We start from the raw sequence: 72089 nt of genomic DNA, 5'->3' as shown, positions 1-72089 counted from the left end.
CCCTTTTGTGGGATCCTCCTTGGCTGTTTCCGGCTGGAGATCCGAGCCGAAGGTGGTTTCTTAAAAGGCTTATTAGTGTTGATGTTTGGAGCGATCTTCAATCCCTGGTGTAGAAAGCTTGACTTTCGTACACGATTTTTGATCGGTTGCCCAAGAAAGAGTTCCAAGTATGCTCAGCATGTTTTGGATCCGGCTCTTGCTTCCACCTTTAGTAGCTTCTAACCCGTCTCCAAACGCTGAGTCCTGTATGTTAGTCTTTTAAAAAATTTAATTTTAGTATAGTCATACCTGTGCGGCATTTCGCCATTTTGTTGTCATTGTCGTCACTCCGTACCACTACACTCGTCTTTGTCGACGTTTATTCATCTTCTTCCTTTCTCCTGTAAGTGTGTGCTTTTGTGTACATTTTCGAAAGCAATCTACTCTGGACAATAATCACGATATTTCGACCAACCTTTTTTCGTCGATGTTAGATGTTTCCATCGTTTAAATGATAACTTCTGTTGGGATATACCGCATTTCTGTGAACCTGCACACACCAGTCCGGTTGTCATTTTCGTAACTCGATATGTCAATTATGAAACCCATGTTTTCTCATGTGGGGCCATTTTTGTTTCTTACGACATCCACTACCCTCGAAAATTTGGCGTCACATCATGATTGCATATCGCGATGACTGTCCAAATCTGGTGTCGCCCATCCCATTATCCGCATACGGTGACCGCGGTATACCAGTTCTTCTAACATCACCTATAGTCAAAAATACCTAAATGTAGACTGCTTATTAGAGTGCGGAATCATATTCCTTTCATGATGACTGCTAACCCCCGTGTCCAGAATTACAACATTTAGTCCGAATTTTCAAGTTAACTACGGCATATTCAAAGGCGGAGCCTTTTCTCATGACTACCACTGTCCTTGAATCATGATTTCGTTAACTTGAAATAGACTGTAATAGCGACCGCAAATCTTGACGTAGGAATCACATTCGTATTTCAATGATTGCGGACATCAAGCTCGGAATTACGCTACCTATTTTTGGCTATATGTATGGACAATGACTCAGCCCCTTCGGCACGTAGTCTCCTAATCCATATCGTCATTTTGAGGAATGAAGCTTACCTCGGTGGCAAGACTTACACCTTCCTTTTTTGACTTCGGGGAAGAATACCCGCCCGTCGATAGGATTTACATCTTCCAAAAGGACTAGACTCGATTGTGAGTAACGGCATTCAATCCCGCTATCAACGCGTCATTTTGATTTTGATTTTGATTTTTTTTTTTAATTTTGGACGTCCACTCATCCAATGTATCAAGGCAAGCCATGCGACGTCTAGGCCGGGGTCTCAATACCTTGATACAGAAACTATTTTTTAGTGGAAACCCGACTTCTGATACCGTGATTATATGTCCTAGTAGTCTTTTAAAAGCTTTTATTTTGTAAAATTATTGTGCTCTACAAAAATGGACAAACTTGTAAGTGTAATGAAAACTTCACTTGGGACGGATTTTGTTACCGTTTTGCGTGCTCTTTGGGCCGCTATCCTTGTGGCTTTTCTTCGCTTTGCTTGTCACTGTTACCTTGTTTCAAACATTCTAGCAAACATGTTAGTGTAAAACATCCATGCTTGTTTGTTCCTGCATCCACAGAAAGATTTGTCAGTTTCCTATATGGTCGATCGCCTTCCATGCGTATGGACCTCTTCCGCTTGTACCTCGAAAGAAAGGATGCTCATTTTCTTTAAAATCGTTTGTTCTTCCTTTAGGAAAGTTTTATGCGATGGTTTGCTTTTGAAGATATATGCATATATGTTACAAAATAATATTTTATATATGCCCTTTTTAATGTCATGACATTAGTCACTCAAGCAAGGTCTCCCGTCTCTTCTTCTTCTTCTTGATTTCGACTTGCGAAAATTTTTGAATCCTTTTCAAAAAATTTTGCCCCAGTTTGTATATGTCTTTATATCAACCCGAGTTTCGCTATGTCGAAGGAATTTTTGAGACCCTTTCAAAAATTTTGCCCCAGTATAAGTGTGTACTTGTCATTTCTTGATTTCACCGCGCTTGAGGAATTTTTGAGATCTTTCTCAAAAATTCTGCCCCAGTTTTCTTGTGGGGTTACCTTTATCTTTCTCTTGCTGAATCATCTCTAAAGTTTCCTAAGGTTTGTTGGAAATTTTGTTTGGAATGACCGAGCTCGGGAGAGCGCCTACGTATCCCGTTTCGGGAATCAGGTCGAAACGTAGTTCAGGATAAGCATATTGGAAAAAAAAAATATGTGAGGGACCGAACTCAAACGAGCGCCTACGTATCCCAAGCCAAAATCAGGTCATAACGTAGTTTAACATACATAATTTGGATTTTTAGGTTAAAGCGATCGAGCTTGGAAAAGCGCCTACGTATCCCCTTATATGTATAGGGAATCAGGTCCTTGCGTAGTTCGTACATAATTTTTTGGATTTCATTTTCTAAAATAAATGCAAAATTACACATAGAGGGAATGCAACTAAAGAACACCTAAACTATGGAAACTCTGAATCCTCACCGTCATCTTCTTCTTCACACGTAGTATCTTTTGATGGCATCTGAATTTATCGCTTTTGGCCACTCTTGACCATCCATTTCAGCAAGGACCACGGCTCCTCCTGACAGCACTTTTCGTACCATATAAGGCCCTTGCCAGTTTGGTGCGAACTTCCCTTTGTATTCTTCTTGATTAGGGAATATTCGTTTGAGTACTAATTGCCCAATCTGAAACACCCGAGTTCTCACACGCTTGTTGAAAGCACGCGCCATTCTCTGCTGGTACAATTGACCATGGCAAACAACGATCATCCTCTTTTCATCTATTAGAGCCAGCTGCTCATACCTTTTACGGATCCACTCCGCATCGTCCAACTCAGCTTCTTGTATTATCCGAAGCGAAGGGATTTCTACCTCGGCTGGTATCACTGCTTCGGTGCCATACACCAACAGGTACGGAGTGGCTCCAGTCGAGGTCCTGGCCGTAGTACGGTATCCCAGCAATGCATAAGGCAATTGTTCATGCCAATCTTTGTAGTTATCAATCATCTTTCGGAGGATTTTCTTGATGTTTTTGTTGGCGGCTTCTACAACCCATTCATTTGCGGACGATATGCGGTTGAATTCCGGTGGGTAATCTGGAACTGTGCACACATGTCTCTCATCAAATGGCTATTCAGGTTAGCCCCATTGTCTGTTATGATTATTTCTGGGATGCCAAATCGGCATATAATGTTGTTACGCACAAAGTCCGTGACCACTTTCTTTGTCACTGATGAGTAAGATGCTGCTTCCACCCACTTGGTGAAGTAGTCTATGGCAACCAAGATGAAACGATGTTTGTTTAACGCGGCTGGCTCAATTGGTCCTATGACATCCATGCCCCAAGCGGCGAATGGCCAAGGTGATGTCATAGCATTTAGTTCTGTTGGAGGGACTTTTATCAAGTCACCATGAATCTGACACTTGTGGCACTTTTGGACAAATTTGCTGCAGTCATTTTCCATGGTCATCCAGTAATAACCTGTTCTCAAAATTTTCTTCGCTAGCACGAACCCATTCATGTGAGGCCCGCAGGTTCCAGCATGCACTTCTTCAATCAATTTTGTGGCTTCAGAAGAGTCCACACACCTGAGCAATCCCAAATCTGGAGTTCTTTTGTAAAGGACATTCTTGTTAAGAAAAAAGCCATTTGCCAATTTCTTGATAGTCCTTTTATGATTCAAGGTGATTCCTTCGGGATATTCTCCTTTCTCCAAAAATATTTTGATGTCAACATACCAAGGCTTTCCATCAGTCTCAGCTTCTACAAAAGCACAGTGGGCTGGCTGATCTTTAATCTCGATTTTGACAGATCAATGTATCTACTATCGGGATGCTGGATCATGGATGCTATCGTTGCCAATGCATCGGTGAACTCATTTTGAGTTCTTGGTATATGTTTGAACTTGACTTCTCGAAAATGATCTGTCAATCTCTGCACAAGTCCGACATATGGTATGATCTTTTCATTTTTGGTGGCCCACTCTCCTCGAACTTGGTGGATTAGCAAATCCGAGTCGCCAATTACCTGAAGATCTTTCACATTCATGTCGAGAGCTAAGCGTAGACCTAAGATGCAGGCTTCATATTCAGCCATGTTGTTAGTGCAATTGAAATTTAACTTGGCCGCCACTGGATAATATTGGCCTGAGTCTGAAACCAAGACGGCTCCGATCCCTGATCCTTTAAAATTGACTGCTCCATCAAAGTATACTTTCCATCCTGACTCGTCTTCGCTTTCCTCACCTTCAATTGTCATTATTTCTTCATCTGGAAAGTAAGTCCATAAAGGTACTGGATTGTCGTCTACTGGGCTTCCTGCCAATAGGTCTGCCAATGCCTGCCCTTTGACTGCCTTTTGCGCGATGTACTGTATGTCGAACTCGCTCAAAAGCATTTGCCATTTGGCCAGCTTCCCTATAGGCATGGCCTGGCGAAAGATCTACCTTAATGGGTCCATTCTAGAAATCAGATGAGTCGTGTAAGCGGCCATATAATGTCTCAACTTCTGAGATACCTAGGTTAGGGCGCAACATGTCTTTTCCACCAAGGAGTACCTAGATTCGCAAGGTGTGAAATTTTTACTGATGTAATAGATGGCCTTCTCTTTCTTACCTGTCTCGTCATTTTGTGCTAACATGCATCCAAAAGCATTTTTTGATACTGACATGTATAGCAGCAAAGGGCTTCCAGGTCTTGGTGGAACTAAGACAGGCGAGTTTGACAGGTATTTTTTTGATTGTGTCAAAGGCTTTGTGATAGTCTTCTGTCCATTTGGTTGGAGCGTCTTTCTTGAGAAGCTTGAGGATTGGTTCTATGATCACTGTGGACTGGGCGATGAAGCGTCCAATGTAATTCAACCTTCCTAAGAAGCTCATGACCTCTTTCTTTGTTCTAGGAGGTGGTAGCTCTTGGATTGCTTTGATCTTGGTGGGGTCCAACTCGATACCTCGTCGACTGACTATGAATCCCAATAACTTTCCGGCAGGCACTCCAAATGCACATTTTGCAGGATTCAACTTCAAGTCGTACTTGCGGAGTCTATCAAAGAATTTCCGCAAATGTTCGAGGTGGTCCTCACCTATTCGGGATTTGACAACGACGTCATCCACATACACCTCAATTTCTTTGTGCATTATATCATGAAAGACGGCGGTCATTGCCCTCATGTAAGTGGCGCAAGCATTCTTGAGTCTGAAAGGCATTACCCGATAATGATATACCCCCCACGGTGTGATGAATGCCATTTTTTGAGCATCTTCTTCATCCATCAATATCTGATGATAGCCGGTATAATCCACAAAAGATTGTACCTCATGCTTGGCGCAATTATCAATGAGTATGTGAATATTTAGGAGTGGAAAATTATCCTTCGGGCTATCGCGGTTGTGATCACGGTAATCCACGCAAATCCTTATTTTTCCATCTTTCTTTGGCACTGGAACTATGTTCGCTAACCATGTCGGGTATGGTGTCACTTCAACGACCCCTGACTGAATCTGTTTTTCTACCTCTTTTTTAATTCGAATGCTAACATCAGGCTTAGGTTGCCGGATTTTCTGTTTTACCGGGGCAAACCCTTCGAGGATTGGTAACCTGTGGGCAATAATAATCGTACTCAAACCCGGCATATCGGTGTATGACTAAGCAAAAACGTCTTCATACTCTTTTAGTAGACTCCGATGCCCTTCCTTCTCGGCTTCTGCCAAGTGCACACTTATTCGGGTCTCCCTTACCAACTCCTTACTTCCTAGATTAACTGCTTTTATTTCCTCTAGGTTTGGCGTGGGTCTGTTCTCATATTCTTCTTCGACATCTATTAACCCCTCTGGTTCAGTTGTCTCTCCTCCTTGATCGTCATTTTCACTTGCTTTGTAACATGTCATGACATTATTTGTGGCCTCTATATTATTACTGTAAAACAAAGTAGCATGGTTGTTATTCATGTAAACGCAATCTTAATTATGCATTAATATATAGTTGTATTATATACATACTTATATAGGCGAAGTAAAACATTTTTTTATTGCAAAATTTGAGGCGTTTTCATTGAAATTTAAAAGGCAATACAAATGACGGTCCTGACTCGGAATGGAACATCGAGCCATTTCTTGTTATTTAAACAACACGTGAAATAAGGAAACATAAAAAGGCCATAAGCCGAGCCTCAAAGCCGACTTTTGCCATTTTATGAAAATGAGTAGGGGTGGGCATAAATACCGAAAATCGAAAAACCGAACCGAACCGAATGAATTCGGTTTTTCGGTGTTTCGGTTCGGTTCCGGTGTTTTTAAATAGCAAATTCGGTGTTCGGTTCGGTGTTCGGTTTCGGATTTTCGATTTTTTGGTTTAACCGAAATTTTAATATAATATTTTTTTTATACCAATATATAATATATATCAATATCATTACTTCCATCAGTCCATGAATCACAACAGATATCTTCTCAGTCCACTTCTATGAGGCCCAAATTAATTATCCAAGCCCAAATTCATTTCACTAGTAATTAATTATCCAAGCCCTAGTCCACTGCTTCAGTGCTTCACGCCTTCACTGCTTCAGCTTTAACGTCACTGCTGCTCTTCTTCCACAACTGCTTCAGCTCTTCTTAGTTCTTCCACAATCAACCAGCGAACCAGTGAACCAGCATTTGCGTTTCTTCCACAGTCCACTGGTTGTGTTTCTGCTCCCACAAACTTAAGGTAATTTTATTTCCTTCTTATAATTTCTCATTTTTAGGCTCCCACAAACCAGTGTCTTTACATTCTTAATTTCTTATTCAGACGAAATTTCAATTCCCCCAAGTTTTAACTTGTACAAGATGGTAGTGACAATTTCCCCAAGTTTGTAAAATCAAAAAATTCCCTCAATATATCGTAGAGAAATGGGTATGTCAATATCTAAGTTTGTAAAAATGCTATGGTATTTTTTCGATTTGTTGTGGTATTTTTTGTGGTATTTTTTCGTATTTGTTAAATTTTCTTAAATTATCAGTGGGCTAGGACTTAGGATAATTTCTTGCATATTTGTTGCTTTTTGCTTGGTTCTGTCGAGTGTTTGTTGAGCTGCTCTACTGTTATAGAGCTTTATCTTATAGTTTCTCTTTTTAATTTTTTATAGATGGAGGATGAAACTAGATTAAGTTTGGCCGGTTTAACTGATAGCGTACCTAATACAGATGATAGCAATAACAACTCACTTGACACCGAGCTCCAGGTAACAAAGAAAAGAAAGAATATGAAATCTAGATCAGATGTTTGGGAGCATTATGATAAGGTCGTTGTAAATGGTATTGTTAAAGCAAAGTGTAGAAATTGTAAAAATCTTTATGCAGCTAATACATCTGTAAATGGAACAACGGGATTGAGACAACATATAGCTTTGAGGTGCCTACCATATAAAGCCAAGATTGAAACTAGCACTCAGAAAAAGATAAATTTTGCATCTACGGATGAGCATGAGCCGCGTTGGGAATTTGATCAACAATTAATTAGGAGGGCTTTAGTTGAGATGATAATTATAGATGAACTACCATTTAGCTTTGTAGAAAAGGAAGGCTTCAAGAAGTTTATGCAAGTAGCCCAACCTTTATTTCAAGTTCCTTCCCGTAGAATAGTAACAAGGGATTGTTGTGGACGTTACGATGAATTGAGACTAGATTTGAAGAAGCCTTTTAGAGAAGCAAAAGAAAAAATTTGCCTTACCACTGACACATGGACTTCGTTGCAAAGAATTAATTATATGTGTTTGACTGCTCACTATATTGATAGAGATTGGATTTTGCATAAAAAAATATTGAATTTTTGCCCTATCACTAGTCATAAGGGTGAGCATATGGCAGAGGCTATTGGCAATTGTTTGCTTTATTGGAACTTGGATCAGATTTTTACTGTTACTGTTGATAATGCTTCTTCCAACGATGTTACAGTTAGAGAATTGTCTAAACAGTTAAATAATTGGGAAACTAATATAATGGATGGTAAGCATCTTCATGTGAGATGTATGGCTCACATACTTAATCTAATTGTGCAAGAAGGTTTGAAGGAAATTGATGCTTCTGTCAAACGTGTTAGGCAAATGGTAAGGTATGTTAGATCATCTTCGGCAAGAGGAGCTCACTTTAAGAAATGTTGTGAAGTTCAAAAGGTGGAATGTTCTAAATCATTAGAGCTAGATGTGCCTACTAGGTGGAATTCCACCTACTTGATGTTGGATACAAAGACAACACTTTGAGAAGGCCTTTGATAGGTTTGATCATTTTGATGAGAATTTTAATAATTATCTTTCTACTCATGCTCTTGAAGATGGAAGTGTTGCAGGTCCTGTCGCATGTGATGATTGGGCGAATGTAAGGAATGTGGTAAAGTTTCTTGAAAGATTTCATGAGCTCACCGTAAAGGTTTCAGGTTCACATTACGTTACTTCTAATGTTCATTTTGAGGATATATGTGAGCTTGATGTACATTTGAAAGTGTGTTTAGAAAGTGAAGATGTTAGTTTGAGTATAATAGCTGAGCGAATGAGACAAAAGTTCAAAAAGTATTGGGGGGATCCCGAAAAGATGAACAAAATGATTTTTATTGCTTCCGTGTTGGATCCTCGTAATAAGTTTGTGTATGTTAACTTTGGGCTTGAAAAGCTATTTGGTGAGGAAGTAGGAAAGAAGGTAAGCGAAGGAGTGTATGATTATATGAAATCTTTGTTTGGAGAGTATCTAAAAAATTATTCAAGAGAATTTTATCATAAATCATCTCCATCTACATCTTCTTCATCTCAATGCTCATCGATGTATCTTCTAATTCGACACCTCTTTGAAAAAAAGCTTTGAGAGCTAAGCCTCACACGAAGAAACAAAAGAAGATTAGGGTGTGCGGGTGCTAAATCAGAGTTGGATAGATACATTAGTGAAGATCAAGAGCTTGAAGATGAACGTGTTGAGTTTTCGATCTTAGATTGGTGGAAAGTAAATGCTCCTAGATTTCCCGTTCTTTCAGAGTTGGCTCGTGATGTATTGGCTATTCCGATTTCTAGTGTGGCATCGGAATGTGCATTTAGTATCGGTGGGCGTATCTTGATCGATTTAGAAGTTCATTAACTCCTAAATAGGTGCAATCTCTTATTTGTTCTCAAGATTGGCTTAGAGAAGAGACTAAACCCGTTAGTGTGGAAGAAAGTTTGGAGTATCTTGAGAAACTTGAACTTGGTAAGGTTTTATATATTTTTGTGTGTTTTAGTGCAAAAATCATATTCTTATTTATGTTGTATGACATATTTGATTAAATTATCTTTAGAGATGGCAAATAGTGGAAGAGATCCTTGCATTGTTGATGTTTGATTGCAATTTGCTATTTTTTGCTACTAGTGGTAAGTTCAATATTTTATTTTGTAGTTTTGTTCTTTTATCTTGAAAGTTATATTCTAACTTTTGGTTTTATCTTACTTCTTATCATGTTCAACGAGCTCAAGTTCAACCATGCCTCCTAAAGCTCGTTCACATGTTTGGGAATACTTTGCGATAGTTCAAGACAACGAAGAAGGGCGTAAAGTAAGGTGCTTGACATGCGGTATGATACTTAAATATAATCCAAGAGTGACTGGCACAAGTTCCTTGTTGAAGCATATTGAGAAATGTCTTGAGCGTCAACAAGAGAGGCAAATTCGCCTTCAAATTTAAGCTTATGTTTTGAATTTGGTGAATTTCGGACCAAATTGTGATTGCTAGTATTGTGTTAAGACGATGTATTTAAGACTTAGTTCGTGACAGCTAATGTTATAGCCCGTATTTTGTACTTTTGGAGATTTTGAAGTCGTCGGGGAAAGTTAAGGGCGAGACCATTTTCAAAATTATTTTAGTGCATAAGTTGGTTATGAATACTATTTATGAATATTATTGGACGGAAATATTGAGAAAGGCTAGGGGCAAGAAGAGAAATTCGCAAAATGGGCCGTGAAAATAATGCGGAAGGTCAGGGACAAAATGGTAATATTGAGAAAAGTCGAGGGGTAAAACGGGAATTTCACATGAGTTTCATGAAAGTTCATGAAAGGGGCCATATTTGTATTTTAAGAAAATTCTAGGAAAGAAGAAAAGAATTAGTCATCTTTTGGTAAGTTTGAAGAAAATTCAAGAAAAGAAAAGAAAAGTCAAGAAAAAAGAAGAAAAATCTAGAAAAGGAAGAAGAAAGTTATGTGACCAAACTTGAGGGGCCTAAGTATAAATATGGATAAGTAGTGGAAGACATATGTATATATATGTGATCATCTTTTAATTTAAGAGAGTGGAAGAAAAAGAGAGCAAAGAAAGAACCAAAGAAAGGAAAAGAAGGAGAACGGCCATGGAGAGAGAGAGGGCTGGCCGAAACCAGCCCCTCAAAGTTGATCACGAAAAATTCTTTCCTTCAAGTTTTCCTACTAAGTGAAGGGCCCTCGTCGACGTGGAGTAGTTGTTGAAACAAGAAAACTAATCATTCTTGCAAAGTGTTGTTCTAGCCGTGTAGAAAGATGGAGGAAAGAAGGTATGGTTCAATCTTCCTTACATGATTTATGGGTGTTATGCATGTTGAGATATGTGGAAATGGATGAAATTCATGATGTTGTGCATGTATGGATGTTGGCCGAAAATATAGGTTGTTTGGGTAGCAAAGATGAATTAATGTAATTTAGCGTTCTAGTGATGTTGTTGAGAATATTATGACGTAAAATGGATGTTTGATGACTCGTGTCGAATTTGTTGTATTGCGGGCTGTTTTGGAGGATTGAATTCATTTCATGTAGCGTATTGATTGTTGTGGTGATGCATAGAAAACATGGAAAATTTATGGAAAGAAATGAGTAAATTTTATGAAATCTTGTGTTGTTGTAATGTATGAAAAGATGAGAATTCAAGAAAATACGCATGTAGTATATGTAGCATGTTGGTTGTGGTTGTAATGTAAGGGGATGGATGAAAATGCATGAAAACATGTAAGAAGTGATTATGGTCGAAATAGGTAATTTGGTAAGTTAATGTAAATTGGTGTAATTTGACATTTTAGTTGTTGTTGTTATGGGTCATGTGATGTAAAACGAAGGTCGTGGTTAAAAATCTTGCGTACATGAATGATAATGAGATGTATGATTGTTGTGGAATTGGAAGGTTTCGGATAAGGTAGAATGTTGATTGAGTTGTTGAAAGATTACGTGAATTGAATTGAATATAAATGGAATGTTATTGGTAAGATTGTTGGTATTGTTGTTGGTTTGCCCGAGTTGAATTCTCGGATTCTGTTGATTGATGAATTGAGCGAGTTAGATTCTCGGGGTGGTATATTTACAAGGGAGATCTTGCCAAATTTAGGACCATAAGTGAATGTACTTGAAAGGTTAAGACAAGTATATGTTGATGAATCTAACGATAGTGTCGATCTTCTTGAATGTAGACTAACAAGTTGGACGAACAATAGCTAGTAAGGCGCGGCGCGAGTATGTTAAGGCTCGTCCCTTTTTCTTCCCATGGCATGAATCATACATGAAATGTGTTAAATGTTTATATAACGTCCCTATTTTCAAAAGATAGGCACAACAGTTCCAAAGAATGATTTTCCTTTCTTAAGGTTTACAAATGTTTTCAAAAAAATATTCATTTTTCTCCAAAATCTAAGTTTTACGTTTTTGGATAGTTTTTACGACTAAAACGACGACTATGGTTTTATAGTGACGATGAAGATGCCCGATATGGAGAAACGTCTATGATGAATATGTTCTTGCCATGAATACGACGATATGAAATGTTAAGCTATTTTTGGATAATGACTATTTTAAAGGTTTCAAAGTATATGAAATGATATGTTATGACCACTGTTTTTGTTTTCTAGTGATGCTAGCCTTGATTGATAGTCTCTCCTTATAATTGTCCCTTCAAGGTGAGACAAAGCGCCCATGATTATTCCATAAAGTAATCGGAGGTTACCGACCTTACGTCACTCCGACGGATACATGACCTTTCTTTGGGCTCTCCCGCATGCTTACATGATATATGCACATCATACATGTATAAGTACACGTATATGTATATGTATATGGGGAAGATGGGGAAAAGGGCGGGCGGCGCAGGGCGCACGGCCACCGATCGGTTGGAGAATGATATGATATCGTCCCGGACGCGGATGCCCGGACGCGGGATAAGTGGTTAAATGGATCGGAGCCGACGCCTCGGCAATATAGTATGCTCTATTTTCTTTATATATGAAAATGAGATGTTTTCAAGAAGGAATACGTACATGTATATACAAATGGATCGGGGTACCGCACGTTCCGCGGCAAAGTATATGGATCGGGCCGCACGTTCCGCGAGATAGTATATGGATCGGGCTGCACGTTCCGCGGCGTACATGCATGATTCCGCCTTAAGAGGCACTCATACCTACGGGTTACGGTGCGTACATGACATGCTCCATATGTACGGTATACTCTCATACATGACATGCTCCATATGTACAAGATACTCTCTTACATGACATGCTCTACTTTTCATACCATGTTACGTTCATGCCTTACATACTCGGTACAATGCTCGTCGACCCTCTTCCTGGGGTCGTTGTCTCGTGTCGCGCGGTACACGAGAGATGATCGGAAGCCATTATAGAGGATGTTCCCAATGAAGTTGGCAAACTCCATTTGTTCTGGAGTGTCGCCGAGTCAGTGTGCTATGCCACGATGTCATGTTTGAAGTTAGAGACTTTGCAGACATAGTCGTGGGTTCGGGAGTCAATCTGTGCTATGATACAAGGTTTGTACAGTTACATATTTTATTTGATTTAAAAGCAGCAAAGGAATTTTTCAGCAATCCTATTATGTATACTTGACTTAGAGATTCAAAAAAAAATTTAGCACGCAGAAAGAGTCAGTGGGTTCGCTCGGCTCCGGTTACGGGGTCGGGTGCCCATCACACCCTAGTAAGATCGGGGTGTGACAGCTAATGTTTTGTATTTGGAGCTAGATTTTAAGAAATTTGTGTTGTTTGGATGCTACTTGTTTTAAACTTATGTTATTTGTGTTGCTCGTTTTTACCGTGTGCCCTGTTTTGCTGCATGTTGTTACTGGTTTCCTCTGTTAAGGTACTGATTTTATTTCTGGACTGGCTGGTGATGGTGCTGCATGTTGTTACTGGTTTCCTCTGTTAAGGTTTCTTCTTTATTCTTTATTTGGCGGCCGGCCGCTTATAGTGGGTGATGGTGCTTTACCGCGTGCTTTAGGCTTGGCAATTTCCGATTCTTGCCGCCTTCTTCCGCCGCCGCGGCTATCTTGCCAAGGTCGCTACGATTCTGGTTGCCGCTTCTTGCTGTGGTGGCTACTTCTTGCGTCGTTGTTGATCATGAATCATTTAGTAACGGGTGACTATTGCTTAACCAATGCCAAAAAACCGAATTAGAAAATCGAAACCAAACCGAACCGAACTTCAAAACACCGTACCGAACCGAACTAATTCGGTGCGGTGTTCGGTTTCCACTTTAAAAAAAACGAAACCAAAATACCGAACCGAACTTTGAAAAAACCGAACCGAACAACCGAACGCCCACCCCTAAAAATGAGTATTCTTTCTACCGCAGAGTGAACAACAGTGTAGAAGTCTATCCATTTGTTGTCTCTCCTGGTTCATCAGGTCGAATTTCTGATACTTCAAAGCATTCTTCAATGATGGTTGCGCATTCTCCTTCTCCGAATAGCGTCCTCAAACCCTCTTCTGGAACCATTGTGGCTCAATGGGCGTGTAATGAAGGATTGGTAGAGATGGGGGAACGGTTTTCTCATTTCAACGGGACCTCTTGGACCATACCCTGCTTCCTCTTCTTCTACCTGACATGGCTTGTATCCAACCCCAAACCGGTACCTCCCATATTTAATACTCACTGGTTCCGTGATTCCTTGTAAGTTTTTTCCCAAACCTTTCCCAGGTTCAAACCCATTCCTCATCATAGTTGTAGAAATCATCTTGTAAACCGGTGGCATGGGGATATTTTCATCATCTCCCCTACAACCTATCACGGCTAGCTCAACAGTGTGAAAGTCAGCGTCGGTTAGTGATTTCTCTATGATTGGCACAGAGTCATCTGGATAATTGTGGACACTTCCTTTGCCGTGAATTACGACTTCCTGATCATCCCATATGAACTTAAGAGATTGGTGTAACGAAGATGCTATAACTCCAGCGGCGTGCAGCCAAGGTCGTCCCAACAACAGGTTATAGCTTGTTTTGACGTCCATAATGACAAACTCCACCACGAACTCCGCGGAGCCCATTTGTATATGTAAATCTATTTCCCTAATCGGGTCACTGGTTGCACCATCATAAGCCTTTACGTTGGTCCGACTCTGGCGAATTTTACCAAGATCGTATCCAAGCTGTTTTAGAGTCATCACAGGGCATACATTCAGCCCAGCTCCCCCATCAATCAGTACCTGTGGAATAATCTTGTCACGGCATTTGACTGTTATGTGCAGGGCTTTATTGTGGGACTTCCCCTCCCTTGGTAATTCATCGTCGGAGAATGACAGCCTATGAGCCCGCACAACATACCCCACAATTTCGGCCAATGTTTCGCTCGTGGTGCCAGCAGGTACTTGGGCTTCATCAAGGCTAAACGGTGTTGGGATGGACCGAGTAATAGCGACATTATTGATATCCTTGCAGGAGTTTTATGCAGGTGCTCAATAATCGAACAATCCTTGACCTGCATTTGCCTCCAGAAGTTCTCAGCCTCTCCCTCAGTTATGGGTTTCTTCTGAGGGTTTTTGCGACGAGGTACTTCGCGCATAGGTTCTTCTAGGGCATAACACCTTCCTGACCTGGTCATACCCTGAACTACAACAACTATTTCTTTATCTTTACTGATCATCATTTGATGTAGTGGTTTGATCACAAAGGGATCATTCTCAATTAATCTTAATGTTCTGAGTATAAAGGGCTCGTTGTGAATTCGAGCCACAGTTGAGGAGTACCTAAGCACAAAAGGCTCTCTTTCAATTAGGGCAGATTTCTTGAAAACCTTTATTGAAAAGTCTATCACTTCTTTTCGCTCTTGCAACAATAAGGCAACAGTGCTCTCTAATCCTTCCATATCTGAATGAATTTTAGCTGGGCTCTCTTCCCACTCATCCCCTCTCTCTATCATGTGAATTTAGTTCTCCCCATGTTTTGGGAGCGGATTTGTGTCTACATTTGGTGGTGTTGGTTCTAAGATGAGCTCTCGATTGTCAATCATGTCCTGCAACCTGTGTCTCAGGTTTATGCAATATTCAGTGGCATGGCCAGCTTGGTTAGAGTGATAGGCGCAATTGAGATCTGGCCTGTACCATCGATCAGCGGGGTTAGCAGGTTTTGGTGGGATGGCACTTATTCGCCCGGCATCTCTTAGTTTGGCAAATAGGCTTGTCCTTGATTCTGGCAGAGAAGTGAATGCACTCGTAGGTATTCTTTGAGGCATTTCATAGTTTGCTAGTGGAGGCTGGTTCTGGAAAGTTTGGTTTTGTGGAGCTTGGTTATTAGGTGCTGGCATTCGATAATTTGGTCGTGGGGTTTGGTTGCTCGGTGCTGGTATTTGATAGCTTGGTTGTGGAGTTGAGTAGCCAGATTGTGCGTAGCACACAGTCATTGGGCTATATTGGGGTGAGGTGATTGTGTAGTTGGTTGGTGGAGGTGATTGGTAGCTATCTGGATTTTTGTGGACTATCTCTTTTCCTTGACTTTTTGGACTAGCAGTTCTAGAAACACAAGCTATGTCTTCTTTTTTCTTTTTGCCACTCATGGTGCCCGGCGCGCCTGGCCTGTTTAGTACACTAACAATCCTGCCAGTTTTAAGGCCATCTTCGATATCTTCCCCCACAGCAACTATATCTGCGAAGGAGTTCCCTTCATGGTTATCATCTTATCAAAGCAATCGACTTCTTGGTATCGTATGAATGCGGCTACCAGCTCAGCTTCAGTCATGGGAGGTTGTACCCATGCCGCTTCATCTCTCCAGCGGCTAGCATACTCTCGGTAGGTTTCAGTTGATTTCTGATGAATTTTCTCCAATGAGAAGCGATCAGGCACATTTTCCACATTGAAGCGGAATCTTTCCATGAATGAGCTCGCCATTTCTTCCCATGTTTTCCATCAGCTAATGTCTTGAGAGATAAACCATTCCATAGCCGTTCCTGACAAACTTCGACTAAACAACCTCATGAGCAAGGCTTCATTTCCGCCATTTCCGACCAACTGGTCGCAATAAGCCCTCAAATGGGCTCTGGGGTTGCTCGACCCATTGAAGTGATCAAATTTGGGAATTTTGAAGCCTTCAGGCAGACCCAAGTCTGGGTGGATGCACAAGTCAGAGTACCTCAACCCTTCTTTCTTCTTGGAGCCATGCTCCAGCTCGGCAATCTTCTTGCCCATCTCTTTCTCTATTTTGTCTATTCTGGCTTCGAAGAACATTTCCATATTTTCCAATTCTGGCGAAGAGTCAATATGGGTGACATGCTCTTGAAAGGTGACATTTGGTTGTGTGGGATGAGTCGCTGGAACTCCTGCTGCCCGAGGGGCTTGATAAGCATTTGCGTTTGTTACGCGAGCCGGTGTTTGAAAAGCCGGGGTATGGTGGGAGGAACTCCCCACATGGGTGGTATTTCGGCGTAGTGGAGTCTGGAAGGTGGCCCCAGTTTGGGTTTGAGGAAAGTGATCGGGAATTGGTAAATCCAGATTTGGGAAAGTGGGTGGAGGTCTCCTAGCCTCAGTATTAGTGGTATTTTCTTTCTCGGCCCTTAGGCGGTCCGCCTCTTCTCTGGCCTCAGCCAATTGTCTCATCAGTAGACTGACAGCTTCTTCCAGAGGCATTCCGGCTATGTCCGTGGTTGGGGTACCTTCTACTAAAGCATTTATGTTTGGTGGTGGAGTTTCAGGCATGTTTTCTTCTTGAGGGTTTAAGGACGCTGCGGCAGCTTTTGATCGAGTGACTGGTGCCAGCGAATCGACCCCTGTCTATAAGAGAAAACAACTCAAAAGCTTTCAAGTTAGCGTTAGGCTTAAGCACGAAACACAAAATATCACGTTGTTTGCAGTTTATAGCACATAGAATCATATACTTTGTTTCAACTCCTTGATTGATTCACATTCCAGGGTATTTTGGTCTGGTCTGTGGTAAAAAGTTTGTATGGTTGATTTGCTTCTACCATCCTATACTAAGGGGGATTTTAATTTTTATTATAAAAGGACCGAGTCTTAAATAGACTGCCTACGTATCCCACCAAAGGGAAATCAGGTCCATCCGTAGTTCAGGCATACACAGAAAAGTTTTTCCTATACTACCCGAAACTTAATTTTTATACACTGACCAGGCCTTATATAGGCTTCCCACGTATCCCCAATGGGACATCAGGTCGGCGTGGTTCCATTTACATAAAAAGGGAAAGGGATGCTTTATCTTATTGAAAGCAGTAAAGGGATACTTATGTTTTTCTATCCAACCCTATTAAACAGATCTTCATTGTCTTCTTCCGCCTTCATCTTCTATCCTTGCCTTCCTGCGACAATCCAAATATGGCCTTCATTCACGAGATGTTCTAGTTCGAGCTTGAAGTCCACACATTCTTCAATGTCGTGGCCGGGGCGGCCATGGTGATATGTGCAAATTCTTTCTTCCGAGGATCCTGGGTGACCCTGGTAGGTTTGGGGCACTGCCCTTATCTTTTTCACGCTGCATAGTAAAGAGTGAATCCTGGCATATGACTCCTCAAATTTGGAAAAATCACTTCTCCAGAACCTGACCTTTGATATCCTTTCTGGGTGATTTCTTCTTTGGTCATGAGTCAAGAAAGAGTGGGGCCCCCACAGTTGACTAATCCTCCCCTGATCGATCCATTGGATAAGCTTTCTTTCTAATGCTACGCACTCATTGGCGGTATGCCCTGATTGACCTCGGTGGTAGAGGCATTTTCTGTAACCCATAGAAGGAGCGCATGGTGGCAGCAAGTTTGGGCTTTGTGCGTACACCCCAATGTTTCCCAAAGTTTCCAAAAGTTCTTGTTTTGACAGTTCTACTGGCGCACCCCAATTGTGCGATCTTGTGCCTTTAAGAACAATTGTGCAGGAGACAGGAGGCTCCTCGAATTGGGAGTCGCGTGGATTTCCATAAGTCTTCAGGTTGGGGATAAGTAGTTCGTCTTCTCCATATAGTATGGGGTCAAGCCCTTCTTGTTGGCTAAGTGGGACATAGCTCCCAAGTGGTGCCCCAGGCGCCTTCCCCCATTTCACCCGATTGGCGGGGTGTTGTTTTGTCAGTTCCTCAACATAAGCTAGGAGGGTTTCTGCTTCTTTCATTTTCTCATTGGCCGCCTTAGTAGTTTGCACTGCTTCTTTCATCCTAGCAGTGGCTAAGGCCATTCTTTCATCCCATTGTCGGTTTTTCTCACTTGCTGCTTCTGTGCCCTCGTCATCACTGACTAGGTTGACATAGGGCGAAGTTGCACTCATGCTGTCTGGAGTCTCCATTTCCTATTTAGCAAATCAACCTTTTAAACGTGGATCTAATTTTGTTTTGATGGTTATTTCCTTGGTTTTTCTTTGGGGTAGTGGCCGGAATGTGAACCAATCAAGAATTTTGACAATGTATATGATTTTCCACGGAGAACAGTTATGTCAAATAAGCATTTAGGCAGTATATAACTCGCTTTCCTATACCTCGTTACTCCGAGGCTACTAGCGTATGAAGCAAAATTGTGCCATATGTAAAACAAATGTATCATTCCCCAAAATAAAATCCCAGTGCTTTTCATTAATGATATTCTCCCAAGTGGGATTACAAGGCTTTTAAAGTAAATGCGGTAATCAAGAAAAGTCCATTTCACGGACAGAAATCTGCTCTCTATTATCTCGCGCCCTCTTGGCCCTCCGAAGGGCAATCTGAATGGCTACATGTGCTAGCATCAATGCTGTCCCGATCCATTGACCCCTCTGATTATCCGGTAATGACGACCCCATATCTATGGCTTTCTTAACGAAGGTGTCAAGCCATTCCAAGCTTTTCAATGAAGTATCGGCCTCGTCTGTCAAACTCTCAATTATCTTCTGATCATATTCTATCTGTGCTTGATGATCCATTTCTCTTCCTTCTATTCGTCGTTTCATTCTCCTAACTTGGATTGCATTCGCAGCTTCCCTATCCTTGGGAAATTTGTACAGATATGGTCCTGGAGTGGCAGTGTCAGCTAACTCAGCCCTAAGCCACTCGTAGTAATTTTCATCATGACTTGGGTTGTTTGGATCCTTGTCCAATTCATCTTCTCTTATCACATTCTTCCAATCTTTCTGAGCATCTTTTATACCTTGGATACGTCCTTCCTCATAATCTCGTACAAATTCTCCCATATTACCCACACTTGGAACAACCTGCCTCATGCCAAACTGTCTGAGCACTCTCAATAATGCGTAAGGTCTCATTCCCCTAATGCCCATAAGTGGTAGATATGGACGCCTACGGCTTTTAATACAAACAGTCTTGGAATGAAAATCAGGCACCCTCCATCTGATGTGTTCCTCTCTCAATCTGGAGAAGATGTGGGCCCATCCTTTTTTATCTTGAACCCCGCAAGGCATAGCAGTGACTCTCAAATCATCCTCTCTTAGGGCCGGATCTCGGCGAGTAGGTAAGCCATTCCTATCCAAATGTTTAAGTATCCACCATTGGACTAGGAGGTTGCACCCTTGGAAGTAGTAGTAATGGTCATGACATTTTCCCAAAGCTCGATATATGTCTGATAGAATAATAGGGGTGATGTCAAAATATTTGGTAACCCCATTCGTTGTGACTCCCCTAAGAATAGCATGGGCAACAAAGACAACACGGGTGTCAATAGCTAGGGAGGCGTTTTGCGGGAATACCATGGTCCCTAACAGGCAAGTGATAAATGCTAGTGTTCGGTTGGCTTCCCAGGATTGGGGTGATGAAAACTCAAGGATATAGTCCTTGTACCCCTATTTGGATGCATACCTCCCATATAACTCTCTGAAGGCTATAGTGGGTCCCTGCGCCCAATCGGCTTTGTTGACAGCAAACATGTCTTTGATTTCTTTTGGGGTAGGCTTGTGAGGGATAAGGATATTTTGTGCTGGTTTCTTTTTAGATCTGTTAGCACTTCCTACACTTTCCAGAACATCTCTAATTTCTTCTAAAGTGGGAGTCATCTCTATTTCTCCGAATCTGAATACCATTCTGTCATTGTCCCAATATCCAGTAATGATCTCTAGCAAACCCGGATCCCCAATCATATTCATCAATGAAGGCAAATGCCCTACACAACTCTTAATTTCTTTCTTCTGATTGTTAGGCAAACCCTTCCACCATATCACTAAACATGGTGGTGGACCCACAACCATGTCGAACTGCACATCATGAGACATCTGCAAGACAAAACGTTGTTAGTTCCCCGCCCCCGGGAACAACAATCTGTTTCACACTTGGCACAATAATGCTTCCAAATAGCAAATAGTGGGATGCAGTGTCTTTCGATTTTTACCCCGTCTGAACACAGTAAGGTGTCTTTCCTGTCCGATTTAGGTAGGTCTGAGATACCCAAACCGGTCTATGGTCGGTATGTGCTATATCAGTAAGGATTTGGCTTTGCTCTACGCTAATTATTCTAGAGTGGTTTTCAAACGAATGACATAGGTTACCCAAGCGGACTAGCTGGGGATGGGTTCTCTAAGGCTGTGGGATGACCGCATACCCACTCGACCTTAGAGACCTCCAAAGAATATATTAAAGGTTTTTTAGTGAAGGTATGACCGCAGCTCATCCCGCGTCGTCACCCTTGGAACAAAATGTAAAATAAATGCCAGGAGTGGCGGAGTATGCATGCATGAATGATAGTTATATTTTGCGGAAATTTAAACACATAAACAATTTATATCACATAAACAATTTACATCACATAAGGCAAACAATATTGGAACCCTTATGGTTAGAACCTTAGATTATCCCCAGCGGAGTCGCCATCTGTAGCGGGCGTTGGGAATTTCTAAGTTTAACCGACTCACACATACCTCATAAAAGGAGGGAGGTGTCCCGGGGAAGTACGGTTGTGAATCGTACCGGGAAAGTCAGAAAAACTCACCAACCACTTAATGGTGCTCTAAAGAATATATTTTAGAGTCGCCACCTAATTTTTAAGAAATTAGGAAAACCAGTTCGAAAAGGGTTCATTTAAAATAGTTACGTTACGACTATCCTAAAAGAAACCTAATCTACCAAAGTCTGGGTAAGGGTTCTGGTGATCTCCCGAGGAAGGTGTTAGGCACCTCGGTATTAAGGATCCGCTCAATTGCGGTTTACCTACGGGTTCTAATGGCTTACCTTATGATTATAAATTGTTTTGGACATAAATTGCTTAAGTCTAGATTTCCGCAATAAAAGTATTCATTTCATGCAAAGGTTTATTTTTTAAGAAATCGTCGAAGTATAGTTCCGCTCAAAATTGAGCATAGGTGTCGGACTTGAACACCTAAGCTAATACCTAAAGGCTCTTAGCCTAGGTAGGACTCCACGTAAGTCCACCCAAAAATAATTTTTTTTTTAAAGAAGGAATTTTAAGTTATGAAAATAGTTTTATGAAAATAGTTTTAACATATACCATATATATACCGTAATAATATGTTATTCATTATTATTAATCTACCAATTGTATTCTTTATCTAACCAAATTTTAATCTTATATTTTTTTTTTACATATTTACATAAGTTCTTAATATCAAAAATTAGTCCGTAAGTTTAAAACGGTCCAAAAACGGTCCCAAACAGTTCAGTCCCAAATTTTCAATAATGTCAATTTAGCCCAGCAATCTTCTCAAATACGGCGTCTTAAGTCCCAAAGTCTCAATCCATTTTTATCCGATTTTACACAAGTTCGAATTCAGTTTTTTTTTTTTTTTTAAATCAACTTGGCAACTCTAAATTATGTGACAATCATATAAGGGTTCCAATAAATTGAGTTTAAAAGCGCAAATATAAATTTAAATTGCATAACGTAAAGAGTAAGGATTTTGGGCCAACTAAGCCCAAACGAAGGTATTATGCAAGTTTGTCCCTAAGTCCATACGTATGCTCCATTTTGCTCCGGATTCGTTTGACTCGATCTAGATACGTTAGTGGGCCTCGTTGGGGCCCACCAACGGGTTTTGGATGGACAAAATAAAATGGGTATGCACAATATTAGTATACTAATCAACATAACTAAGAACTAAAATAATTACAAAGCCAAAAAATTACATTGACTTGGGCCAGGCCCACATTAACAACCAAAGTTATAAAAAATATCGTAAAAGAGAAGCCCAAAGCAGAGCCCAAAACTGAGTGCAAAACGCATAAAGAAGTCTAACGGGTCAAAGGAGATGCAGCCCAGAATCAAAGGCCCAAATTACAACTTTCCCAGATTTCCAATTAAGTGTAAGACCCAGGTTATACACAAGATATACCTCAAATATACACACTTAGGAGAGCAAAACAGTGTTGCATACCCTCTATATACTTGATATATACTTCATTTTTATAACCAAATTTTATTCCCAGAGCTATAACTACACCAAAGCCTCCAAACACTTCAATTTTAAGCTTGATCCTAGACTTGTAGTTGGTTTTAAAGTCGAACAAATTTCCATAATTACATTAATGTTGCTAAGTGGTCTAGCCAATCTCATAAGGATTTCAAAGAATCCTCTAACTCAAATTAAACTCTAAAACCATCCCTTAGAACAAGTTGATGAAGACTCGACTCAAATAATTCAAGGAAGGAAGAAAACAACAGCTTAATAATACAGAAATCCCAACAGGTCTGAGTAACGTGACTTAAACTATATGGTCATATGAGTGTCAGAATAGAATAGGAGCAAGTAGCAACAATGAGCAAATAGGAAGTGCAGAACAATCAGATTAGTTAATGCAAAGATGAGGTACAAATGGGCAACAAGACACAACACTAACTCCTACTTGGGTTTCAACAGAATCAATGAGCAATAACAAGTAAGATAGAGGATTGGCCTGACTAAAGAATTCATTTGTTACTAAGAGGGATTTTGTTTCTGGGGTCATTTAAGCCATATTTCTCACTTAGGCAAGTTACAGGATCAAGCAACAAGGCACTGAGTTATTTTAGGCTAGTTTTAGCTTTTAGCAAGTTCAAATATTCAAAGGACAAGTATGCAGGTTCATCAAGTATAGTTAAGCCTAATTATGGCCAAAGGGAAAAGTTCAGACAAAGGCATTTAATAGTTAAGGAGTTCCAAAAGCATCAAAGAAGGAATGTGATACTAACTTAGGTCTTTTAACAATGTATCAGTCATGGTTCAGTTTTAAAAAAAAAAAGTGAATAGCGATCAAAAATACATAATAGGTAGTCTCAGGCTACACAGGTAAATGTCAGAAGGGAGATGTATCGCAAAAGCAAGTGTCACACTCAATCCTTTGAAATAGCTTCAGCGTTAGTTTAAAATCCCCACACTTAGGCCATTAGGTGATCATACCAGTCAAAGAGAACCAAGAAGACTATAAGCAATATCAGTATCAAATGCAAGTTGCTAATGACATACAAACATGGATATGAAAAACAGGCTGTCAAAATGGGACAGAGCAATGATCCTCAACTCACAAACAAGTGAAAAACCAACAGGTTAGCCACCCCCAGACCCGATTATTCCAGTTTCAAGCAAACAATTTTTAGGAAAAAAGGAGAGTCTTCAACATACCAATTTTAAAAAGAAAGTTTGAAACCATTTTACAAGTTCATGTGACAAAATAGGAAGAACAACAGCCTCAGATTATGAAGATGAGCTCAACATGAGCATGACAAGCAAAGGTTTAGATCAAGTTCAGAACAACTAAGGCAACACTGAATTTCAAAACAAGAGATAATTCCAGATTTTAAGATCATTTCAAGTGCACAACAGCCCTTAAAGGGTACTCCCAGATCAAGCATATATCAGGCTCCCAATTCAGCTTTCAAAGCCAATAATAAACTTACAGAATACAACAACATGCCTAGGTAACTGGACAATCAAGAGGGGAGGAGACTTGTAAACACAAAAGAGATCCTACACACAACATAGTTAAGCAAAACAACCTCTTTTTCTTTTATAACAGATTCTAGGTAAAACATTGGCAATACACACAAATGCAAGAAGTGAGTTTTAAGACTTCACAGATTCCTCCCCCTGGAAATTTCAAAACCTTATCCTTTTTTTTAAAGGATGTTAAACCATTATAGGTGATTCAAAATTAACAAGTGCTGAAAAAGATTAACTTTAACCTTCAAGACTTAGACTTTAATAGATTTCTAAAAGAAGAAATTTAAACCTTTTATAGTAGAGTCAACCTGAGACCATATCTAGGATCAAAAACCACATCAAAAAATTAAACTAGTAGATAAAATAGATCCATGATTAACACACAGAACCCTCTTCACAATGTGATGATCAGAAATCACAAGCACAAGACTAAACACTTAAATTTTAATGAAGAAGTACCATATAGAAAAGCTGGAAACTCAAACAACTTAATACAAACAAAATCAAAACCCAAACCCCATTCTTTATCCTATTTAGTTCTAAGGTTCCAGAAAGAAAAACAACAATCAAAGCTTCAACAGGGTTCAGAAAACAGAATTAATCACATTATTACAACTTAACATTGTTAACATTATATTACCAACTAACTAAGGCAGGAATATATCTCAATTAGTGAAATAGAGTTCCAAACACATATTTAAACAACAAGGCATTTATTTGAACTCATATGAAAACTGAACTGAAATAATAAAACAGGAATATTACCTCTTGCAAAGGCAACCTAAAGATCAAAATGGGGGGGGGGGTATTGAATTGACTCTTCAAACACCAACACTTAACTCCTTAATGACAAGCCCTTTCTTCTTCAAAATTTATGTATTCTCTATATATAAAGTAGCTAGTAGTATATATATATTATGGCTTTTTTGGTAAAATGGTATATCTAGTATGTCAGTGGTATGCTTATATATATGTATGGTATTTTATAGGCTAGAACACTTAGTGTTGTTTTCAACTTTAGGAATTTTTTTCGGAAAAAAGAAAAAAAAAAAAGAAAAAAAAAGAGACCATCTGCAGTCATATGGCTTGCTATTTATAGCAATCAAATAGGGTTTAGGGATAGAAATGGGAGACAAGCAATTATCCTAACCGAAATTTCCCCCAAATCTTACCCCATATTCAAAAAAAAAAAAAAATCAAAATTCCCCTAAAGGACAGGCCCCTTCTCAGCAAATATTCCCAAATGTACTATTATCCTAGCAGAATTTTTAGACCTCAGCATATACAAACAAGAAAACAACCATATTGTACCAGAATTTATCCCAAAAATCCCATAAAATTAGGAGATAGTACACTAGTCATTAAAATAGGTACAAATAACGTAAACAAAATGTACTAATAGATAGAAACCCTTCTAAATTCGTACTAAACGCGAACCCTAAGGAATTCCCCCTAAACCCCTTCAAATTTGTGTTGAGTAGCACAAGATGGCTAGAAGTTCACGACTTCACCCATGGCATCCTCAACACTTGAAAGGATTCGGGTAACACCCTTAGTAGGGTTAATTTTAGGAATAAAAATGCACATTAAAGCAAATAAAACACGGCAATTAATAGAACGAGAGAATGGGGATGAAAACCCGGCAAAATTAGGCACGACCATGTAAGTGGTGGCGAATTGAGCCCACAAGCAAACCCTATACACATCGCCCATATCGCCATTGAAGGGTTAGAGGTCATGAGCATAAACGAGCAAACAAAAAATGGGACCGAAGTTTCTCTTTTGCAACTTTGGTCCCTCATTAAATATATACCCCCCCCCCCCCCCCCCCTTTTAAATTTTTTAACAAATTTAAAAAAAAAAAAAAAAACTTGAGTTTAAAACATAATTTAAAAGGCCCTTTGTATACAAGTTAAATGAAAATACACAATTTCATGAAACTATGTATTTATATAAAACTAACTCATAAGTTCGTATGTATAAAAAATAAAGTTCATAATACGTCGTTTTGAAATACGAGCCTGCTATTGACATAGTTCCGGATAATATTTAAACATGCAAAAAAATTCGGTCAAAATGAACCATAATTCGTACATTGTTTTAATTAACAATTTTCCTTAGCTAGACGGAACAAGATGTGTATCTTCTTTTCAAATCACATTTGTGAAAGTAAATAACTCGTAATTTCTTGTAATTGTTAATCTTTATGAAAAAATAATAATTGAATGTTAATTTTTGCAATTTTCTCGGGATTTTTGAATTTTCTCATTTTCTAAAGGCATCCTCACCCCGTCTTAGACTCGGGAAATATGAAAATTTAAACTATACGTCTTACACGGTGAAGATTGGGTGTCAACAACCAGACCCTGGGTGTATTCCTTATTTCTGCACTTTCTTCTATATTATTATCGTAAGACTTATGTGCATTATTCTCTTTCGCTTAATTGATTTATTTATTTATGTCTTTACTATCGTTGGGTTGAGGGTTCTCTTACCGAGGTGGGAAAAGTAAGTGCCCGCACGACTTTGCCAAAATGGGTTGTGACAGAAAAACCCAGTGGGAAAAAGCCTAGTGAAGGAAAAAGAGTACACACATCTTGTAATACGCATTGAGGGCTGCCTCATTAAAAACCTTACCAAGAAAACCCAATTGGGACAAAACCTTGGTTAAGGGAAAAAGAGTACAACACGTATTTGCTCCCTCTGATAAGAACTTCAATCCAAATGTTTGAGTCTTCGCATTTCAATCTTGTGCACCATCTTCTCGAAAGTTGCAGTTGGTAGAGACTTAGTAAACAAATCAGCCATATTATCACTTGAACGAATCTGTTGCACATTGATATCACCATTGTTTTGGAGCTCGTGTGTGAAGAACAATTTTGGTGAAATTTGCTTTGTCCTATCTCCTTTGATGAATCCTCCCTTCAATTGAGTAATGCATGCTGCATTATCTTCATGTAAGATTGTGGGTATTTTGTCACATATCAAAACCACACTTTTCTCGAATGAGATGTATCATTGACCTCAGCCATATAATTTCTCAGCTTGCTTCCTGAATTGTTATTATCTCAGCATGATTTGATGAGGTAGCTATGATAGACTGCTTTGTAGATCGCCAAGATATGACAACACCCCCACATATAAACACATAGCCTGTTTGAGATATGGCTTTATGTGGGTCAGATAAATACCCTGCATCGGCATAACCAACAAGATCAGGACTGCAATTGTTAGAATAAAATAAGCCCAAATCGATAGTCCCTTTTAGATACCTCAATATATGTTTAATTCCATTTCAGTGTCTCCCTGTAGGAGAACAACTATATCTTGCTAACACATTAACTGAAAATTATATGTCAGGCCTTGTTGTATTGGCAAGATACATTAGCGCACCAATTGCACTAGGATATGGTACTTCAGGACCAAGAATTTCCTCATTCTTTTCTTGAGGTCAGAACGGATCTTTATTCACATCAAGTGATCGAACAACCATGGGAGTACTTAATGGATGTGCTTCATCCATATAAAATCATTTTAACACTTTTTCTGTATAGGCAGATTGATGGACAAAGATACCATTTGTCAAATGTTCAATTTGCAAACCAAGGCATAATTTTGTCTTTCCAAAATCTTTCATCTCAAATTCCTTCTTTAAATAATCAATTGCCTTTTTGAGCTCTGCAGGAGTTCCAATAAGGTTTATGTCGTCAACATATACAGCAAGTACAACAAACTCCAATATTGTTTTCTTTATAAAAACACATGGGCAAATGACATCATTTATATAGTCTTCCTTCAACAAATACTCACTAATACGGTTATACCACATGCGTGCGGATTGTTTCAGACCATACAATGATCTTTGCAATCTGATTGAATACATTTCTCGAGTCTTTGAACTACATGCTTTGGGGATCTTAAATCCTTCAGGGATTTTCATGTATATTTCGTTTTCAAGTGATCCATAGAGATAGGCTGTAATCACATCCATCGAATGCATCTCAAGTCTCTCATGGACAGTGAAACTAATGAGATAACGTAACATTATTGCGTCCATGACAGGTGAGTACGTCTCTTCATAATCGACACCAGGCCTTTGTGAAAATCGTTGTGCAACAAGGCGTGCCTTATATCTTTGTATCTCATTTTTCTCATTTTTTTTCCGCACAAAACCCATTTATAACCAACAGGTTTAATACCATTAGGTGTTTGGACTACAGGTCCAAAAACTTCCCATTTGGTAAGCGAGTTTAGCTCTGATTGAATTGCCTCTTGCCACTTTGGCCAATCACATCTTTCTCGGCATTCTTTAACAGATTGGGGTTCAAGATCCTCACTATCTTGCATAATTCTTGTTGCAACATTATAAGCAAAGAAATAATCCACATTTATTTTCAATCGATTCAAATTAGTCCCAACATCAATTGGATTAATTGATAATTCCTCATTTTCTTGAGTCTCAGGCTCATTGATTTCTTCAAGAATATCAGTATTGTTCAAATCTTGAGTTTCTTTATGGGGTTCTTTCGTAGTGTCATCTTGACCATTTATTTTTCCTTTTCTAGGATTTCGATCCTTAGAACCCAATGGTCTACCACGCTTCAGGCGTGCTTTGGACTCACTTGCTATGACACTAGTAGATGGTCCTAAAGGGATATCAATGTGAATTGGGACATTCTCTACAGGGATATGTGATTTGATAATCCTTTTCACATCTGTAAAAACGTCTGGCATTTGATTTGCTATTTTCTGCAAGTGAATAATCTTTTGGACCTCTTGCTCACAAATAAAAGCACGTGGATCAAGATGAGACAACGATGGATTATTCCACAAAATTTCCCTTTTTATTTCACTATTCTCTCCCCCGAATTTTGGGAAAGTTGTCTCATCAAATCGACAATCTGCAAATCGAGCAGTGAACAAATCTCCTGTTAATGGTTCAAGGTAGAGATAATGAAGGGCGATTCAAACCCAACATATATTCCTAATCTTCTTTGGTGACCCATCTTGGTGTGATGTGGTGGTGCTAAAGGCACATATACCGCACATCCAAAAATTATTAGATGGGATGATGTATTAGGTTCTTGACCCAAAACCAATTGCAACGGAGAAATTTATGATAATTTGTCGGTCTTAGACAAACAAGTGTTGCTGCATGCAAAATAGCGTGACCCTAAACAGACGTGGGCAACCCCTTTTTCATAAGTAATGGTCTTGTAATCAATTGCAGACATTTAATTAATGACTCTGCGAGACCATTTTGAGTGTGAACATGAGCTATAGGATGTTCAACTCTTATTCCAATTGATTAACAATAATCATTAGATGCTTGGGATGAAAATTCTACAGCATTATCAAGGCGAGTAGACTTTATCAGATTATCAGGAAACTGTGCCCGTAATCGAATTGTTTGTGCCAATAATTTCACAAATGCCAGGTTGCCAGATGACAGTAGGCACACATGAGATCATCTGGAAGAAGAATCTATTAGGACCATAAAATATCTAAATGATCCACTAGGTGGGTGAATAGGTCCACAAATATCTCCATGTATACGTTCCAAAAATTCAAGTGATTCAAACCCAACTTTTATAGGTGATGGCCTTATAATTAACTTGCCTTGGTAACAAGAAGGACAAGAAAATTCATTAAAAGAATCTTCAGGTTCTTTAATGGATGCCCATTTGAATTTTCTATAATTCGCCTCATTATTATATATCCAGGGTGTCCCAGTCAATCATGCCAAAGTACAAACGTATTGGAGTCAGTAAACTTCTAATTTACGACAGAGTGTCCCTCAATCACATCAAAAATATAAGCCGAAGACAAAAAACTTTTCGAACAACTTTCTAGCCAGAGACATCCTTGGTGATACCAATATATTCAAGATCCATCTCATCCATTGTTTTAATGTGGTATCCATTTTGACGGATATATTTAAAACTTAATAAGTTCCTTTGGGACTTAGGAGAGAACATAGCATCATTTATAATAAGTTTTGTTCCCTTAGGCAAAATTATGGTGGCTTTTCCAGAGCCTTCAATCAAATTAGTACTACCATAAATGGTATTAACATTTGCCTTACCCATAAGTAAATGAGAAAAATAATTTTTGTCTTTGAATATCGTGTGTGTAGTAGCAGAATCAATCAAACAGATGTCTTCATAACTGAATTTTAATCTAAGCTTACTCTCTGTTCTTCATAACTGAATTTTAATCTAAGCTTACTCTGAGAGTTATCCATATCTTCAAATGGAATGACATACACAAGGTAAAATAAATACTCTATCAAATATTAGTGCTTCCCATAAAAAGAAATACAAACCAATAATATTGTACACACAACTGAAACTTTACTCCAATATAACGTTTCAATTTAATAATCCAAACCAATAATCACGTAGGCATGTTGTCTAATTTACAAGGTCAATGTAATAATTTAATGTTACATTCCAGTGATACCCATTAATTTCCTTATTAAAATTATTTGCAGACTGATCAAGTAGTAGTTAAGTCGAATTAATATCAACCACACATAGTAAACAAGTCATTTAATGGGTTAGATAATATTAGACATACGATAATTCAAGAGTAGTATTTCAAAGAACAACAATGACATGAGACGTGATGTAATGAGAAATAGGTCCTCTGCCAAGAAAAGTTTTCATCATGTAACAGTACTCTTCTCATATTCTTAACTATTAGTAAATAAAATATATATAATTCACACTCTAGATAATCAATGCATGTCCTTTTTTAGTCTACCAGAACATGATGCCCCATTTTTTTCCTAATCAAATGTTTACGGCATTACAATTTAACATAAATATTACGTGGGACCCAATTCCTCACTTTCAATGAAAATTACTCTTTTCTAGTTCATACTTCATACTATAAATAACAAAGAAGTTAACCAGTGATCCCTCCTCCTCTTTTTTTTTTTCAACGAAACATTCAGAAACAAAACACCAAAACTAGTATTATCTAATAAAAACATAATGAAAAAATTTCATTAATAACTAACTATAATAATATGACTAGACTAATTAATGCTAATTGAAAAGCTAGTACTCATGTAAACGACTATTGTTACATGATCATTTATTCACTAGTTACTACGACTAGAAAAAATTAAAATAAAACTACTCAATCACCTCTAACAACAGATCCATCACCAATCAAGTGATCTATCTTTCCTTCAGGGTGCTCAAAGAAATCTGCTACATCCAAGTGTGTGATGTCAACTTGATTTTCAGAGATAAAATTAGCTTCGGGATTTTTCTCTTTCCTTTTCATTGATGCCTGATAAAGCTCAACCAAGTGCTTCGTCGTACGACAGGTACGTGACTAGTGTCCACTTTCACCACATCAATAGCATTATTTTCTGAGCCACGTGCTTCTGGCACTTCATGCCTATCATCCATTTTTTCCCTCTCTGGTAGTGTTTCTTCTTTGATGAATGATTAACACCAAGAGAAGAATTTCTTCCTTGACCATTATCACGACCACAACCATGAACACTATCACGAGGACGACCATGACCACGACTAGGGCCACGACCTTTTCCACGCCTAGAGTAGTGGGCATACACCTCAATCACTTCGGGGAATGGTGCAGCGCTAGTAGGCTGATTCTCTTGATTTTTCATCAGCAAATCATTGTTTTGTTAAGCCACAAGAAGATGAGCAATCAAATCACAATATTTTGTGAAACCTTTCTCTCGATATTGCTGCTGCAGGAGCACATTCGAGGCATGAAAGGTGGAGAACGTCTTTTCCAGCTTATCAGAATCACTAATTGTCTCTCCACATAGTGTCAATATAGAAGTAATTCTGAACATCTCAGAATTGTACTTCGTAACTGACTTGAAATCTTGTAGCCTTAGATTGATCTATTTGTGTCGTGCTTTTGGGAGGAAGACCATCTTCAGGTGGTTATACCTTTCTTCCAAGTTTTTCCATAAAACGAGTGAATCCTTAATAGTAAGATATTCAATCTTCAGGGCCTCATCAAGGTGATGACGCAAGAATATCATAGCCTTGGCATTTTCTTGGTTGGATGCTTTATTTTTTTATTTAATGGTGTCTCCAAGACCCATAGCATCCAGATGGATTTCAGCATGTAGCACCTATGATAGATAGTTCTTGCCCGAAATATCAGGGGCAACAAACTCAAGTTTCGTGGGGTTAGCCATAAAATAGAGATAAGAAAAATAGTACCTTAGCCTTTGAAAATTTCTTTAGACGGTATAGTCTTGTGCTGATAATATGTTATAAAAGAAATGCACCAATTATAAACTAAAGCTCCAAAACTATTGACACAAGAACTGAGAGAGAAGTAGGAAGCTTTTATTCTCTATGTTTCTAGTCTATTATTCATAAGACTATGACACTCTTTTTATACTGTACAAAAGCGTTCTTCAAACTATAAGAATTAATGTCAACATTTAATTGATATATGAATGGCCAAGAAAGGTTACAAAAAGGACATCCCCATTCAGTTGATTTATAACAAAATACTTTTCTAGGGAGTGCTTTACCCAAAAAAAAAAAAAAATTCAATGCGAATTGGGATTAGTCCTTCAACTTCTCCTTCAGCTCCCTCAACTCAGCAGGTGCAATCCTGTAAGGAGGAATAGATATTGGCTGAGTATCTGATAAGATATCGATAGCAAAGTCAATCTCTCGCTCTGGCGAAAGGCTTGGAAGCTTGTCTGGGAATAGATCTGAAAACTGATTAACCACTGGAACAGACTGAAGAGCCAGTGACTCTGCCTCTGCATTCTGAACTCGAACTATATGATAAATACAACCTTTTGCGATCATCTTCTTTGACTTGAGATAGGAAATAAAGCTACCTCTCAGCGAAGCTGTATTACCTTTCCATTCCAAAGACTGGCTCTCCTAGAAACTGAAACCGAACGATCTTTGTTATGCAATTAACATTAGCATAACAAGAATCCAACCAGTCCATACCATAATAACGTCAAAGTCCACCATGTCTAACTCAACCAACTCAGCTACGGTATGACGATTACCGACTATAACTACATAACCTCTGTATACCTATCTAGCTATCACGAGATCACCAACAGGTGTAGACATCTCAAAAGATCTAATCTAATTGGGTTTTATCCTAAACTTACAAGTAATAAAAGGAGTGACGTATGATAAAGTAGAGCCTAGGTCTATCAATGCATACACGTCAGGGGAGAAGACTGAGAATATACCTCTAATAACATCCGGTGACGACTCAAGATCCAGTCGACCAACCAAAGCATAAATGTGGTTCTGAGGACCGCTCGAACTAGATGATCCACCTCTGCCTCTACCACATCCGGCTGGTGTCTAAGAACCCTGCCCAGGAGGGCGTACCGATGACGAAGAACCAGCTGCAGATCCTGTCGGTTGAACTACACCTCCACCACCTCTCGACGGATAATCTCGCATAATGTGGCCTGGCTGACCACAGGTATAACACACATCTGAACCCAAACGGCACTGTCCACCGTGCAACTTACCACACTAAGTACATCGAGGTAGAGATGGGCTCATATGGCTAGAACCACCTCTGAACTGGGAACTGGAAGCCCTGGAACTCTGCCTGGCTCAAAATAAGTAGGTCTATCAAACCTCGGTCCTGGTAGCTATGAAAGGCGCACTAGCCGCTGAATAGGCTGAACGCCTAGAGAACTGCTGTCTATGACCACCCCGGTACTCACCAAAAGACCCAGAAGATCTAGCTCTCTTGCTCTGACCCCTATCACGCTCTCGATCAGCTCGCTGCTGCTGCTTCCTCTCCTTTAAACCCTGAGCATATGCCTGAATACGAGAGATATCCATACCTCTCCTGAAGTGAGGCCATCATGAAATCGTTAATCAAATGCAGCCCAAGTCTAATCACAAATCAGTGTACTCGATTCAGCTACAATCGTGGGAGCATACCTGGCTAGTGAATTAAAGAGAAGACTATACTCCCAAACACTCATATTCCCCTAGTGTAAATTCAGAAACCTATTAACTCGAGCCCATCGGGCCTCTGCTGGCAAATAGTGTTGAAGAAAAGCCTCTGTGAACTCCTTCCATACAGCTGGGAGTGCATTAGCCCCTCTAGACAACTCTCAAGTCTCATACCACTGGACAACGACATCTCACAAATGGTAGGAAGCCAACTCTACTGACTTAGTGTCAGAAGCATGCATTACCCTCAATGTCCTCAACATCCGATCTATAAAATTCTGCGGGTTCTAATTTGGTTTTGATCTAAAGAATACTGGAGGATCCAAATTAATGAAGTCTCGAACCCTAGAAATAGCAGCCCTGTCAACATAACTAGTATCCGTACCCTGACGCTGGGCCTGAGCGGCCACTAACTGAGTCAGTAACCGAATAACATCTCGCATCTTCTGGCATGATGCATCATGTGGAGGAATTGGAGGTACTGTAGCTGCAGCCCTTCTGGGGTCCGCTAAAACGGAAGGGCTCTGAGAAGACTGAGATGGGGCCTCACTGTGGGACTCACCCTAGCCCGCTTCTACTAGTGGCACCCGACTGGTAACCTCATCTGTAGCAGCCTTTCTTCTCTGTCTAGCTGAAGCTCTCCTCATCAAAGGCATCACTGAAATCACAGTACGTTATTAGAAAAGAAATCATGTTAGTACAGCTCTCACGCACGATCTAAGATAAGAAAGAAAAATGCCAGCAACCTCCTGTTTATAAGTGTGGTGCACAACACACCATAAACAAGACTCTTCTAGACATGACTTGTAGACAACCCTAGGACACAACTTCGCTGATACTAAGTTTTTCACAACCAAAATTGGAGGGCCATGACAGGCACCCGGGCCCTATCTGTCGAGCACCACTAATCATGCTTTCATAACATAATCATAAACAAGAGTAGACCTCGAGGGTCATCAAATGGAAATCTACTGCATCATAAGAGAAATATGCTAAAAAGGGGATGAGCCCGAAAAGACATACTACAAAACTATGCTGGACAAAACTATACAGGGCGACAAGACCATCATGAATACTATGCAGCAAAAATATAGGCCGAGGGGGCCATACAATGTCTAACTATACCATGACTGTCTACAAGTCTCTACTGAAGTATACGACATAATAAGGTCGGTGCAGGACCCCGCCATACCCGTATGTACACAAAAGTATAACGTACCAAAAACACAACAGTAACTCCCGAGCAAGAGGAGTGCTCCACTGTCAGCTTAATAGCAACCTACAGGGACAGATCGTCAACCTGTCTACCTGAACCTGTAAGCATGAAACGCAGTGCCCCTAGAAAAAAGAGGTCAGTGCGGATAAAATACTGAGTATGGAAGACATGAACGGAACATGAAAGAGACATAACAATACATAGGATAAAAGATATGCAACCTATATGTCTGAATTGCCTCTGAGGGCCAATACATAAATACCATGTATGCATGCATAGAGTCATACATATATATGCGTATATAATGCCCGTCAAGCCTCCGTGGGAATCCCATCCTATCATATCGGCCTCTGTGGGCATCATTATCATCATCATCGTCATCATGTGACCAGCTGATCAGGTGGTAGTGCGTATATAACGCCGTCACCTTCCCCATACCCCATATATAATACATAATATACATGTATATAACGCCTAAGGGGTCATAGGTCTGTATGAATATATATATATATATATATATATATATATATATATATATATATATATATATATATATATATATATATATATATAAATGAAATGCAATGCAAGAATATGATAAGAGTACATCCTAAATCTGTCGGAGTGACGTAAGGTCATTATACCTCCGAACATCATTATGTGATAGCATTTTCATCAATAAGAGACTCCATGAATCATACTGAATCTGGAGAAAAACTTACTGAAATCAACATTTTAGAACATGAATCAACACGGAACATCCCTAGCTACAAAGAATAGGATCATTATGGAGTAACGTTACGTTTATAAGGATCATGCCAAAAGAAGGAAAGTTAGCCTTAACATACCTCAAGTTGTCCAAGCAATCCAACAACGAGCTTCTCACCACTGGAGTGCCACTCCTATAACAAAGGAATACATATACAACTTAGATGGCGTTATCACGTATATCAAATGATATCTCAATTCTAAAGTGAAACGGACAGCATTTCCCCTTATTCTTCAACATCCATAACATATTCAGCAACTAACCACAACAAGAAGAAGCTCATATAAGTCCCTTATACTCACTTCACAAGTATTCCAAGGTACACATCAATCAATCCAATAAATGCTTCGTATACGACAGTTTATACACTTTTTCTTTACATATCCATCTAGCAGAACCATAACAACATGACAACAATTTCAACTACAACTCTATTACAAGGAAATCATTCCAATAACACCACAACAACATGATAAAAATCAGTCCACAACTCAACTTATAGTTCATAGCAAGTTTGAGCTTATCCTTTCAAGATAGCCATCTTCAACTAGTAGGTTAAGGCTTAATAACCTAATAACATGAAGATACATATGAAATCTTACCTCCAGATCTTAAGAACAATTAAAATCCAAGGTTACTTCACCCTTAAGTTCCTTCCAAAACTGCCACAAGAAGCAATACTAGAATCTGAGGCACAATCCAAGGCTTCCGTCACTTACACTCACTTTTGATCTTTGATTTATCTTAGGTTTACTTAGGAAATGTTTGAGAGGGTTTTTAGGGGTCTCTAGGGTCTGTTGGTGAAAAGAAATGAAGGAGAAACGAGCTTCGACCAATTTAAACACTTAAAAACATTTCCACCGCCTCAATTGTATGTCCTCCATGTATTGGCGTACTTCCATGTACGTCCCATACTTGGATCACGTACTTGGACCCTAAAAAATCCAACATTCTGTCAACTTTCGAAAAATGAGGTATGGGACGAACATTTTTGTACGAGCCGTACATGATCCCGTAGTTCTCAGATTTGCGATCTGTCAGTTGTATTGGAAAGAAAACTCTCTGAACTTGAATTTAAATAGGTTATGCATTATATAACTCCTCATATGCTAGAAGATATACCTCCTTAAAGTTGGACCAAAATCCTGTCCAGAATTCTGCCAAGTTTTTTCCCATTTTCCACAAACTTAATTCCTTCAATTCACTTGACCCCGAAACCTTTAAATACTTACTTAACACTTGTTAAAGGTCTTCCTTAACCTTATAGGAGTTCCATGGCCTCTCTGGGCTTACGCTAGTTTATTTACGACACAAACGACGCAAAAAAATTTACTAGGTGTAACAATATTGAATTGTACTGTATTAATGAATACAATGTTTGGATAAACTGTATCATTTGTTGCGGTTTAATAACAATTTTATTGTTTGATTTGATTGTATAGTACTGTATAATAACATGTAAGTCTACTTAAATACCCTTAATCCTTAATTACAAACTAGTTTACACATATATATATTAATAAAACTAAGATAAATGATAAAATAGAAACTTTAAGAAATAAGTAGGTGGTAGATGGGGGTGGGGGATCGTTCGGTGGGTAGCGGGGTGATTGTGGCGGAGGGTGGATGGAGCTATAATGGGTAAATGAAATAATAATTTATTTGATCAAGCCTCTAAAATGAGCTTATTTTTGAATTCATGTGATATCAACAGGAAAACAATACAATAATGAACCACGGGAACAACTATCCAAACAGGGGGTGAGGTTCAGAACTCAGTCAAATACTTTATAAATCTGGAGAAGGGATAAAAAAAATTAAACAATTTTTCTCCGCAAAGCAAGATCAATTAATTTCCATTGTTTTGGACCCATTGATTGATACTGTGAGAGAGAAACAGCATTCCCAAGGCTTGCAGCATGAAAAGCAAACACTGAACACTGAGTACTGTTATGTCACTACAACAAAAGCATTTAACCGCAGTAAGCCCCACCTCATGTCTGTCTCTCCCGTCACGTGCTCATGATGGAGTTATCATGTGACCCTAACCCCACTTTTCCCGGCCCTCCTTTTTCCTTTTCCCTCTCCTTGTTCTCACTTCACCAATCACTAGCTTAGTTCTAACTACTTTGCTTTCACTCCTCATCAAATCAATCTAATATTTGCCATTCTTCCTTCCATTTTAGTGAGCAAGTGTATAGTTGTCTATGCCAGCAGATGTAAATGGGCTGTTTACAGTCCAAAACTGCTAATATTAAGTCCACCATCCAAGAATCTCCTTCTAAGGACGACCACACCCCAACAGATCTTGGTATCATTCTTGTACTATCTCTATTCATACTCAATCTATTGCATTTTATCCCAACATTCGACATGTTTTTTGTGTTGATTTTTTCCTAAGTGTACTCATTTTCTGTTAACTTAAGGGATTCTGAGTTCATGTGGAATGCTCCCTCCGTTTCATTTTACTTGGCCATGTTGACTTGGCACACCTCTTAACAAGGCTTTTATTAAGAGCATATTTTACTAAACTAACCTTATTAATGGTACTTTGAAACTCTATATTTGACTAGTAGTAGTACTTTAGGTAGTTATTTAAAACTAAGGGTAGTATAGGGAAAAAGTAATAAAAATCTCTTGATTTGCTAAAATGAACAAGTAAAAAGAAAAATCTATTTTGAGTATAGGGCCAAGTAAAATGAAACGGAGGGATTAGTAGTTATGTTGTTATTTAATACTAAGGGTAGTATGTGAAAAAGTAATAAAAACGCTCTTGATTTGTTAAAATGGACAAGTAAAATGAAAAATCTATTGTTAGTATAAATGAAATGGAGGAGGTATTTATTTTCCGACTCTTCTTGTAGTAGAAGAGCATGTATTACATACACTAATATTCTTTAATGTACTCATAATCCGCTTGACCAAGCTTCTGCGAAACCAAAACTGCTTATTTTTTTCTCAAAAAGTGCTTATTTTAGAAAGTTAATGTGTTTGGTCAAACTTTTAGGGAAAACATATGTGCTTTTGAGTAGTAGCAGAAGCAGTTTTAGAATAGCTTTTTTCAGGAGCACTTTTGAAACATTGGCCAAGCCCAAAGTACAGCTCTAATGTGGCAAAAATGCTTTTCAAATTGATTAAGTCAAACACAAACTGCTATTCTTTAAATTCACTTCAAAAAACACTTTTGAATGAGCAGATTTTGGAAGCATAGCCAAACAGGTTATCATCAATGTAGTTAGTAGCTTTATCTCCATATTCTTTTGTTGATGAAGCTAATGGGGATCAAGATAAAGTGCCAGCATTCAAGGAATTTGGTCTTGCAGAACTCCGAGCTGCAACAAATGGGTTTAGCAGTGAATTGATAGTTTCTGAAAGTGGTGAGAAAGCACCCAATGTAGTCTACAGAGGGAAACTTCGCAGCAACTGGCTAGTTGCCATAAAGCGCTTCTCAAAGCAGTCATGGCCTGATCCACATCAGTTTGTGGTAAACCTTATTTTATATAGTTGACAATAAGAAAGTTTAGGTCCTTATTTAAGACTATTGTAATTTTTAGTCTGAGAGTGATTAAATTAAGACATCTGCTGTAATTTTTTATCTTATATTTATTGAGACTAAACTTGTGGATTACTGAGTTACCATCTTGAATAAGCTTCTTTTTTCCCCATCTGTTATGTTTTCTTTTTTGAGATTGAAACATATTATCATCTGTTGCTTAGTTATAGGTTTTGAATATTCCAATATTCCTTATGCTGGATCTTTTGAAATCTACTTCCACTCTCTTACTTTTTTATTGAATTCGATGTTAATCTACTTGTGTAGATTTTTGCAAATATGTGTAACATATTTCTTCTTGTCTGCGACTGAACCATAGTATTAGTAGTTTTTGTGTAACGTGTGACTTATTGTTAGACCTCAAAATTGCAATTGCAGCTTTGCTGTTCCATCAGTTCCTAGATAAAATCATGTATTAAAATTTAATCCTATTGATCTTCATAGAATAATTTAATTCCTATTGGTACATTGCAGGCAGAGGCTGCTGGAGTGGGCAAGGTTCGACATAAGAGATTGGTCAATCTAATTGGTTGTTGTGCTGAGGGAGATGAAAGACTTTTGGTGGCAGAGTACATGCCTAATGATACGCTGTCAAAGCATCTCTTTCACTGTATGGTTTTGCCTTTTACATTCTTTAAACATATATATGTTTGAACTCCGAGGGATCACATTTTCGACGTAGTTATAGTCTTCCAATTACGCTGTCTTTTCCTCTTTAACTCTTCAAAATGTTCCATAGTTAACATAATTGTGTTGTGCCACTCCTCAAATCTGAAGAGATCGTGCCATTCATAGTTGACCTTCCTTTGTCATTTCACCGACATTGAACAATGTATTATGTTTTTAAATAATTTGCTGTTGATGATGACAGCTGAATGCGTGCTAATTATGTCTACTCAAGCTTGCTGCATCAGCTGTTTGAGGAAGCAAAACATTTTCCTTTCAAAAGCTTAATTGAATGAACAAGCACACAATTTTGTCTCGTACTAAGACACTAGAGCAGAGGATAGAGATTTGAAGCATCTGTTTTGGCTCTGGAGATCAATCATTCGAAGTTGATTAGAGGCCAGAAGAATTCCTAGTCTAATTCATAATTCCTAGTCTAATTCATTCTTATACTAGGCAACAAATCCTTAGATGTTTCGCTTGGCTCAGCGATTTGATGATCCATGTTTAACCAAAGCTTGTTTATCTCCTGACGAGTATATTGATCAAGTAAGATTCAAGTTGAAAATTGTTAGGTTATTGTTATATGTGAACAGGATGATATGTATCTTATTAAGAATGGGAATCCCTCTACTCAGGAGACTAGTCATTAGGAAATTACTTGATAAGTGCAAGGTAGCATTAATTTGTCGCCTTGCCTTTTCACAAAAGAAAATTGTCACCGTCTGTATGCTTGTAAGTACCTGGCGCCTCACACTGTAACACACAATCTGCTGGTGCCACTTGAAATCTTCTCTGTGGTGTGGCTTCTTTGTTGAGGTCACACCATCGTTCCAAGTTGGCGGGTGGTACTGGTTTATTCACAACACTCATAGACAGCGACCAAACCTAACACAGAATGACAGTTGCTGAAAAGATACACTGTGTTGATATTTTCTTCCGATACACTGTGTTGATATTTTCTTCCGACTTTGTTGCAATCCACAGCTTATAATTCTCATAAATGCTCTGACTCTGTGCAAGAAATAAGAGAAGGATGAGAGTTCAAGAGAATGTGTAAAGACTAATTCTTATTCTTGAATCCTTTCATATGCATTTACTCACCCATTAACAATTTACACAGCTATATATATGGGGCACTAGTATTATATTCATCAAGAACAACCGTTTATGGGAACTACGAAACAAGTAGCTTTTCCGGTTTCTCTATGATCATTGTATGAGTTTGGCTGTTGTGCTGCAGGGGAAAAACAGCCCTTGCCTTGGGAGATGCGAGTCAGAGTTGCATACCATATTGCACAGGCTCTAGATCATTGCAATGCCGAGAACAAAAAAATATATCATGATTTGAATGCTTACAGAGTTCTTTTCGATGAGGTATTCAAACTTCAAATATAGGAGTTCTTCAATCATTTTCTGCTTCTTTTAATTGGATTGAACCGGACATCGTTATTTTCTTGTGCGTGTAATTGAAGTGGATGTAAATTGTGAGCCCACCCCCCCCCCTCCCCCCACCCCCCAAAACTCACTATTCATTAGAGTGATATAACAATATCCACTTACGAAAAACTTTCCTCGTTCTCATTTCATATGGTAGTGTTCGTTTTGACAAGGATTCCAAATTTATTCTGATTATGTATGATATATTTGGTAGTGAAAGAATAAAATACAGTGATGGTTGAAAAGTTAGTTGATAGGGAAAATATCACATCAAAGTTAACAATTTAAATAGTTGGATGAATTTGAATTCTTCATAGTTGCAAAAGTTCTATAAAATTATAAATGGAATGTTATATGAATCGGAACTCTAGCAACTATGACTTGGCATTGGTTACTCTTGAAGCTTGAAGTGACATAATTTCTTTAAAAATCAAGTTATGACCATGATTAGGCGTAGATGCTGGGACTTAAATTGATGGAACTGGAGAATATCTTTCGAAATTGATCAATTACTTGCAAAGTTATCTTTTGGTTGTTTGAGAACTTCATGCTGAAAAGCTATGCTAGTGTGGCTTAGTTGGTCATAATTAATAAATGATAATTGATACATAGGGAACTTGGGTATGTTATTAAACATATTCTCATGACTTGTAACTTTGCCAATTGCTTTGTTTGCAAGACCAATTTTTCTAATATGTAACTAATTTCCTATCTCACTCTCCTACACACCCACACATATCTAAACATCTCATCTCCTAACTCTTGCAGTTCTGCAAGTTTCACTATATCTTGTGGTTTTGAGCGGCTTGTTCTTGAATTTGCTTAATTTAACTCATATTGCAGGACGGTGACCCTCGACTATCTAGTTTTGGCCTTATGAAAAACAGTAGAGATGGAAAGAGTTATAGCACTAATCTGGCCTATACGCCTCCTGAGTTTTTGCGGACAGGTGCACTCCTTTTCCTTGCAGATCACCTTGCATTATTTACCTGCTTGAAGTAGGAGCTGTTTGTTGGTTAAAAATAGGATTCCAGCATTTCCTTGCAGTTGTGCTGTAATGATAATGCAATCATCTAATCCATACTCTAAACTGCCAATTATTACAAAATCAGAAGATTCAAGGCGAGTACTTCTTTTACTTGATTTGCTTTCCTTATGCAGCATTAGTTACCACATCTACCTAACTTGAGAAGCACTTCTAGATTAAGATTTATTAGTAACGTGGACATTTTATGGAGCTCCTCTGCTGCCTTAACACATCAAAGTTGCATGCATATTTTGTTTGAGGGAGTTCAGTTTATGGACTATGTTCTCTCCCATGTCATGTAGGTAAAGATAATGACTCTTTTGAACAACTTTTCGGTGGCTGTGGTTATGGTACTAGGAGTGATGAAGGGATAATTTTGCGGTAGCTCACATTTTAAAAAGGAAGATTCTCACCTTATAAGAGTGAAGGTACTACAGTCGAATAGACTTTACCCTAACAAGAATACATGATAGAACTACAAGGACTGTAAGGTTATTCCAGGAGAAGCAATAACCACCCAACATGTTTAGTGGTCTTAGATGTAGAGCTTAAGAGTAGAATGAGAAAGGGGACGATTTGCAAACCACGAATTGATGGTGGGCATTAAAGAGCGCTACCCAATTAGGGTTTCAAGCAAAACTACAGGAGAAGGGAGTTTAGGACTTATAGGGGGAAGCAAACGTCGTGCGGAACGAAATGTCAGGTTGCATTAAGAAAGTGACAATTGAAGTGTTGTGTCTGGAGGTTGAGGACCTCGACCATAGGAATCTTGGTGGTGGATGAGTGGGTACAAAGAGTTAATAATTCTATGTTTTAGTCATGTTAGTATGTTTACTTTATGTCCTGTGTTTTCTAGAAGTGTTTTCGCGTTGTAATTAATTTATATGTTAGAGATTTATATCTGACCCCTACTTGCTTAGGATTGAAGCACAGTTGTTGTTATTGTTGTTATTGGGGATATCATCCTCATGCTTCATATTGACATTTCTCCTTTTCTGTTAGAGAAAGCAATTTCCTCTATGTGCATAAAGCAAGTTGCTCTTAACTATTTAATTGATGTAAGTCAAAGATGTCTCCTAGTAGGCAGAATGGTGATTATCCCCTCAACTAACAACTAGAAAAAAAGTGAAAGAAAAAAGGGAGAAGCCTTTATGACTTTCTATATTGATTTGCAAGTTGTTGATTCTCTGGGTGCTTGATTCCAAACCTGAGGCTTCGTGATTGGCACATATATAGAGGGTAAGCTAATCTAGTTCTCACTTTGACATACATTCCTTAATAGATAAAGGACATAGACTAGGATTAAAATCTTTTGAATACCTTCAGTCAATCAAATATCTGAAGGATTCATCATACTAAACTATTTTTTGAATATTTTGATCAACTAGTGGAGCTTTGCGGGCATGGGACTAGCTATGCTTCATGAAAATGACATAAATTTTTTCCTGTTACCTACCAAAAAAAAGATCCTTTTATAATTACGTAGGGTAAACCACGTTTGGCTGCTGCCTTCACAGCACTACTGCGTCTGCAGTTCTGAAGTTGTTTCTGCCTCAAATTCCTTCACAGATGAAGGACATAGACTAATATCAAGATCTTTTTCACTTATCTTATGAATACCTATCAAGTATTTGAAGGGTTCATCGTGTTAAACTATTTTTGAATATTGTTATCATCTAGCGGAGCTTTTCATGCTTGGAACTGGCTATGCTTTTACGAAAATGACATAAGACAGAGTTCTCGAATACCTACCAATAAAAATAAAAGAAAGATCCTTTCAAAAACAAGTAAGAAAATAGTAGACTTTTAAAATGGTTACATGTATAGATCCTTGTTCTTTTCTGCTTTTAAGGAATATACCTACCACTGCCTTGTGCTATTTAAGCTCACATAATAACTTGCTCTCTTCTTGTGCACAATCAGCTGCTGTATTTTGTATTTTAACTTTTTATCTTTAACTATGGACCTTGAATTAAGCTGTTTTATTTACCATAGTTGCAGTGTGAAATCCTGTAGTTTCAGAAAATTGGAACCATTCTCAGTACCAAACCTTGTTTTTTTTAGGCAGGGTCATTGCGGAGAGTGTAATATACAGCTATGGGACTGTTCTACTGGACCTTTTGAGTGGAAAACATATTCCTCCAAGCCATGTACTCTACTTTGTCATACACATCTCTTTTATGATTGCCGCACCAGTTGGTTAAATTTGTTTTCGGTTAGTGGTAGTTGTATTCAGAATCTCTCAATGTCTGTCAAAAATGGGTTTAATGCCTTTCCAATTTATCCATATGGGGATCTTTGATGAAACAGTTAAGTGTAAGCCACTCTACTGAATTTTAAGCATCAAAATTTCAGCACTCTGCTGTCTAGAGCATACCACGTAAAAAATATTAAAAGCCATAGTTTACAACTGCATGTTGAATTTTAAGGACTGAAATATCAAGTATATGCAGTGTGGAGCTTACCCACAAATGTGAAATATATGAATTTTCCTTTATATTCAACATGTACCTGTAACAACAATGAGTGATATCATTATTTTTTTTTGAAAAAAATGAGTGATATCATTATAAGTAAGGTGTTCATTATCCTCAATGAGTTAGAAGGTTCACTGAAGTATCATGTTGAACAGATTCACCAATTCAATAGGCAAACATCCTAAGTATATAGATTATAAGTATGTTAGTTTTGCTTCGTTAGGGATTGTGCTTTTAAATCTCTAACTGTTGACCAATCATGTAATTGTTCTTTTTCTCCAGGCATTAGATTTGATAAGGGGAAAAAATATGTTGTTACTAATGGATTCGTCCTTGGAAGGACAATATGCCGATGATGATGCTACTGCATTGGTTGAGCTTGCGTCAAAGTGCCTCCAGTATGAGGCTAAGGATCGGCCTGATTTCAAGTTCATTCTTAATGCTGTGGTACCCCTGCAGAAGCAAGGGGAGGTATCTTAAATTTTTTTATTATGATGCAACCTTTCCTATCTATGATGGATTGACCAGAGTACTTACTCAATTTTATATCCTAGGTCGCATCATATGTTTTGATGGGGCTAACAAAAGCTCCAGTGGTGCTACCGACCATGCTTTCTCCCCTTGGAAAGGCTTGTGCAAGAATGGACCTTACTGCTGTTCATGATATCTTGCTTAAAACAGGTTATAAAGATGAAGAGGGTGCAGAAAATGAGGTCAGTTAATTTCTTTAGCATATTACCACATATTGTTGTAAGGGTAATCAGAAATCAACTAACTACATGGCAAGAAATGATATTAATGGAAATAATCCAAAATAAAGAGGGTCTGCTTATCCTTTATTACATTGGATATGCCTTTTTTTATACATGGATGTTTTACTTTCCTCAGTTTAGTCTCTTGTTTATTCTGGAGTTCTTCTCAAGTTTAGCCATTAATTGGAAATACACATTTTATTCACTCTCTGAAGCGGGAGATCTTTCTGGTTCATTGATTATGTGATCTTTCATGAAGCTCTCTTTCCAAGAGTGGACACAGCAAGTTCAAGATATGTTAAACACCAAGAAATTTGGGGATATTGCTTTCAGGGACAAGGACTTTAAGAGTGCAATTGATTGTTATTCAAAGGTATCCTTCTCTCCTTTATTCTGACTAATTTAAAGAAAATTTATGTTTCTTTTTTGCTTCCTAGATCCGTTTGGTATTTGGTGAAGCGCAAACTGCATTCTGATTTACCTTTCTGTATTTTGTAATTTTTTTTTTTTTTTAATTCCATGTACTGTGATACAAATATTGGCGTGGGTTCAGTCCGTCAAAAGTATCACTTATCATATACAAATGAAAGGCTGGAAAAAGGAAACACAACCAAATTTTTGTTCTCATTTAACGATAACTGGTGTTCAAGTTGTTAGATCTGGATGAACTAGTTGTGATGCAAAGGAATACTTCACATGGTGAATAGTTAACGAGAATTGTCCCATATCCTTTTCCAGCTTGTTACTTCCTGCTTAGCCAACATGTGCATATTTCAATAGTGGTAATTTCTGGTATCAATTTTAATAATTATTTAAAAGCTTAAAAAAGAAAGGAACCTTATTTGTGGAATGCTCTTCTATTTTTCCTTGTATTCCTCACTGAAACCAGAATTACTTGCATGTCGACTATTCTAGAGGAACCTTATCAGTGTGTACTTCCAGTTATTTATGTGAACAAGTTTTTATGTGTATTTTTCTCCTGGTGCAAAAAAGTGCATGCTTAAATATTTCTGAAGAGATAGATAGGAGCTGATTAGAGGTTTCTTGCCTTTAAAGGTCGAATTTTAGCACTGCGTATAAAGTAAGTTCCTGTTAAACAGTAATAGGCAGTTCCTTTTCATGGTAGCCAGAGGCTCAAGAATTTCAATCAATGACATCAATTTCTTGAAGCAGTTATCCTTGCCTTCTCATTCTCTTTTGACATTTTAGGCTATGCACCATTCAACTTTTGATTACATGTTCTTCATGAGAACTGGACTAAACTTGTATCACCTCTACATCTCAATATTTTGATTGATTAACTGCTACTGTTTAAACATGGTTGTATCTTTACTTTATGATGAAAGAAATGTTTTTACCATGTTTACTGAACCTTCTACTTGGACTCCTTAATCACTTAGAATAAATAAGATTAAAATGATCATGTTCGATGGAAGGTGTAAGTTGCACACAGAGGGAAAAATGAGAAAAAATTGCTTGAGATGGTTTGGTCATGTCCTACGAAGGCCTCCAGATGCATCACTTTGTATGTGTGAGACCATGGTAATTGAAGGTGTTAAAAGCTCACGAGGCAGACCTAAAATCACATGGAACGGAGCTGTCTTGAAAGACCTACAATCTCGTGGAATCCATGCAGACATAGAGAAAAACTGAGCATAATGAATGAAAACAAATATATGCGTGATACCGTGTTGGTATGCTTACTTTAGTTCGTATATTCTCGCAGGGTCTTATAATCTTGTTAGAGATTCGTCCGCAAGTAGAAAATTTAGCGAACCTTTAGTATTGAAAACATAAATTACTTAATATGGGATTGAAATGGTCTTAATGGACCGACATGCATTTATAAAGTTGACACCAATTAGTTTGGGATTCAGGTGTAGCAGTTCTTAGTAGACTAATAGACAGTACCAAGAAAAAAAAAAGCTGGACTTGGTGGCTTAGTTCAAGATGTGGAAGAGATGGAAAAACATATGTACGGTGACACGTTTTTTGGCATAGCTAAGACCTAATTTATAGGGACAGAGAACAATTAAGGAGAGGAGGAATGGAGGGAAAACAATACTGGATTACTGGATATTTTGAAACAAGCTAGTCAAAGACCTTACAAAGGCCCATGAGCGGGAAACCAGAACATAACCAGCTAATATCTCACACCAAACTGCAATAATTCAACAAAACCTATCTGATTTAAGGCTTAGGTTGGCTGGTAGAATTCCTGCAAATGTCACTCTCTTTAATTACTTAAGTTATATAATCATGCCTTCTCTACTTGGTATCGGAAGAAAGACTCAATGTAGTTGCAGTAGCTTTATGCTCATTCTTTCTTCCTTTCTTCCTTCTTTTTTATAGATTCAGCTGCATCTCTATTTCCTTGTATTTTCTTGTGCTGCACCTTGTTTCCTTTTGAGTTCCTTGGGTGTTGGTTCAGCTTTAAATGCAGATTGACAAAGCTTCTTGTATCTTTCCTTCCTAGACATACAATTGAATCCTCAGTATTTATAGTACACTGTTTTTCTCCTTTGGTTGTATCTTTGTGCAACCCTTTTCAATATGTTTTTTCATGTTTGAAACACTTTTTTCATCCTTCGGATATTTTCTGTTTGGCAGTTAAGAGATCAACAGTTAGGTATCTGCTTTTAATCCTTCAATATTTTGTCATCATTAAAAGGAAATCTTGGAGCTAGAAATTAAAAGGATGAGGTAGACCTAAGACTACATGAAAGGACGATGCCTAAAAAAAAAAACTTTCATCTCTTTCTCAAAAGAAACTTACAATCTCTCAGAATTCATGCAGAACTAACAAATAATAGAACACGATAAATCTAAGAAAAGGTGGTATGAACTAGTTGGGATCAAGGCTTAATTGTGTTGATACATTATGTCTGATGTTTGCCAGAAATCTTTCTATTTTTTCTAGATATTTGTGTCATAAAAAAGATGTACCCAAATTTCTAGTCTAGTAACAGAAAACCCCTAATTTGTCTCGTAAAAGATGTCAAAGTATTAGAAAGAAACGGGTTCATATGGATGGGAATGGATATCATCAAGGACTCAAAATAGTTGACTTCAACTAACTTGGGATTGAAGCGTAGATGTACTGTATTTATTAGCATTGAGACATGTTTATGTTATGTATATTTTGCTCTTTTCTCTCCTCTTCACGTCACATAACATGATTCTTCTTATGGTTGACTAATGACTCCAGGATCACTTTTCATGTGTATCAAATTCTATTCTCCTTCTGGTTTGTAATATTTTGAGCCCTAACTTTGTCTGGATCAAAGCCTAACTTGTTTGAAATTTTTTGAGCCCTAACTTCTTTGACTCTTTTTCCCCACAGTTAGTATCTATGATGCCTGCTCCTTCCGGGACTGTTTTTGTGCGGCGAGCCCTCTCGTATTTGATGGATGGCCAGCCAGAACTTGCATTGAGGGATGCTATGCAAGCTCAGGTCTGCTTGCCCGAGTGGCCTATTTCATTCTATATGCAGGCTCTTGCCCTCTCCAAACTTGGAATGGAAACTGATGCGCAAGATATGCTAAACGATGGAGCGTCCTTCGAAGCAAAGAAGCAGAACAGTTGGCGCAACTGACTGTCTCACAAGTATAAAAATCCGGAATCTCTGATTCTACTTCCAAATTGGAGCTTACTGCTGGAAGGAGTTGATGAGGAAGGATTATTGCGAACCAAAACTGATGTCGAGATGGGGTTACATTTATTTCAACCTACCCTCTGCTGTAGCCAACATAGTACCATACAGAAATGTAAAAAAAAAAAAAAAACATCCGCCTGGTGAAAACCCTTGTAGTTTAGTTTCCGACGAACGCCAATTGTTAGTTTTTGGAACTAATTCTAGAGAGCTCGCCATTAAATATTCTGTTCAGCGGTTCAATTCCTACCGAGGGGTGTACATTTAAGGGTGTGATTGTATCTTGCATGTTGACCATGATTATGAAGATAGAGGTTCTGTTTTGTTAATGTATTTGAGCGGTAGAATGAATAAATTCAACAAGATGCTACATTTTTTGGAAACAGTTATTCGTGAAGCTTTTATCTTCAAGCAAAACTGCTTTACAGGAGAAGGCCGACTCATGATTCATGTATGGCAGAAGTTCAGAAATATGACTGCTATTTGAATAGAGTTCTAAAACTAATGAAATTTAGTCATTTCTTAATGCGGAAATAATATTTGGATGAAAGTACCTACGACTTATAAAAGTAGCAGAGATTGCTTTATCTTTGTCGCTAACTCCAGCAGTGTGGAGTTCATTTTTGAAAACTTAAAACTTTGGAAGCAAGTGGCAAATGGGTGTAACCAGAGGAGTTGAACCTCCATCAAAATGACACTTTTGGTTCTCCAAGTTGGAGCAATGTAAGACAAGATTCTAAGGAACACCTCCACTGCAAAGAATCTTGTATCCCAACGAAATAGCTTTTAACAGAAAATACAAGGGAAGAATCTTTTTAAGACCTTGGGAGGCCATTGGGATGTTTATAGAGCTCATTTTGGTCTTTATTAAAAGTGATGATAACAAGCATTCTTGTACTGTAGTAACCAGAACAAAGAAAAGAGGTAGTATATTGTAACTTGATTTTCCACATATAGGGAATATTTCCAGCCACAGTTCCAAAAGTCGACAGATACACCTGAGACAATGTTTACAAGAATATAGCAAAGCTATCACCCTAATGGTGGAGCTCTAGCAGCAGGTTAACTACACAAATATCATTTCACTATGTTCATCTCTTTTTAATAATTGCATTTTGTAGCACTCTAGTTATTCCAATTAAATAAGCTCCAGTGCCTGCACTAGGTATAGCTTCAACCTTGATCATCCTGGAAACATCATTCCGCAGTTTGAAGCTCTTCCAGGAAACATCAATCCGCAGTTTGGTTCAAACTGCAGCAAAAAGGTCCAAACAAGCCAGATCATCACCTATCTAGATTGAATTCCAATAACTAACTTCTTAGAAGCAGATTGACGGACTACTTGTCCCTATTTCAATGTCAGCTTGACTAATATCTACCTTCAGGGTCATCAGTTTCCCGTCTCATGAAAGAGAATCCCATTATATACCGGTATTCACCCGTTCCAAGGCAACGAGAACAGTAGCCAAGCCCACTTCCACCACAAGTCTTGCACCTACAAAGTATGCATTAGATTGTGGGATCCCCAGCAGCTCCAGTAATACTATTTACAATGTGGAAGAAATTGAATAGCTTGATACCTCACCATTTTGGCCATTCTCCTCTTGGAAGCATATCTAGGTCCACAAAGTTAGTCCTCCCTGTATCACGGGAATATGCAGCCAAAGTAATAGGAATTAGACCTAACACGAATAGGATGTTGACTTAAGAAAATTAACTAGATCATGGAGCACATAGAAGTATGCATTAGAAGGGAAAATAGTTGACTTCCAAGAAAAGAGAGCGCCACGTGGAGACATCTACGGTTAGGCCATGATAAACTTTCTACTAAGGAGTTATAGCATATGGCTATATCCTCCTAGTTCAGCTTCCACTATTTACCAAATTCATAAATAATTAGGGAATCAAAAGAAGTACTTTAAGCCTTATGGCATCATTATCCTTATCTTATTTTAAATTTTTCCTTTTCCTCTAGTACTCCAAACTAAATCAAGTCAGATCAAGCCCAACCAAGACTTCGAGCACCCAATGATGAGCAGACCATAGCTCAAAGGCAACACTAACACATTTACGTTTTCGAGTGTCTCAAGAAATTTTTACACCAGCTTTGACTGTGAGATCTTTTTTTTTTTTTTTTTTTTTAAATTGTTTTTTATTACATAGGGGGTAGGGGAAGGGGAAATGGGGAAGGGGATTACAATGTGGGGATTCGAACCCTCACCAACAAGGTGAGAGTTCAGGTAGCCAACCAACTGAGCTACTAGATCCCTACGACTATGAGATCCAAATAGCATCAGATGTGCAAACATAGTTCTTAGTTTGTAAGTATCTGTCTCTGTGTGTGTGTGTGTGTGTGTGAGAGAGAGAGAGAGAGATGAACCTCTGCCATGGCAATGGTAGCACTCAACTCTGCCACTTCCTTTACAGACAACACAAGGAGGATCTGGCTGCTTTCTTCTTGCTTTGCGAACATTAGACTGCAACAAAGTTCATAAATCGTAACCATGAAAAGATTTTGACCTAAGTATCTTACACTCAAATAACGTACAGGCAAGTTCTAGATGCATGTGAAATAAGTATAGATGCCTGCCTCATACAAGAGGATCAGTAGTTGATTGTCCTAATCCATGATACATTTGACTGTCCAACCTTAAGCACAATTATGGAAGCCTTAAACATTGCTTACTTTTGAGTAAATGCTTATTGAGCTATCTTTGTCGTTGATCAATTAGCCAAAACAGCGGACAAAAGTCTCTTTCACGACTTAACTAAATCATTAACTCAATGATACTTATATTACAAAATAAATCTTAAAATGCTCGATCAATCTTCTGATACTGGGATGGGATTTAAACCAGCTTAAAACTAGACAATATGTAATCCTTAATCCGGCATCCTGGATTACCATCCCAAATTTTGCAATTTTTACTGTAACACTTCAGAAAAGGGATGCGGTCTCTAATTCTCCATTTCAACATAAGTTCTTTAAATCTATCTATTTTTTTTCTTGGACTATCATCCCAAATTAATTCCTTTCAGTAACTCATTGCATGATAGAAAAGGCGGTGTAGTACAATATATGAAGTTATGTTGGATTATCCAGATTGAGTAAAACCACCTAGAAGTTGGACCAATCTTCAGTTCCACCATCCAGCGGAAATGATTATTAAAGGTCAGAGAAACTACTAAGGAAATATCTGACCAGAAATATCCCATACTTGAACTGTAGGAGCTGAATGTCTAACTATTTCAACCAGCTAGTCTAGACCAGGTTCCGAGACATTTTCACATAGTAACTTCTATTAGGATTTTTTATGTTGAAATACAGCTTCAAAATAAGTATTAAAACACTAAGAAGTGTCACCCAATTAATTTTCTGATGCAAAAGTAAATATACAAACAGGTTTCGCATTATCAACATGGGATCTTTTGAAGACCAATCAGTGGTTCAATACACTCTGTTCTTCTCCCTTGTCTTCCGGACATTCACCCCCAAACCATAAATGGCTCAATCGTCAATATCATAACCAAATTTTGCTCCAAACTTCAAACATTAGCGTTCAGGTGTCTTAGCACCCAGGGGTGTTGGCCGAGGTCAATGAAGTTGGTGCAAATCTCGGAGACCTGGGATCAAATCCCTAGAGACAAGAAAAACTAGGTGATTTCGTCTCGTGTGCCTAATCTTGGTGAGTATATTTACCCAGTACTTATTTTAGTGGGAAGTAGCAGGTACCTAGTGGAAAAGTCAAGGTGTGCGCAAGCTGGCCCAGACACCACCATATAAAAATTGCGTTGAGGTTTCTTCTTTCCTTAAATATGAATATATGATAGTTAGACCTTTGAAATAAGTTTGGGAATGATGCCTACGATTACTGTTACGGAACATAAAATATTCTTTTCTTGCTCACTGGCAACACCTTGAACACAAACACCTTAGCAAAGTAAAAAAGAAAAGCTTCCCTGATAAACATTAATGCAATTTCTTTTCTTTGACTTTAATAAGCAAGTGACTATCTCTTGTTTCGCCAGGGTTATCATTCCAAATAAATTTTCCAATACTTTCTATGACACTTCAGCAAAGAGATGCAGTCTCTGATTCTGTATCTCCATATAAATTCTCTATCAAATGCATAGATAGCTTTACACTATGCTTTCTGGTTTAATTTGAATCCCTTTGTATTCTTCTATTGAGCTATTCTAAGGATCTTACTTTCAATCAATTGAGTTCATTTCAGTAATTTGTTGCATGAGACAATGATGACAGTAAAAATTGTTTAGTAAAGATGCACAAAGTCAAGTTGGATATGTGATAAACCGTATCTTTTATAAGCAGGTTCTGATAAACCATATATAAAACTTGGACTAAGTGAAAAATGAATCTTAAAACTCAGAGCAGTAAGCAAAATCTGTTTAAGAGTAGTCCCAGACTGAAACATGTCCAAGTTGAACACTAGCTATTCCAACCAGCTTCTCTGAAACAAGTTTCGACACATTTTCATGCATTAAGTTCTGTTAGATTCTAATCTTCAATACAAGAACAACAACTATGTCTCAATCCCAAAACTAGTCGGGGTCAGCTATATAATGCTCAATATTCATTCTGCTTCATTTGGAATCCTTAGGGGTCGTTTGGTAGAGCGTATGAGAATAGTACTGAATAGGGTGTATTAGTAATGCTGGGATTATTTCTTATCCACTGTTTGGTTTGGTGTATTAAGGGCAGTTCTGTCTTTAATCATGCTTATCCATGTATTAGTAACTCTGCTAATACCATGGTTTGCTATGTATATGACAAGTACTCCCTCTGTCCCAATTTATGCGGCAACACTTTCCTTTTTAGTCACAGATAAAAAGAATGTTACCATTCTATATTTAGAAACAATTTAACTTTATGAGATAATTCACAGTCACACAAGTATCTAAGGCTTGTTTTGGACCACAAATTTTCAAAGTCTTTATTTCTTTCTTAAACTCCGTGCATAGTCAAATGGTGTCAGATAAATTGGGACGGAGGGAGTACTTAATAGGGTGTATACATAGGTTGAAAAACACTACCAAACAAGGGATTAATAATACCAAAGCTAATACATGCATTATTTTCTCTAATTCATCCTACAAAACGACCCCTAAGATTCTCATGCTGAATGCAGCTTCAAAATAAACTTTATGTCAATTTCTGAAAGAAAAGCAAGTATGTAAACCAGTATTCTTGAAAACCAATTAGTAGGTTGAAAGATAGAATTGGTCAGCACAAGAAAACAAATTTAAAGATAGAAATGAACAAAAAAAAAAGAAAAAAGAAAAAGAAAAAGGTTTAACTTGCCTCAGTTCTGACGACCCAAGATGGCTTTGGAACAGAAAGGAGAGGAGTCAGCTTTGGGTTTGAAGGCTGGCCATTATTTAAATTTGGGGCTTCCCCGCGAATGGTGTTAAGGAAATAAGTCAATGTTATCACTGCCATATTCTTTGGTATATGTTCAATGTGTTCTAGTGGTATAAAATTGCAGAAATAGGATTTAGGTAGGTCTTTGATCTTTTGTTCACACTTGACAAAATCTTTAAAAACTCATCTTAATTTTAAAAAAAGGGGAAATTACACTTTATGTCTATTTTTAAAAATACTTACGCCACGCAACTCATACTTTGTGTATTAAGACTCAATTTAGCCCATATTTGTGTATAAATACCTTTTATACACTATTATACATATTATACAAGGTTGATACATTATGCACAATGCTATCCCCCAAGTATAGTGTTTCCTTAGCTATAGTGTTGTATAATATTGTATATTGGGCTATGTGACGTAAATATTTTCAAAAGTTGTATTTTAAAAAAAAAAAAAATCCCTTGTAAAATTCGCTATGCAAAATTGATGTTGTCCATTAGACATAGATTTGGTCACAGTGCTACTAAAAGATCTATTCATACAAATTAAAAAAACAATACAAAATATAATAGATTTCATTAAGGGTGTTAATGAGTTTTTAAAAACCGATTGAACCAATCGAATTGAGCCGTACCGAACCTATTTTTAGGTTTCTTTTAATAAAATGTTTTTTTTTATATAAATCTATAACCATACCGAATAATCAGGGAAGATTTTAAATTTTATAAAATATCAAAATAGATGTGTATCGATGTAAATATAGGGAAAATTTATCTTACATTAAGTTTAAAATAGAAAAATATTATTTTTTTGTCTTGGTCCTGGGGTGATAGAAACATCGATAAGCCAATAGGTAATTAATACCTAACGTCCCAACTCCCAAACATATTCTACTACTTTGATTGAAACTAAATTAGTTTCAGCACCTTGAGTAGCGAGCCACACAAATGTCTCCTTTCAAAATTCTGTATGGATATGACCCTCCTTAACTTTCTTTTGAGTCGATTTCACAATCCAAAAGTAGCTGCAGGGGCTGATTGGTTACAAGAAAGACATGTGGTAGCCAAAGTTTGAAGAAAAATTTGAAAATGGCTCTGTAGAGGATGAAATATTATGCAAATAAGAAAAGAACAGAAAAGGGACTTGAAGTTGGTGATTGGGTTTATATAAAGTTGTAGCCTTACAGGAAGGTTTCTGTTGCCTTAAGAAGCAATGTGTATCTCACTTCTAAGTATTATGGGCTCTATAATGTGATCAAGAAGTTTAGTCCTGTTGCTTATGAGTTGCATTACCTCAACCAACTAGGATTCACCCAGTTCCACATTTCTCTGCTGAAAAGAAGAAGAAGAAGAAGATAGGAGCTCTTGTGATTCCAGCTACAGAACCACTCATTTGTTCCTCTAATGGACAACCCTTAGTTGAACCAATAGCTATCACAGAGCGCAGGATTGTCAAGAAAGGAAATGCAGTAGATACTCAAGTGTGGGTTCAATGGGCTAACTTGCTCCCTGAAGAAGCTACTTGGGAGTATTACTTTGAAGTCTCAAGTTTCCAACTTTGATCCTTGAGGACAAAGTGCTTAAGGGGACTGGAATGTCATGAAATGACCATTAATTAACCAATTTAGTTAGGGCATCAACTAGTTTCATTATGTCAAATTAGTCCCTTAATTTTATTTTAAGTATGGGCTATTTTCAGTCCTTTCTGATTCTTTGTGACAGACTAGACACGTATAGTTTCTGCTGTACAATTACCTTTGGCATTATTAGTTCGTTTTGTACGCATTTACTGATTATGAAATTACAAACTATTCAATCTCTCTCTCTCTCTCTCTCTCTCTCTCTCTCTCTCTCTCTCTCATATCTCTCTTCTTTCTTATTACTCTGTTCTTCACGATTTGAGCTATTATAGCTCAAATCGTGACACTTGTCTCTTAATTTGAGGTTTCGAGTTTCAATGAATTCTGCACACACTGGCCATGTTTACGAAATTTTGGTCTCCCTAAATCTTTGGGTGGTATCTTTCGCATAAATTCAGACAATAATCATTCTGAGCACCTCGACTAAGTTGTTGTCGATTTGAGTTCCCGCTTCAATATCCTTACCAATTAACAGTGTTTTAAAAGGCAGGGGCGCGAGGCGAGACTTTTTACGCAAAGACGGGGTGAGGCGTAAGCCTGAGACACGGGGTCCAATGGATCTACGGGGGCGTATGTCTCACGTATCTTCAATTTCATAGTTTTATTACTAAAAAATAAGCAAAAGTAAAGTTTTCATTAGAATTCTACAAATATATTCAAATATAAATCACCAATAATATAAAAGAATTATTATAAATATTATTTGAGAAAGGTAAATAACACAAAAAATGATAATAGCCAAGATTATCTTTAAAACTAAATCTTGATTCACTTCATCATCAATCTCCAAATCTATAAGTCCTTCCCGACATCAACTAATATTTGCAATGACTTTTATTTGTATATCCAAAGAAGGAGAAGGGCAAAAAGTGTAAGAGCAATGACAACAAATGAATATAGTTGCTTCAGGAGCATCATGCTATGAAATCCCTATCATATCAATTTCACACATAATCATCTAAAAAAACTATTTATCTTAGTGTTATTTTCTATGCGAGTTGCTTTTTTTTATTTATATATTTTAGAAAAATCAGCACAATATGATAACATAAAGTATAAACACCATTATACCAATAATAAAAATCATAATTTATAGCAAAAATACTTTTAAAAATAATAAAAATCAAATTTAATGCCCGGGGCGTACGCCTTTACGCCCGGGGCTTATGCTTTTGCGCTCGGGACTTACGCCCCAAATTGTAGGACATACACCCTATGGATCTACGCCTTTCATTTAAGCCCCCCAGCGTTTTTGGTACGCCCCGGGACTCGCTCCCAAAATGCCTCTGAAAACACTGCCTGTTTGAGGCATCTCAAGAAAAAACAAGTATCTCACAACTTGGCTTTTTTTCTTCTTTTAATGTCACCTTATCTTGTCTTTTTCCACTCAATCCTTAGCTGGTTCCTTTTGTTACACCTCGGAAAATTTTTCGTTAACGTACAATGAATAGACTAATGAAGGGCACGAAGTATACGATGTCTTGGTAAGTAAGAAATAGCATTTGATGATTCTAAATGAGATTTCAAAGACATTCGAGGTAGGAGACGGAAGTTGTTAAGGAAAACAAGGCATATGTTGTGTGTCGGGTAAGATTTACGAGTATCGAATTAATGATGGCTTAATGGTGTTTTGGAGAAGAGTTATAATGTCCCTTAGATTGGTATTCTTAGATTGGTATTGAGGTATTAAACAAGTGTCAAGAAGGTTCCATAAGGATTGGAGGTCAAACGAGTCGACGAGAACGAACTTCGGAAAGCTGGGCATTATACGGCCAAACATACTGGCCGTATAAAACATACGGGCCGTATGTTCAACCGTATATCCTGCCCAGAATGGAAACTCCACTGGACCAAATATACGGCTAGACATACGGTCCATATAATTTATACGGACCGTATGTTGGTCCGTAGATTGGTGTCGGGCCAGATTTTAAAAAAATGATATAAGAGACCCCAAGTTCATTTATTTCATTTCATTTTCACCTCACACCTCAAGAACACTCTAGAACCCTCTCCACTCTTCATCTATAAGAACTCAAAAGGGATTTGTGATCAACTTCATCAAACCAACAAAAATCAAGTGTATGAAACACATTAAAGTTCATCCAAGCCAAGGAATTCCAATGGAAGTGAACTAGGGTTTTGGTGCAGAAGTATTTCCACTCAAGGCTTATTCCTACACTATCTAAGGTAAGTTTTATGATCTTTTCATGTTGTTTAAGGTAATGAGAAGCTGAAAGATTTAGATTATGAAAGGAGATAGAAAATGGGTCACAAAGATATGAATAATGCGATTTTGAGTAGTAGTTTGGAATGAGTCATGAATATTGATATGTTGTGATTGTAAGCATGCTATAAGTGAAATTTAGAATATGGGATAAGCATTATATGTGAGAAAACGCAATAGTGAAGTATGACCATGATTATGGAGGAATTGGAATGAAATTGTGAAATGTGGATAATATAGATGAATGATGATTGTTGCTTATAATAGGGTGAATGTTGTTATGGATGGTTGGGAGTTGATATGTAATATGAGGAAAGTTGTATAAACAAAGGAAATGCTGCCCAATTTTCTCTAGCCTTAGTAAGCATGTTCTTATAATCGATTAGCTAATGTTAATACGAACTTTCTTGAAGGTAGAAACGCGAGCATCGAAGGAGAACGATCAAACGATAGAATAGCTAAACGAAAGAGGTATGTAAGGCTAGTCCCTTCTTTCTAAGGCATGACTCCTATGGCATGAATTCTCCTATATTTCCATGACTTTCCTACACATCGGAAATTATGGGTCTATGGTTATAAAGTGCTTTTCATAAGATAAAGAAAAGAGATACGATGTGAGTATGATAATGATGACTATGAGTTGAGCCTAAAAGTTCTAAAGTTCATGACATGATAATTCCTTAAAGTTCTTGCTATGGATACGATATGATGTTTCTACAATCTAATGATCCTAAGTATAGTTCCATTGATGCTTTTCTTTGTGTGCACTCACCTTAAAACGTTAGTCCCTCCAAGGTGAGATATAACGATTATGATTACTCCATAACGTAGTCGGGGGTTCACGACCTCATGTCACCCGGACATAGCCATGGTTACCTTCAAGCTTTAATGTATAATTAATGATGAATGTATGATGATGCTAAGTTATGATAAGGCTATGATGTGCCTATGAGATATGTGATAATGATAAGTTTATGTTGACTATACGATGATACGATTCCACCGTGCCTAGTTGGCCGGGCATGTCACCGCGAAGGCGGACTGCATACGATTCCCTCGTGCCTAAATGGTTGGGCATGTCACCGCTAAGGCGGGCTGCTATGTTTACACCGAGCCTAGAGGGCCGGGCATGACACCACTAGCGGGCGGCATATGATGGTTACCCGGACGCGGTTATATATATATATATATATATGATACGATGATGTATGCGCTATGATGATACAAGTACTATTATTATATATGATATATGCATGAATGTATCCACCCTTAAAAGTTACGCAGGTTATATCTTCATCTTATATCTTATGATTTCTCTATTATGTTCATTTCATTCATGCCTTACATACTCAGTACAATGTTCGTACTGACGTCCGTTTTCTTTGGACGCTGTGTTCATGCCCACAGGTAGACAGAGAGGTGATCCAGACTCGTAGGAGCTACTAGCAGACTTTGAGAGCACCCCATTATTCCGGAGGTGCCATTGTGTTACACCTCGAAAAATTTTCCGTTGATGTACAGTGAATAGACTAACGAAGAGTATGAAGTGTATGGTGTTTCGATAAGTAAGAAATAGCATTTGATGATTCTAAATAAGATTTCAAAGACATATATATAGGAGATAAAGTTGTTAATTAAAAGTAAGGTATATGTCATGTATCGAGCAAGATTTGTGAGTATCGAATTAATGATGACTTAATGATGTTTCGAGGAAGAGTTATAACGTCCCTTGGATTGTTAATGAAATGTTAAACAAGTGTTAAGAAGGTTCCATAAGGATTGGAAATCGAACGAAGTGATGAGAACAAGTTCAGTGGACTGATGGGTTATACGACTCATTATACGGACCGTATAATGTTATACGGACCGTATAATGGACCGTAGAACCATCACAGTGAAGGTCCCTCACTGGTGGGATTATACGGTCAGTTATACGGACCATATAAATTTATACGGACCGTATAATGGTCACAGAGGCGAGTGAATGGAAGGTCCATTTCACGGTCACTTATACGGACCGTATAAGTGTCCGTATAACCTCCTGACAGAACAGATTTTTGGAGTTATTAAAAAGAGGACCAAGTTCATTATTTTATTTCCACATTTCAATCATTCTCTCTAGAACATCTCTCTACATTTCTCCCACAAGATTTCAAGAGAAATTAGTGTTCAATTTCATCAAACCAAGTGAATCAAGTATAAGAAACCCATTAAAGTTCATCCAAAACAAGAAATCCAAGTGAAGGTGAAACTAGGGTTTTTCTCAAGTGAAGTGTTTGCACCCAAGGTTCATTCCTACACCAACTAAGGTAAGTTTTATGACATTTCCTTCTTGTTTAAGGTATTTGAAAGTTGAAACACTTGGATTATATAAAGAAATAGGAAATGGGTCATGAATGTGGGAATAGTGTCACTTTTGAGTAAATGTTTGGATTGAGTTATGATTCTTGATACATTATGATTATAATCATGTTATAAATGATATTGAGAACATGGAATAGACCTTGTATATGAATGAACGAAATTGTGTGATATGACCATGAATATGGATGAATTGAAGTGAATTGAGAAGTAAGGATAATGTAGTTGAATAAAGGCTATTGTGATGATATTGTGAATACTATTATTGATGTTTGAGAGTTGATATATGATATGGAGGAAGTCGTATAAATAAAGGAGATGCTGTCCAATTTTCCCTAGCTTTAGTCATGAATGTTAAGCTATCAATTCTCTAATGTTAGTATGCACTCTAATGAAGGTAGAAGCGTGAGCATTGAAGAAGAACGTACAAGTGATAGAATAGTTGAACGGAAAGGTATGTAAGGCTAACCCTTCTTTCATAAGGCATGGTTCTTTGGCCAAATATTTATCCTTCTACGAGCCTACAATATTCTCCAATGATCCTATCTCTAAAAGCTACTAAGCTTATGATTCTAGATACGATACGATTGTACCAAGTTCCTTATACGATGAGAAATCCTTTAAGGATAGATGTAATGAATGACGATAGTAAAAAGGCTAAAGATGCTTATGAGCTTATATGTAGTATGTGCCCATGTGTGGCTATTATGAAACCCTGAGCTTATATGGCTGGGTAGAATATAGTAGATATGTGTATATGTAATGCGCGCTCACCAGCTTGGATTGGGCGTATAACACCGAGCCTTGGTAGGGCCGGGTATGTATGACAACGAGCCTTGGTAGGGCCAGGTATGTGAAACACCGAACCTTCGTGGTCGGGTATGCTATATAAATGCTATGTATATAACATCAATATGAGTACGAATATGTTAAGTATATGTAAATGCTAAGTAAAGGCTATGTATATGCAATGTATATGATATAGACATGAGTATGAAAGGAAATATGAATACGAATATGAAAATGGTTACGAAAGGTAAATGAGTACGGATATGGACGTATGTACACGGATACGCAATAGAAATGGAATGTCCCTATGGAAAGCAAGTAAGTGCTATGACGATGATACTATTATCTCCCATCTTATGCTATTTCATATGTCATCTATTATGCTTTCATATTGATGTTGATCATGCTTTACATACTCAGTACATTCTTTGTATTGACGTCCTTTTGTTTGTGGATGCTGCGTCATGCCCGTAGGTGGCTAGGGAGACAGACTTGATCCATAGCCTCATTATTCAGGGACTACATAGCGGAGCTCCATTTCATTCGGAGCTGCAGCTTTTGGTATATATTCTTTTATGTACATATATGGGCACTGCGGGGTCCTGTCCCGCCTATATGTTATGACATACTCTTCTTAGAGGCTTGTAGACATGTGTATATGGTTAGATATGTTTGGCCTTGTCGGCCTATGTTTTGGGATATTATTTTGTCGGCCTCGTCGGCTTATATACATTTATATGAGCGTAGTTGTTAATGATGATATAAGTAAATTGTCGCCCAATGGGATTAATATGAATGATGAATGGAAGCATGATTTAGCTATGTGGCTCACCTAGATGTGATGTGAAAGTATGTTACGAGGTGCCCGGGTGGGTTAGCACCGGGTACCCGTCGCGGCCCTCCGGTTGGGTCGTGACACATTGATTTATTCTTTTGTGTATATATATGTTTTGGGCATGACGGGGTCCTGTCCCATCCATATGTCTAGTACTCTAGTAGAGACTCGTAGATACGTATGTGTGGGTAGTATGGTCTCACGATGTCCTTATTGTATGTACATTATTTTGATAGCCGAAGGGCTTATGTATATAAAGGTAATTATGTTTCGAAGTGAAAAATGTTTTTCCCACGATTTGAGTATAAGATTAATGAATGAATGCCTAATGTGTATGATGGGTAATGGTATGAGCGGTGCTCGGTGGTTAGCCCCGGTTACCCATCATGGCCCCTAGTCGGGTCGTGACAAAAGTGGTATCAGAGTAGTTCAGTCCTAGGAAGTGTCTACGAGTCGTCTCTAGTAGAGTCTTGTTTATGGTGTGTTGCGCGCCACACTAATAAACAGGAGGCTACAGGACATTTAGGAAAGATGACCATTCTTCTTCTTATGAGATCGTGCGATAGAGCCATGTATAAGATTTTCTCCTTCCTAATATTGTGTTATGATTTCAGAAATGCCGCCAAAGGAAAAAGCTACAGCCGCCCAGAAGGGCAAGATTACGATGAAAAGGCGGGTAGAAAGAGAGCTACCAATGAATGCAGAAGAGGGTGAATCACATAATGAGGCTCCATCTAATGCCTCCTCTACTCCGCCTATTATAGAAGAATAAGAGGGAGCTTCAGCTCCAGCTCCCATGCCTCTAGTTCCTCCACCGGCTACTTCGGGTCAACAAGTGACCGAGGCTATTCATCTATTGACGCAATTAGTTGCCGCCCAGGCGCAGCGGCAAGGTTCGGGTTCAAGTGACAGGGCCGTTAGTACTAGAGCTCGTGATTTCCTGAGTTTGAATCCTCCGGAGTTTTTCGGGTCAAAGCCGGATGAGGACCCACAAAGTTTTATTAATGAAATGTTGAGAACATTGAAGATTATTCATGCCTCCGAAACTGAATCTGTGGAGTTGGCATCTTATAGACTCCGAGATGTAGCGGTATTATGGTACAATAATTAGATATCATCAAGAAAAGAGAATGCGCCTCCTCCCGTTTGGCAAGAATTCGTAGATGCCTTTATCCGTCACTATTTGCCACCCGAGGTCCGCCGAGCTAGGGCGGATAGGTTCCTAAATTTGAAGCAAGGAAATATGAGTGCCCGGGAATATAGCCTTCAATTTAATTCCTTGGCTAGGTATGCTCCGACTATGGTAGCCGACATGGGGGATAGAGTGCAAAAGTTCGTGAGTGGATTAGGGCCACACTTGTTCAAGGACTGCTTGACGGCTTCGTTGCAAGATGGGATAGATATTTCCCGTATTCAAGCCCATGCCCAGAATTTAGAAGGACAACAACATCCGCAAAGGGGTGATCGTGATATTGATAGAGGGCAAAGTAAGAGAACCGGATCTATGAGAGCAGGTAGTGATTGTAGAGGGGGATCAAGGCAGGCATATTGTAGACACTCAGGCCAGTCGGCGGCTAGTGCACCTCCACGATTTGCAGTTAGGAGATTTGATCGCTCCTTTCCTTCAGGACAGGGTCAGAGATCGAGAGCTTAAGGTTCTCAGTTTGGGGGTTATTATAGTCAGAGGAGACCACCAATACCGTGATGTAGTCAGTGCGGTAAATTACATTCGGGGCCATGTCGCCAGGGCACAGATGCTTGCTATGTTTGTGGACGGGATAGGGGCACTTGATGCGTGATTGCCCTCGAGGTATGGTAGAGGTGGGGTTCGAGCCCACGAGATCGATGGTGTTCCTCTTCGGTGCACCGGTAGGCGTACTCCCCGCATCCCAACAGGTCGAGGTAGAGGTAGAGGGGGAGCATCTACTTCAGGTGCCACTCAGCCCCGTATGTATGCTTTAGCAGGACGACAGGATCTTGAGTCCTCCCCGGATGTGGTTACAGGTACATTATCCGTATTTTTCCATAATGTGTATGCATTGATAGACTCGGGTTCTACCCTATCTTATATTACTCCGTATGTTGCTGGTCGTATTGGGGTGAAATCTGAGCCAATTAAACCTTTTGAGGTATCTACTCCGGTTGGTGATCCCGTGATAGCTAGACAAGTGTACAAAAATTATGTAGTCGTGATATGCGACCACCAGACTAAAGCTGATTTAGTTGAGCTGGAAATGTTAGATTTCGATGTGATTATGGGTATGGATTGGTTGGCCTCATGTTATGCTAATGTCGATTGCCGAATGAAAGTAGTTCGATTTTAATTTCTGAGAGAGCCCGTGCTTGAATGGAAGGGTAATACAGCATCTCCAAGAGGTAGGTTTATTTCCTACCTTAAGGCAAGAAAGATGATAGCTAAGGGCTATATTTATCACTTAGTCCGGGTTCAGAACATCGAAGCAAAGTCGCCAACTTTCCAATCCGTTCCGATAGTGAATGAATTTTCGGATGTATTTTCAGATGAACTTCCAGGCCTTCCTCCGGAAAGAGAGATTGATTTCGCTATTGATGTGTTGCCGGACACCAAGCCTATTTTCATTCCTCCTTACCGGATGGCTCAGCGAAGAATGAAAGAGCTAAAGGCACGGTTGAAAGATTTGCTTGAGAAAGGGTTTATTAGACCCAGTTCATCACCGTGGCGAGCACCTGTCCTATTTGTAAGAAAGAAAGATGGCTCCCTACGAATGTGCATCGATTATAGGCAGTTGAATAAGGTGACGATAAAGAACAAATATCCTCTCCCAAGAATTGATGATTTGTTTGATCAATTACAAGGTGCCAAGTGGTTTTCCAAAATAGACTTGAGGTCGGGTTATCATCAAATGAGAGTTAGAGAAGAAGATATTCCCAAAACAGCTTTCAGAACGAGATATGGCCATTATGAATTCCGGGTGATGTCATTTGGGTTAACTAATGCTACGGCAGTGTTCATGAATTTGATGAATAATGTATTCGTGGCCCTCTTGGATTTATTCTTAATAGTATTCATTGATGACATTACGGTATACTCGTTAAGAATCGAACATGCAGACCATTTATGTATTGTTCTTAGAATTCTTCGAACTCGAGAATTGTATGCAAAATTTTCAAAGTGCGAGTTTTGGCTGAATTCTATGACATTTTTGGGTCATGTTATTTCGTATGATGGCATTCGAGTTGATACTCGAAAATTGAAGTCGTGAAGACTTGGCCAAGGCCTACGACGCCTACGGAAGTCCGTAGTTTTTACGGGATTGGCGAGTACTATAGTGGTTCGTAGAAGGATTTTCCTCTATTTTAGCCCCATTGACGAAGCTAACCCAAAAGTCGGCTAAATTTCGATGGAATGATGCTTGTGAACGCAGCCTTCCAAGAGTTGAAGAATAGATTAACCTCGGCCCGGCCTTGACACTCCCAGAAGGGCCATATGGTTACGTTGTATATTGTGATGCTTCCGGTGTTGGGTTAGGATGTGTGTTAATGTAGCACGGTAAAGTCATCGCTTATGCTTCGAGACAGCTGCGGAAACATGAAAAGAACTACCCAACTCATGATCTCGAATTAGCAGCAGTTATTCATGCATTAAAGATGTGGAGACATTACTTGTATGGTGTGCATGTTGATATCTATACAGATCCGCAGTCTTCAATACATTTTCAAACAAAAGGAGTTGAATGCGGCGAGAGACGGTGGTTAGAATTATTGAAAGATTATGATGTGAGTATTTTATACCACCCCGAAAAGGCAAATGTAGTAGCTGATGCGCTTAGCCGCCGGTCGATGGGCAGCCTATATGAAGTTCCTCCGGAGAAGAAAGAATTAATTCATGAGCTCCACCAACTAGCTAATCTTGGAGTACGTCTAGTTGATTCAGGTAGTGCAGGAATTGGTATTAATAATCCCACAGTTTCATCCTTGAATATGGAAGTGAAAGAGCGGTAATATGAAGATCCTCAGTTGAGCCATTATAGAGACACATTTCATGAAAAAGAGAAGTCTCCATTTGAAACTTCTACGGATGGAATTCTTAGATACCGAGGCAGGCTATGTGTTTCGAATGTTGCAGAATTACGTCGCCGAATTCTAGAAGAAGCTCATTATTCTCGATATTCTATTCATCCAAGAACGACAAAGATGTATCATGATCTCAAGTTAATTTATTGGTGGGATGGAATGAAGAAAGACATAGCAGAATTTGTAGCTCAATGTCCAAATTGCCAGCAAGTGAAAATCGAACATCAAAAGCCAGGAGGATTATTGCAAGCAATGGAAATCCTCACTTGGAAATGGGAAGTGATCAACATGGATTTTATTGTGGGATTACCTCGTTCCCGAAGCAAGTATGATTCTATATGGGTGATTGTGGATAGATTGACGAAAGCAGCTCATTTTCTTCCTGTTAGAACCACATACTCAGCAGAAGATTATGCAAGGTTGTATCTCAAGGAGATTGTGAGACTCCATGGTATTCCGATATCCATTATCACAGATAGAGCAGCGCAATTTACAGCCAAGTTCTGGAAATCTTTCCAGGAAAGTCTAGGTACTCAAGTAAAGCTTAGCACGGCATTTCATCCGTAAATGGATGGGCAAGCTGAACGTACCATTCAGACCTTGGAGGATATGCAAAGAGCATGTGTTCTGGATTTTGGTGGTAGTTGGGATGACCACTTACCTTTAATTGAGTTTGCATACAACAATAGTTACCATTCCAGTATTTAAATGGCTCCGTATGAAGCTTTATATGGAAGGAAGTGCATATTACACCCCAAGTTTCGGTACATTGAGATTTATTAGGAGTTAGCTAGTTAACTATAGACACCGGAGTATTGTCGAAAGGATACAAGAGCCCGAGTTCGTGTAATAGGTTATGGAAGGAAAGTTAAGGATAAGGCCATTTTCCGGTTTTGATTTAATGCGCAAGTCGCTTATAAATATTATTGGCATGGAATATTAAGGGCAAACTTGGAATTCAGAAACTATTATATTTCAAGGGTTAAGTGTACATGTGGATAAGGTGACTAGGCAAGCAAGAAAATAAAATTGGTCATCTTTATGACTTAAGGGAAATTCTAGAAACTTGGAGAAAAAGAAAGAAAAAAAAAAAAAAAGAATAAGGGAGCCATGTGGCCGGCCACCTTGGTGTGGGCCATGGCCACATGGTTGGCTACTAATTGAAATAAAAGATGACTAAGTCATCTTATTTCACCATTCTCCTCACTTGGAAACTTCAAGAAAATTTGAGAGAAATCATCAAGGTCTATTCGGCCAAGAACTAAAAATTTGAGGGGCAAGAATTGATTACCAAAAATTATTTTCTCCTAGTTTCCCTACTAATTGGAACGTCCTCGTCAACGTAGAGTAGTTGTTAGAACAAGAAAACCGCTCGTTGTGGTGTTTTACAAAAGCTAGCCGTGGGAGAAGATTGGCGGAAGAGGTAAGATTTAATCCTCCCTTACATGTTTTATGGATGTTTTGAACGTGTTATAGTGTATGGAAATGAATGGAATTCATGAAAATATTGATTATGGTGTTGGCCGAATAGGTGCATATGTGTAGAGGTGAAGAATCAATTTTGTTTAACATGTTTTGTTGTTGTTGTGAATTCTATGTGATGGAAATGAAGGTATTGAATGGTTTAAATTGAAGTTGTGATTGTTGTAGGTTGGGCCGTGTACATGTAGTATTATATAGGGATGAGGGACTAATTTTATTTAGTATGTTTGAAATGTTGTGTTGCGGATTCTACGATGAAAATGAATGTTTGATGACTCATGTTGATGTTGCAATTGTTGTGGGCTGTTTTGGAGAGTAATATGATGTTAATATAGGTTTTTGTGTTCATAAGAATGATGATTGTTAGCATGCGGATTGTTGGTATAGTTTATGAATTCGGTAGAGACGATTAAATGGTTGAATAGTGAATTGACTAGTTATGGAAATTGGAAAACGGCGTGCGGGTAATGCTTTATGGAATATTTTGATATGGGAAATGATATTATTGATATTGATATTGTTGTTGTTGTTGTTGGTTGATGAAATTGAGAATTCGGGCTAGGCACCTAAACAAGGGAGATCTTTGCCATTTTCGGTAGAATATGAAATAGTTTAAGTTGGAACTTGAGATAAGTATGTAATACGGAGACTAACATTAGTGTGAATCCTCTCGAATGTAGATTTGCGAGCTCGGGCGGATAGACATGGCCAATAGGAGGTCGAGCAGGTATGTTAAGGCTCACCCCTTCTTTCTTTGGCATGTCTTGGTTGAGAATAAGTTATGGCACGAACTTCGAGGCAACTCCATTCCGGTGATCCGAGCATGTTTATGATTCTCATTGGCTTCTTGATATTTGTATTCTTAATGTGGTCAAATCCTAGTCCTTATGTCATTTGTATAATCAAGTTTCAAAAGTTGCATAAAGATTTTGCTTTCCAAAGAGTTTATTTCTAAACGATTCCGAAACTACGAAAGCCCGTAACTTTCACCGAAAGGCTCGGATTGCCTCAATTTGTTCGTAGAAAGTTTTGTGACATATGATGACTTGATTCTTCATAGGCGGGCTCGTAATGATTTGATATACGACTATGGTCCCTACGATACTTTGACATACTTATGATATATGATATGTTTCCGAGTACCGTCCGAAAGATTTTGATATAACTACTGCCCGGATTTTCAATAACAATATGAGAATGTTGATCTAGTTCCTCGTGGAGCTATTCTTTGTTGACAGTCTCACCTTATGATAATCATTCCTCCAAAGTGAGACGAAGCGACCACGATTAATCCATAATATGATCGGAGGCTACCGACCTTATGTCACTCCGATAGATACATGACTTTATTTGGGCTCTCATGCATGCTACCCATATGATATATGAATATGATATGTGAATATGATATATGAATATGATATATGAATATGATATGTGAATATGATATATGAATATGATATATGTATATGAATATGGGGAGGCCTCGGGAAAAGGGCGAGAGCGTTATATACGCAGCATAACCACCTGATCGATGGCATAATATGATATGATACCGTCCGGACGCGGATGCCGGACGCGCGGATATGTGGTTATGGATCGGGCCGCACGTTCCGCATCAATATATTATACGGATCGGTCAGACGTTCCGCGGTTAATATATATATGGATCGGGCAGCACGTTCCGCAGCAATATAATATTGTGTATATATATATATGGATCGGGCTGCACGTTCCGCAGCACTAAGCATGCACGGTACCCGCCTAAAAGGCACTCGAATGCTACTGCTGTTGCTCTTTATCCCATGATATGATATGTTCTATATTTACGTTTGTTACGATTCATGCTTTGTATCCTTCCATATCTTTGTTACTCATGCCTTACATACTCGCACATTGATCACCGACGTCCTACTTCTTGTGGGCTACGCTGCGTTCATGCCCGCGTAAACAGTAGACGCATCGGATCCCTGAGGCCCCACCAAGAATATTGGAAGCGCTCACAAGCTTGTTCGGAGCTCCGCATCGGTACTACTTTTGTGTACATATTTGGGCACGGTGGATTCGGCCCGACTTCAGGATATATGTATCTTATTTAGAGGCTCGTAGACGTACGTGCACGGACAAATGTTGTAGTCCCGCTCGCCTTTTATGGCCGTATAATCGTTTGGTAAACTCTACTGACACTCGTTCACGAGTATGCTATTGATGATTATGTTGAGTAAGATGTGATTGTATCGTCCATATGGCCCACTCGGTAGCACGAATAGAATACATGATAAGAGGTGCCGATAGGATACTATCGGGCACCCGTCACGGCCTCTGGTGGGGTCGTGACAGTGCAGGTCTCCAATTGGATGGTTTGAGATAGGAGAAGTACAGCTAATAGGCCCTGAGTTAATTCAACAAGCAGTAGAAAAAGTCAAGGTGATATGAGATCGATTATTGACAGCCCAAAGTCGCTAAAAATCTTATGCGGACAACCGCCGGCGAGACTTAGAATTTCAAGTTGATGACTGGGTATTTTTGAAGGTGTCGCCAATGAAAGGGGTGATGAGATTTGATAAGAAAGGAAAGTTAAGTCCTCGATACATTGGACCCTATAAGATTATCCGCAAGGTAGGTTAAGTAGCTTATGAATTGGACTTACCTCTAGAACTTGAATCGGTCCATCCAGTTTTCCATGTCTCAATGCTCCGCAAGTGTGTTGGGGATCCTATGAGGATTGTTCCAATAGATGATGTTCAAGTGACAGAAAAGCTAGTCTATGAAGAAGTGCCCATTGCCATATTAGACAAGCAAGTACGGAGACTTCGAAATAAGGAAGTAGCCTCAGTTAAGGTCTTATGGCGAAATAACAACCGAGAAGAAATGACTTGGGAAGGCAAGATAGTATGAAATCCAAATACCTGCACTTATTTTAGCCCGAAGAGATCCACGATGAAACATCGTGATTATGAGGTATGTATGTTTTCTTTTTTGCATATGGGTCGTGTGTGGCCAACTTATATTGCTACTGTGTTGTGGCCCTGTGAGGCAATGTTATTGTGGGCTGTTGTGACAGGATGGTAGTGCCGTATTACAAGGGAAACTCTGGCGAAATTTTCGTAGAATTCCCGAGTCCTCGAATGTTCCAAAAGGGGGGAAGAATGTTACACCTGGGAAAATTTCCCGTTAACGTACAGTGAATAGACTAATGAAGGGCACGAAGTATACGATGTCTTGGTAAGTAAGAAATAGCATCTGATGATTCTAAATTAGATTTCAAAGACATTCGAGGTAGGAGACGGAAGTTGTTAAGGAAAACAAGGTATATGTTGTGTGTCGGGTAAGATTTACGAGTATCGAATTAATGATGGCTTAATGGTGTTTTGGAGAAGAGTTATAATGTCCCTTATATTGGTATTGAGGTGTTAAACAAGTGTCAAGAAGGTTCCATAAGGATTGGAGGTCAAACGAGTCGACGAGAACGAACTTCGGAAAGCTGGGCATTATACGGCCAAACATACTGGCCGTATAAAACATACGGGCCGCATGTTCAACCGTATATCCTGCCCAGGATGGCAACTCCACTGGACCAAATATACGGCTAGACATACGGCCAGTAGAAAAGATACGGACCGTATGTTGGTCCGTAGATTGGTGTCGGGCCAGATTTTTAAAAAAATGATA

General features: G+C 38.6%; 3 protein-coding genes and 1 long non-coding RNA gene across 5 annotated transcripts; 2 read left to right on the top strand and 2 right to left on the bottom strand.

The window, feature by feature from the left end:
- Positions 1–2562: 2562 nt before the first annotated feature.
- On the bottom strand, positions 2563–3075 carry LOC132065195 (uncharacterized). The gene has a single exon (XM_059458468.1). It carries the CDS (start codon positions 3073–3075, stop codon positions 2563–2565), a length of 513 nt encoding a protein of 170 aa, XP_059314451.1.
- A 5911-nt stretch (positions 3076–8986) lies between these two features.
- Positions 8987–9821, top strand: LOC132030099 (uncharacterized). Its single transcript, XR_009407989.1, has 3 exons — positions 8987–9272; positions 9361–9433; positions 9536–9821. It is a non-coding gene; the product is annotated as an uncharacterized LOC132030099 (long non-coding RNA).
- A 28440-nt stretch (positions 9822–38261) lies between these two features.
- On the top strand, positions 38262–50028 carry LOC132055419 (serine/threonine-protein kinase BSK2-like). Its single transcript, XM_059447226.1, has 10 exons — positions 38262–38389; positions 39351–39562; positions 40106–40241; positions 41541–41674; positions 42581–42686; positions 44829–44914; positions 45524–45712; positions 45796–45954; positions 46253–46366; positions 49337–50028. The coding sequence occupies exons 1-10, from the start codon at positions 38302–38304 to the stop codon at positions 49586–49588; spliced, it is 1476 nt and encodes a 491-aa protein (XP_059303209.1). The 5' UTR covers positions 38262–38301; the 3' UTR covers positions 49589–50028.
- A 542-nt stretch (positions 50029–50570) lies between these two features.
- Positions 50571–55192, bottom strand: LOC132055426 (protein BUNDLE SHEATH DEFECTIVE 2, chloroplastic). 2 transcript variants are annotated; one of them, XM_059447245.1, is made up of 5 exons: positions 54969–55192; positions 52026–52122; positions 51231–51285; positions 51025–51140; positions 50571–50897 (listed from the first exon to the last, which is right to left on the bottom strand). In XM_059447245.1, the coding sequence occupies exons 1-5, from the start codon at positions 55104–55106 to the stop codon at positions 50893–50895; spliced, it is 411 nt and encodes a 136-aa protein (XP_059303228.1). In that variant the 5' UTR covers positions 55107–55192; the 3' UTR covers positions 50571–50892. The 2 variants fall into 2 exon arrangements, with proteins under 2 accessions (XP_059303228.1, XP_059303220.1); XM_059447237.1 differs by having other exon boundaries at positions 50571–51140.
- Between the last annotated feature and the right edge of the window lie 16897 nt (positions 55193–72089).

This window comes from Lycium ferocissimum, chromosome 1, assembly GCF_029784015.1.
Source record: "Lycium ferocissimum isolate CSIRO_LF1 chromosome 1, AGI_CSIRO_Lferr_CH_V1, whole genome shotgun sequence".
Taxonomy (NCBI): domain Eukaryota; kingdom Viridiplantae; phylum Streptophyta; class Magnoliopsida; order Solanales; family Solanaceae; genus Lycium; species Lycium ferocissimum.
The sequence above is the reverse complement of the archived record's forward strand: the minus strand, read 5'-3'. Positions and strand labels throughout refer to the sequence as shown.

What these genes read in the sequence shown, in the direction of transcription:
- LOC132065195 (XM_059458468.1), bottom strand. Translation starts at nt 3,075, where the DNA reads ATGATTGATAACTACAAAGATTGGCATGAACAATTGCCTTATGCATTG.
- LOC132055419 (XM_059447226.1), top strand. Translation starts at nt 38,302, where the DNA reads ATGGGCTGTTTACAGTCCAAAACTGCTAATATTAAGTCCACCATCCAA. An exon ending in AACATATTCCTCCAAGCCAT is followed by an intron (nt 44,915 to 45,523) that starts GTACTCTACTTT and finishes CTTTTTCTCCAG; the next exon opens with GCATTAGATTTGATAAGGGG. An exon ending in CCCTGCAGAAGCAAGGGGAG is followed by an intron (nt 45,713 to 45,795) that starts GTATCTTAAATT and finishes TTTATATCCTAG; the next exon opens with GTCGCATCATATGTTTTGAT.
- LOC132055426 (XM_059447237.1), bottom strand. Translation starts at nt 55,106, where the DNA reads ATGGCAGTGATAACATTGACTTATTTCCTTAACACCATTCGCGGGGAA. An exon ending in CTTGGGTCGTCAGAACTGAG is followed by an intron (nt 52,123 to 54,968) that starts GCAAGTTAAACC and finishes ACTTTGTTGCAG; the next exon opens with TCTAATGTTCGCAAAGCAAG. An exon ending in AGAGGAGAATGGCCAAAATG is followed by an intron (nt 51,141 to 51,230) that starts GTGAGGTATCAA and finishes CATACTTTGTAG; the next exon opens with GTGCAAGACTTGTGGTGGAA.